The 71,310-nt window shown below is 46.6% G+C and overlaps 2 protein-coding genes across 2 annotated transcripts in view; both read right to left on the bottom strand.

Moving 5' to 3' along the window:
- The window catches only part of CUNH2orf72 (chromosome unknown C2orf72 homolog), a 15,157-nt gene extending 13,077 nt beyond the window's left edge, over positions 1-2,080 (bottom strand). Inside the window, exons 1-4 of the mRNA XM_027875278.1 lie at positions 1,085-2,080; positions 886-941; positions 715-841; positions 581-660 (exon numbers count right to left, since the gene is read on the bottom strand). Coding sequence (XP_027731079.1) covers positions 581-660; positions 715-841; positions 886-941; positions 1,085-2,080 — 1,259 coding nt within the window. The remainder of the gene's footprint in view (positions 1-580; positions 661-714; positions 842-885; positions 942-1,084) is intronic.
- Positions 2,081-35,974: 33,894 nt separating this feature from the next.
- Positions 35,975-49,251, bottom strand: HJURP (Holliday junction recognition protein). The gene is made up of 8 exons (XM_027875276.1): positions 49,069-49,251; positions 47,796-47,862; positions 45,780-45,838; positions 43,160-43,217; positions 42,061-42,122; positions 40,985-41,083; positions 39,684-39,762; positions 35,975-39,039 (listed from the first exon to the last, which is right to left on the bottom strand). The coding sequence occupies exons 1-8, from the start codon at positions 49,249-49,251 to the stop codon at positions 37,787-37,789; spliced, it is 1,860 nt and encodes a 619-aa protein (XP_027731077.1). The 3' UTR covers positions 35,975-37,786.
- Positions 49,252-71,310: the final 22,059 nt, after the last annotated feature.

The following is a 71,310-nucleotide window of genomic DNA, read 5'->3' as shown; positions in this document are numbered from 1 at the left end:
TACTCCCAGACGTGCCCTTATTCACAGACACTTCCCCAAGTGTTTCTTCAGCCCTTGTCCTCCCCTATCTTCTAGCCCCCGGCCTTCTCCAGGTTTCTGACTCAGGGAGCTGGGCAGGACCTTGGATAGAGATCGTCTACTCCAGCCGCTCAACTGATAAGGAAAGGGAGATGGAGACAAATGAAGGGATTTGCCCCCAACACACAGGGATGAAGCGACAGCTGGGGTTTCTATCCAGGTCCTCTTGGACTTTTAGCTGGAATGGACCTCAGAGATCATGTGATCCACCCCCCCTCATTTTACAGAGGCCCAAAGGTGGAAAAGGACATGGCCAAGGTCACACAGTCAGTGGCAGAGCAAGGTCTGGAACACCAGGGTACCCTCCTAAGAGTCCCGGACTCTTTCCAATAACCCCATGTTTTATTTCTTCCATTTCCTGACCATCCGTCCCCCCTCACATCCACACACACACAGAGCATCCTCAACTCAAGCTGTTTGTCTTCTAGGCGGGTGCAAATTTTGCAGTTCAGAGGCAGAGCCTTGACAAGGCGAGGCTTCGTACCCTCACATGCACAGTTACCCCAAGAAGCAGCAGCCTGTCCCCCTCCCCCAAAACCTGCCAGGGCTCCAGCCCAGGAGGACAGAGAATGGAGGGGGGAGCTAGGAAGGGAGAAAGGACAGAGCCAGAGAGTGGCCCCATGGCTGCTAGGACACGGGGAGGGGGTCACTACTGAGGCAAGGGGAGGGGGGCTCCTGGGACACGGGGAGGGGGCTCCTGGGGCATGGGGAGGGGGCTCCCGGGGCATGGGGAGGGGGCTCCTGGGACACGGGGAGGGGGCTCCTAGGACAGGAGTGACGCATGGGGGCCCGGTGTTGCCCACTCACTGCCAGAGGCCTGGGCCAGCTGTCCGAGCTGGAGAAAGTATGCCCCACTGTAGGTGCTGGAGCCACGGGACAAACCCCCATTAGCTCCCCAGAGTTTGAATCTCTCTGGGCCTTGGTTTCCCCTTCTGTAAAACGAGTGGGAGTAGATTTTATGAGCTCTAAGGCCCCTTCTCACACCCTAAGAGGGTTGGATTAAAACCGTGCCCCTGCCGCTTTCTAGCCGTGTGACCTTGGGCAAGTCCACTCCTCCTCTCTGGCTAGGCCTCAGTTTCCTCCTCTGTAGAAGGAGGGCTGCCCGACAAGCGGGTTCCGGGACTCCTTCCCTGGCCCTCCCCTCCTTGGCCCCCCTCCCAGCCTGCTCCCCGGGCCCCTGGCCCGGCTGACCTGGCGGCCGCTGGCCCGCGGCTGCTCGCAAGGCCCTGCAGGCTGCGCTCTGCACGTCTGCGGCGCTGCTCGGACGCACGGGGCAGTAGGAGGCCGCCTGCACCGGGCCGCCCGAGTCCCGGCCGAACACGGAGCGCAGCAGCGCCTCCAGCAGGTGCATGGCCTCGGCCTCGCTTCCCTCCTCCGCGCTTTGGTTGTTGCCGCGGCCGCCGCCAGGCTCCTCCACCAGCACCCCTACTAGCGCTGCGCCGCCTCCTCCGCCGCAGTCCCCCGCGTGCCCCCAAGGCGGGAGCCGCCCCCTGGGCCGCCAACGAGGCCGCTGCCGCCGCCGAGCTCGCACGTCCCGCAGGATCTCCCGCAGGCGCAGTCGCGGCTCCGGGGCCCGCAGGGAAGCTTCTCGGCACAGCACGAACACGAGTGGGGAGCGGATGGCCCGCTCCGGGGGTCCGCGGCCAGGAGCCCGCGCCGCTGCCGCCTCCTGCGGGCCTCCGGGCTTGCCGCTGGCCTCCCCAGCCTCCGCCTCCTGCGGGCCTCCGGGCTTGCTGCCAGCCGCCCGCGCCTCCTCCTCCTCCTCCTCCTCCTCCTCCTTTTCCTCGTCTTCTGCTTCTTCCTCCTCCTCTTCCTCCTCTTCCTCCCCTTCCTCCCGCGGCTCCGGGAAGACGTGGCGGGCGAAGTCTCTCATTAGGCTGCGACTCTGCTCCCGCTCCCACAGCTCAGCCACCAGCAGCACCCGGCTCCGGCCCCCGGCGCCCTCCAGCAGGGCCTGCAGCAGGTTTCCAGGCCCAGCCGCCGTCGCCACCCCCCTCTCCATGGCCCCGCTCGGCCCGCGCCCGCCTCCTTGCACCGAGTCTCTGGCCGCCGCTGGCCCCTCCGCGGCCACCAGGCTGGCCCCTCCTCAGCCGGGGCCTGGGGATGCCCGCCCCGGGACACGCCCCCGCAGCTGGGCTGAGGCGCTGGCACCAACCCCCTCGCCCCCCTCCCCACCAGGGCTCACGTGCCGCCCCACTTTGCTGTCATTCCCGGGGCCCCGACCTTGAGGGTTTGGAACGATGCGGGGGTCGGGGACCCTTGCCAACCCACCCCCGCAGCCGGAAAACGTCCATTCAGAGGTCATTGCTGGGGACCACGAAGGAATCTTTGAGCCCAGCCATTCTGTGCCTTCCCCAACGTCTCAGTCATTCATTCTTTCCCTTTCCCCAGAGAACCCACGGAGAAACTGAGGCACGAGGACTCGGTCCCAGATTCCCTAGAATCCAACTGGAACTAGCTACCATCGCGACATTAGGAGACAGGGAGGCTCAGGAGTCACAAGACCTGGGCTAGAAATTCAGTCCTACCATTGACTGGCCAATCTGAGCGACCTTGGACAATCCATCTCCCCACCTAGGCTCAGTTTCCTCATCTGTAAAATGAGAGAGTTGGGGAGCTAGCCGGCACATGGGGGAAAACACTGCTCTGGAGTCAGACGGCCGGACTCTTGGGACCCCGAACCAGACCAGTCCGGACCCCTGCAGCACAACTGCATTAGGACTACGATTCCTGCTCCTCAGCACAGCCCCCCATAGGAGATGGTGCTGTCACCGACCCCGTCTCCGAAGCGCAGACAAATCACTTAACCCTCCTAGACCTTCAACTTGGATGCCTTCCAACTCCAAATCCTGTAATCCGAGGAAAGTAAACACCCCACTCCCAACCTTGCTCCGAATGTAGGGAAAGGGTTAGCACCCTTTGGTTTGAAACTAACAACAGCTCAAGCCCAATGAATGGGGTCGATCTTGACCTGCAGTCCCCTCCCGGGGGCTGTGGATACACTTCGGGGGCTCCTTGAACTTGTATGAGGGAAGGAAAAAAAACAGCTTTATTTTTTTTTGACTAGTCTTTGGTTTCCTTTGCGATATTATGTATTTCATTTTATGCATTTCAAAGCATGATTCTGAGAAGGGGTCCAGACTGCGGGCCCAAGGTGCCTAGGACGCGTGTAAGAGTGAAGAAGAATCTTTCCTGAAGAAGGGAACTGGGTCCAAGCAGAAAATCAGCTGGATGGGGCAGGGCTTAAGGTCGAACCATCAGGTCAGATTCCCATTCGGCATCCAGGCTCCTCGTTTTACTTAGGATTATAGCTTGAAGGCCAGAGGAGACCTTAGAGGAGATGTGGAGTAGTGTAATCAACCAATCAATCAGTGACAAACATTTATTAAGTGCCTCCAATATGCCAGGCACTGCGCTAAGCATTAGGAACATACAAAATGAATTGACCGGGGAGCTTGCAGACAAAACTTAGGTAATGAGTCAATCACAGGCTGTGTATTAAGTGCGAATTGTGTTCTAGGTGCTGGAGAAACAAAAAGTACTGCACTGGCTGCCCTCAAGGAATTTGCCTCTATCTGGGGGAGACACCACCAGACCTCTAAGTTTATGCCAAAGGGGAAAAAAATACAAGGTAATAATTTTGAAGGAGAAAGCCCAAGTAGAGCCTGAATTTAGTCAGAAGACATGGTTACAAATCCCATTTGTGTGGCCTCAGTTTCCTGGGGTGGGGGGAGGGGGTTTAAATCCAGAGGTTGGATTAGATGGCTTTTGAGAATCCCCCTCTGCCCAATAACAGAGGCCTAAAAGCTTCTGGTTCAGTCCTCCCAGCCTTTTATCATCTCTCCTGCTGAGCCCCAATGCTGCAAACAAAAACTAAAGAAAACAAGTCTGTCTCAGCTGCAGGAGGGGGCGGTGGGATCACAATTAAAAGCAGCTCCCCATCCAGGGAATCTGAGGGAGGCTCCTGGTGGCCCTTGGACCTTGGAGGGGTGGCCTGCAAACCCCAGGCCCAGCCGACGCCTGGAAGGTTCAGTCCCTGCTGCTGGAGAAAGCAGGATGGTTCCCTCAGCCAGAGGGTCCCTGGGGCATCAAGGGGGAGGGAGCCTTTTGGTCCCAGGCACCCTCTTCCTGACTGTGGGCACCAGCATCTCCAGGAGACTGGGAGGAAGAGAAGGCAGGGGTCCTGAATGCTTCTCTAGTTGTGATTCCTCATCCAGACCCCAGCCTGGCACTGCCCCCTGCCCCCACTGGCACCAAGGCCAAGCAGTGGGAAAAGTCTTCCTCCTTGCCTGGGGGCAGATGGGGGCACCCCAGAGCAAGCTGGAAACCTGAAGCACCACTTTGCTTCTCTGCTCCTCAGCAAAGTGCTAGGAGGTGGATGCTGTAGCTACTGCCATCATCCCCACTTTACAGAAGAGACTGAAGCAGCAGGTAGGTTAAAAGCCTTGCCCAGGGTCATATCACCTAATGTCAGAGGTAGGATTTAAACCCAGGCCTCCTGATGGCAACTCTGAGTTGTGCTTCTTCTGTGAAATTCGTGCTTACACACATGCAAGCACATGTACATAGAAACACACCTACATACGTGTACATACCCATAAACACAGGTGTGCACACGTACACACACGTGTGTACACACATGCACATACCTCCATACACACATAGAGGGGCACAGATCTAAAGTGAAACTTGAGGCCCTGAGAGTGGAGGTTTCTGGCCTAAGATCATGCAGGCAGTGACCGTCAGAGGCAAGATCTGAACCTGTGTCCTGGCTCCAGCCCAGGCTCTTTCCCCTCTATTACTAAAGGACAACTAATAGAGGGCTAGATCAGGAGGTGGAAGACCTGAGTTCAAATCCTTCTTCTGTCATTTACTGGCTTCTCGAACTTGGGCTCGTGAACATGATTCTCTTGGAGCCTCAGTTTTCTCCTGTGTGGAATGAAGGGGTCAGATCAGATGACCCCGACATCATCTCTAGCTATAGATCTGTGATAATCAGTCAACAGGCCTTTATTAAGTGCCAGGCACCGTGCCGGGCACTGGGGAGACAAAGACAAAAAGCCAAAACTGTCCCTGCCCTCAAGGAGCTTACCCTCTACTGGTCCCTTCAGAACAGCAGTGAGGGAAGATTGGAAGCCAATCTGACTGGATTCTTCCATCTCCCAGCTCAGAATCGGGGCAGTTAGTCTTGATAGCTCCACCACTCAACACAATGCCTGGCTCTGAGTAAGTACCTTGGCTGACCTTTTACATCTGGTGTCTAGAAGTGGCAGCAGGAGGCCTGGAGAAGGGCCTGAGATCAGAAGGCTTGCAACCCTGAGCAAGCTTCTTCTGAGTCCCCCCACCCCTCACTTTCACTCCCAACCTCCTTTCGGATTTTTGTTTACTCATTTCAGTCATGTGTGACTCTTTGTGACCCCATTAGGGTTTTTTGTGGCAAAAGTGCTGAAGTGGTTTGCCATTTCCTTCTCCAGCTCACCTGACAGATAAGGAAACTGAGGCAAACAGAGTGACATGAGTTGCCCAGGGTCACACAGCTGATAAATGTGTGAGGCCAGATTTGAACTCATTAAGATGAGTCTTCCTGAATCCAAGTTATGTTCTATGCACTATGGTGCCACCTATCACCCCTTTCAGATTACTAAGGAACTAGTCCAGTAATAAAGAAGGTGAAGATGAAAACCAGGGTGAGAAGGAGGCAAGTCAGCTTTCCCCTTCCGACAGGGTTGAATCTCATTTCCTTGAGGTCCATCTTGGCATTCACCTGGGCACGGTTTGCTTCTGGCAATGCTTCAAGGATCAGGGTGACTTCCTTGACAAAGGTGAAGATCACAATCATGGTCGACATTGATATAGCGCATTGCTTTATTCAATAAATAACAGTCAGGAGGACCTGAGTTGAAATCTGGCCTCAGACACTTGATACTTACTAGCTGTATGACCCTGGGCAAGTCACTTAACCCTGATTGCCTCACCAAAAAAAAAAAAAAGGCGGGGGCAATAAATGACAGGCATTTCTTAATCACCCACTATGTACCAGGCACTTTTTGGGTGCAGAAGAGGTGAAATAGAACAATCTCTGCCCTCAGAGAGCTCACATTTGATTGAGGGAGACCACATGTACATAAATCATTCAACAAACATTAATCTACTGTATGCTGGGCCCAGTGTGTATTTGGTGCTAGGGCTACAAAGGCAAACACAAACAGACTCTGTCCTCGAGCTTACATTCCCAAATGTTGTGAGGGTGTGATAAGCTGTAATAAGCCTTTTCAGAATATTGGCCTTAGAGGGGATCTCAAAGCCCCAGGTCTTGACTCCTTTCTATGTAAACTGTGGCCTAGAGTTATACTTGTTAATAAGAAATCAAAATCAAAATCAGATCCAGAGTCACAGGAGTCCTTATCAACTTGGCAGAAAAAACTAGGCTCAGTGATTTCACCAAACTAAGTACTAAGGAGGTGATGGCTGGGGCACACCCCTTCTGATCTTTAACCCGCCCTTCATGGGTTTTGGAGACTCAGTAAATTCAGCAAACATTTACTAAGGCCCCTCCTAGGTCCAAGGCTCTGGCATGGGTGTGGGGGGGGGTGGGGGAAAGATGGAAAAAGGGGAAGTCTTGGCCTAAAAGGGAAGGCCCAGCAAGATGCAATCTTTGGCAGATTGGCAGGAAAGCACACTTCTGGGCAGGGCCAGTTACTCCAATTCGTAATAATAAACAATAACAGCATTGAAATAGCACTTCACAATTTATAAGGTACTTTACAAATATTATCTCATTTTATCCTTACAAGAACCCTGAGAGACAAGTACTATTATTATCCCTATTTCTACAGATGTGTAAACTGAGTCAGGCAATGCTTACGTGACTTATCACTCCTAAGTGTCTGAGGTTGAACTTGAACTTGGGTCTTCCTGACTCCACGGCTGGCACTCCATCCATCACACCACCAGGACCAGGGCCCAAATCCCCGTCTAGGGCATCTCTAGCTGGGGAGTTGGCCCTCCGGTCTCTGCTTGACGTCCCCTAGGGAGAGAGTGCTCACTATCTCCTGAGTCAGCCCGTTCTACTTTGCACGGTCTGAAAGGTAAAGGTGTGGGAGGGGATGGGGGGCGGGGAGGTAGTTTGGGAGAATCCTCCCCAGGGTTGGAAACCTCATCTCAGGCTCTTGCCCCAATACCATTTTCCGATGGCATCCTATTTCTATTCTTTGGGGTAGACAAACCAGACTTCATAATGACCTTGTCCTGAGTCTACCCTTTTCTAGGCTAAGTAAACATCCCTAGTTTCGTCCTCCACCTCCTCCTTGTATGAAAGAATTTCCAGGTACTTCACTAGCCTACTCATTCTCCTGTGGACATCCTCTGGCTTCTAATGTCCCTCCTAAACGGAGGCGCCCAGAACTGAGCACGAGGCTGGAGACGAGTACGCTGGGCCTGCCCTCCCCCTAGACCTGGGCACTGTGCTCCTCTTAAGGCAACCCGAGCCACAGTGGTTTTGTCGGGTGCTGTGTCACACTGTTGGCTCATGGAGTTTGTCAGCTACTCAACCTGTCAGGGATTTTTCTCATGATGTGTTGTTCATCCCCACGCCATCCTCTGGCGGCTAGGTGGCGCCAGAGTTCATAGAGCTCTGGGCCTAGAGTCAGAAAGATTCGAGTTCAAACACTTACTAAATGTGTGGCCCTGGGCAAGTCATTTCATCCTGTTTGCCTCAGTTTCTGCCTCTGTCAAATGAGCTGGAGAAGGAAATGGCAAACCACTGTAGTATCTTTGCCAAGAAAACCCCAAATGGGGTCAGGAAGAGTCAGACATGACTGAACAACGACAACCCCCTGCTTAATCTTGTGCTTGAAAAGTTGATTGGAAAGGAAAGGATTCGATTGGATCGCTCTTCAGCCACATTGCCCATTGTCTGGGCATTTCAGTAACGTTCAGAGCAAGTAAGACTGATGTGGGATGAATGGGAAAAAAGGCTGATTTCATTCCCATGACTCTCATTTGTCTCCTCCGCGGAGAAGAGGGAACTTGGACCAAAAAGTCCATTGGGAGGCAGCCCGATGCTGGCTCTGGAGCCAGCTGAGGAGCCGTCGTTGGTAAAAAGAGGGGCGTGGAGGAGACGCCTGCGAGCCCCTTCCAGCTGTGAACCTCTGGTCTCCCTCCACTTAGCCGAGCGCTCTGGGTCCATTTCCAGAACCAGCCTCTTCTGCTTCTGCAGCATTTCTTCTCAGAAATCCACATCACAAACCCCAAAAAGCCCAGTGCGGGATCACGGCCAGGGCTGGAGGCCAGCGCTTAAACAAAGGTTGGAGTCCAGGGACCGGGACGTTTATCTGTGGCTGTTATTGACATGTCCTGGGGTCAGGTATGAAATTAACCAAAACCCGCTAAGACTTCAGACCCAGACGAAGGGCCAAGGCCAGTCCAGCCCTCCCCCCACCCCTGCCCCAAGGGAATTTCCCCTACTCCTTTAATCCAGGCTGGGGAAGGAATGCTCCATTTCACTATTCCTCAGGTTTTCAACAATGAAGTGGGAATTTCACTAGTGAAATCAGAGAGACGAAAGTACCTTCCCCTCTGGGCATTCACTGGAGCACAAACATCTGCATGGGACTCTAGCTCCTCTCCATCCGATTGTCTGTCTGTGTCTGTCTCTTCTTCTCCTTGCCACCTCTCCCCCACTCTGCCCCTCTGCCTGCCTCCTTCCATCCCTATGCCGCCTTTCTCCCTTTCCCTTCCAGTCTCTTACCTCCCTCCCTCCTCCCTCTCCTCCCCTTTCTTCTTTTTCTCCTTCTCCCTTCCTCCTTCCCTCCTCCCTCTTTTCCCTTACTCCCTTCCTCTTTCTCTTTCTTCTTCTCTCTCTCCCATCTCTCCTCATCTTTCTCCTCTCCTCTTTCTTTTCCCTCCCTCCATTCACCTCCCTCCCACATCCTCCTCCCTCCCCCATTCTCTCACACTGCTTCTTCTCTCCTTTCCTCTTTTTCTCTCTCTTATTTCTTCTCTCTCCTTTCCCCTTCTTTCCCTTCCTGTCTTCCTTTTTCCTTCTCCTCTCCTGCCAAACGTGGCACTGTTTGACCAGCTCAGGGAAAATTTGAAAGGAAAATGGGAGAAAATCCAAAGCCAGGGGCTCATACACACCAGTGTGTGCTAAGCTGCCCCACCTCGTCATTGCACAAGGTTGTTTATGTACCTGACAACAAAATCCTCAGATTGTTATTATAGAGTAACCACTTTGTGTTTCTGCTTGAAGGCTTTGATAAGCTCTACTTAAATATATATGTGCTTATGACTGATGCCCTGGTGACCCTGTTGTTCAGTCATTCAGTACTGTCCAACTCTTCACAACTCCATGGACCATAGCACACCAGGCTCTTCTATCCTCCACTATCTCTCAAAGTCTGTCCAAGTTCATGTTTGTTGTTTCCATGACACAATCTATCCATCTCATCCTCTGCCATCACCTTCTGCTTTTGCTTTCAATCTTTCCCAACACCAGGGTCTTTTCCAATGAGTGCCATCTTCTCTTTATGTGGCCAAAGCATTCAAGCTTCAGCTTCAGTATTTGACCTTCCAGTGAATAGTCTGAATTAATTTCTTTAAGTACTGACTGATTTGATCTCCTTGCTGTCAAAAGGATTATCAAAAGTCAAAAGTCTTCTCCAGGACCACAATCCAAAAGCAATGACTCTGGGGTGGAGCCAAGATGGTGGAGTAAAAGCAGGGACTCACTTGAGCTCTCCCCCAAACCTCTCCAAATACCTGTAAAAATGACGCTAGAGCAGCAGAACCCACAAAAAGACAGTGAAACAAGTTTCCAGCCCAAGACAACCTGGAAGGTCAACAGGAAAGATCTGTTACACCAGGCTGAGAGAGGAGTGCAATCCAGCACAAACTGTACCAGCACAGACTGGGCCCTAGCAAACCCAGAGCAGCTTCAGGGGACTGAGTCACAGGTGGCTGTGGCAGTTTCTAGACTTCTCAACCCACAAATGCCAAAGACAACTTAGAAGGTGAATGAGAAAGGTATGTCAGACTTGGGTGAGAGATGAGTGCAGTTCAGCCCCAGCCTGAGCACAGCCCTGGGGCAGTGGCAGTGGCAGTGGTTGCTTCTAGAGCTCTCAGCCCACAGACGATAAAGAGATCGAACAACTGATCAGAAGGAGACTATAGGGATCTCTTTGCTGGCACTGAGTCTGGATTCTGTTGCTTTGACCATACTTGGATCTTGGTCTCAGTCCTGGGTGACGGTCCTGGGGTGAGGAGGAGCACTGGCATAGCAGAGCTTGTGGCAGCAGTGGAGAGGGAAGCCTCCTCACAGTTCCAGAGCAGAAAAAAGTGCTTGTGGTCACTCACAGACCAGAGCGCAGGCCAGGAGAGTAGTACACACCTCTCCTTAGATCATAGCACCTTGGAAGAACTGAAAACTTACAGGTCCCTAGAAGTCTCTCTGAAAATAGCTGTACAAAACCGCTGAAGCTTAGGATAGTACATCCTCCACACTGGAAACAGAGCCCTACCTTAACAAAGAGTTAAAAAGTCAAGTAATTGACAGGGAAAATGAGCAGTGTCGGGGGGGGGGGGGGGGGGGGGGGATCAGACTATAGAATCTTACTTTGGTGACAAGGAAGATCAAAACATACAATTAGAAGAAGACAACAAAGTCAAAGTTCCTACATCCAAAGACTCCAAGAAAAATGTGAATTGATCCCAGGTCATGGAAGAGCTCAAAAAGGATTTTGAAAAGCAAGTAAGAGAAGTAGAGGAAAAATTGGGAAGAGAAATAAGAGTAATGCAAGAAAATCATTAAAAACAAGTCAACAGCTTGCCAAGGGAGACCCCAAAAATACTGAGGAAAATAACACCTTAAAAAATAGACTAATCCAAATGGCAAAAGAGGTCCAAAAAGTCAGTAAGGAGAAGAATCTCTTAAAAAGCAGAATTGGCCAAATGGAAAAGGAAGTCCAAAAGCTCACTGAAGAAAATAGTTCCACTACTTCTAGGTCTGTACGCCAAAAAGATCATAAAAACAGGAAAAGAACCCACACGTACAAAAATATTTATAGCAGCTCTTCTTGTGGTGGCAAAGAATTGGAAGCTGAGGGGATACCTATCAATTGGGGAATGACTGAACAAGTTGTGGTATATGAATGTAATGGCATACTATTGTGCTATAAGAAATGATGAGCAGGCGGGCTTCAAAAAAAAAACCAAACAAACCTGGAAAGACTTATATGAATTGATGCTGAGTGAAGTGAGCAGAACCAAGAGAACGTTGCACACAGTAACAGCCACGTTGTGCGATGACTAATATTGATAGACTTAACCTTTCTCAGCAATGCAAGGATCTAAGACAACTCCAAAGGTCTCATGATGGAGACTACTATCCACATCCAGAGAAAGAGCTATGGAGAATGAATGCAGATCGAAGCATACTATTTGCTATTTTTTTTTCTTCTGTTTTGTTTTGTTTCTTCTCTCTTGTGGTTCCTCCCATTAATTCTAATTCTTCTTTACATCATGACTAACGTGAAAATATGCTTAATGTGAATGTATAAGTAGAGCTTATATCAGATTGCACACCATCTTGGGGAGGGGGCAGGAGAAGGAGAAGGAGAAAATTTAAAACTCAAAATCTTATGGAAGTGAATGTCAAAAATTAAAAATTAATTATAAAAAATAAAATAAAAAACATGATATAAAGAAAGTGAATTGCTTTCATATTTGTCAGCACAATGTTCTTGAATGTATACCAAATGTTACATAAATGTAAGCTATTGATCCAATGAATTCTTAATAGCAGTTAAAATTTAACATCTAAATAAAGTAAAAATCAAACAAAAAAGAAAATAATTCCTTAAAAATTACAATGGAGCAAATAGAAGCCAATGACTCTATGAGAAATCAATCAATTATAAAACAAAACCAAAGAATGAAAAAAAATAAAAGACGATGTGAGAAATCTCATTGGAAAAACAAATGACTTGGAAAATAGATCCAGGTGAGATAATTTTAAAATTATTGGACTACCTGAAAACCACGATTTAGAAAAAGAGCCTAGACATCATCTTTCAAGAAGTTATCAAGGAAAAGTGCCCTAATATTCTAGAACCAGAGGATAAAGTAGAAATTGAAAGAATCCACCAATCCCTCCTAAAAAGAAATCCCAAAAGGAAAACTCCCAGGAATATTATAGCCAAATTTCAGAGTTCCCAGGTCAAGGAGAAAATATTGCAAGCAGGGGTAGCTAGGTGGCACAGTGGATAGAGTTCCAGCCTTGGAGTCAGGAGGACCTGAGTTCAAATCTGGCCTCAGACACTTGACACTTACTAGCTGTGTGACTCTGGGCAAGTCACTTAACCCCAATTGCCTCACCAAAAAAAAAAAAGCAAAAAAAAAATATATTGCAAGCAGCCAGAAAGAGACAATTCAAGTACTGTGGAAACACAATCAGGATAACACAAGATTTAGCAGCTTCTACATTAAGGGATTGAAGGGCTTGGAATATGATATTCCAAAGGTCAAAAGAGCTAGAATTAAAACCAAGAATCATCTACCCAGCAAAACTGAGTATAATCAATTGGGGGGGGGGGGGATGTCATTCAATGAGACAGAGAAATTTAATGCATTCTCAAGAAACCAGAGCTAAATAGAAAAATTAACTTTCAAATACAAGACTCAAGAGAAGCATGAAAAGGTAAACAGGAAAGAGAAATTATAAGGGACTTATTAAAGTTGAACTGTTTACATTCCTACATGGAAAGATGATATTTGTAACTCTTGAGACCTTTCTCGTTAGGGTAGTTGGAGGGAATATATATAGACAGAGGGCACAGGGTGAGTTGAATATGAAGGGATGCTATCTAAAAAATAAAATTAAGGGGTAAGAGAGGAATGTACTGGGAGAAGGAGAAAGGGAGAGGTAGAATGGAGTAAACTATCTCACATAAAAGAGGCAAGAAAAAACTTTTACAGTGGAGGGGAAGAGGGAGGAGGTGAGAGGGAATGAGTTAACCTCTTATCAGATTTGGTTTAATGAGGGAATAATACACATACTCAATTGGGTATGGAAATCTGTCTTACCCTATAGTAAAGTAGGGGGGAAGTGGATAAGAGAGGGAGGGGTGTTAGGGAGGGCAGACTGGGGGAGGGGGTAATCAGAAGCAAACACTTTTGAGGGGGGACAGGGTCAAAGGAGAGAATGGAATAAACAGGGAGTGGGATAGGACAGAGGGAAACATAGTCTTTCACAACCTGGCTTATGGAAGTGTTTCACATGCCTACACATGTGTAACCTATATCAAATTGCTTGCCTTCTCAATGAGGGTCTTTAGAGAGGGAGGGAGGGAGGGAGAGAATTTGGAACTCAAAGTTTTAAAAACAAATGTTAAAAATTGTTTTTACATGCAACTGGGAAATAAGATACACAGGCAACGGGGTATAGAAATCTATCTTACGCTACAGGAAAATAGAAAAGGAAGGGGATAAGAGAAGGAGGGTAGAGATAGAAGGGAGAGCAGATTGGGGGAAGGGGTAATCAGAATGCACACCATCATGAGGTGGGAGGAGAGGAGAAATGGGGAGAAAATTTGGAACTCAAGATCTTGTGGAAGTGAATGTTGAAAACAAAAAATAAATTAATTAAACACACACACACACACACACACACACACACACACCCATAAAAAAGCACTGATCCTGCAACACTCAGTTTCCTTATAGTCCAATTCTCACAAACATATGTACTACTGGAAAAACCAAACGTTAGACTGTACAGACCTTTGTTGACAAGGCGATCTCTCTGCTTTTTAGTCTGCTGTCCAGATTAGCCATAGCTTTCCTTTCAAGGAGCAAGCATCTTTTAATTTCATGGCTATAGTCACTATCTGCAGTGATTTTTGAACCCAAGAATATAAAATGTGACACCGCTTCCATTTCTTCTCTCTCTGTTTGCCAAGAAGCGATGGGACCAATTGCCATGATCTTAGTTTTTTTGATGTTAAGCTTCAACCTAGCTTTTACATTCTCCTCTTTCACCCTCATCAAGAGATGTCTTAATTCTTCTTCACTTTCTGCCATCAGAATGGTATCTGCATATGTGAGATTGTTGGTTTTCTCCCAGCAAACTTAATTCCAGCTTTTGATCCATTCAGTCTGGCATTTCACATGATGTGCTCTGTACACGTTAAATAAACAAGGTGACAACATATCACTTCGTCATACTCCGTTTCCAATTTTAAACCAACCAGTTGTTACATTTTTGGTTCTACCTACATACAGGTTCCTCAGGAGACAAGTAAGATGATCTGGTCCTCCCATCTCTGAGGACTTGCCTCATTTTGTTGTGATCTACACAGTCAAAGGCTTTAGTGTAGTCAATGAAGCAGAACTCAGTGTTTTTCTGGAACTCCCTTATTTTCTCCATAATCAACCAATGTTGGCAATGTAGTCTCTAGTTCTTCTGCCTCTTTGAAAACCCGTCTGCTCTTCCGGTAATTCTTGGCTCATATATTGCTGAAGCCTAGCTTGCAGAATCTTAAACATAACCTTGCTGGTGTGTGAAATGCACGCAATTGTTTGGTAATTTGAACATTCCTTGGCATTGCCCTTCTTTAGGACCGGGATGTGAACTGATCTTTTCCAATCCAGTGGCCACCGTCGAGTTTTCCAGATTTGCTGGCATATTGAGTGCAGCACTTCAACAGAATCATCTTTTAGGGTTTAAAATAGCTCGGTTGGAGTTCTTGTCACCTCCACTAGCTTTATTGTTAGCAATGCTTCCAAAGGCCCACTTGACTTCATTTTCCAGGGTGTCTGGCTGTAGATCAGTAACCACACCATCGCAGTTATCAGTAATGTGAAGATCTTTCTTGTATGGTTCTTGTATTCTTGCCACCTGTTCTTAATATAAATCTGCTACCTAGATGCACCTTTGGTGGTGCTAGGATTTGGTAACTCCAAGCTCTTTTCAGAGGGTCAGCTGAATCTTGTGTAAATCTGAGCAACCTATATCACCTCCCTGGGGCTCGAGTTTCTTCATCTCTAAAATGGGAGGATTGGGACAGACGGGCTCTTGGGTCCCTTTCAGTTCTAGATGTTTGATCCTACGAAACCTCAGGAAGCCTCAGTTTCTCTATCTGTAAAATCAGATGATTGCAGTTCTGAATCTCGGATTGATTCGATGAATGTTGGTCTAAAGCAGCTGATCTTCAACCTACCATTTGGCAAAAGGAATAACTAAAGGGAGAGCCAAGGTAAATACTAGATGAGAATAGGGACCTAGGTTCCTCTTACCACAGAAAAGTAAGAGAAGGGAATCGAGGGATGAGAAGTCATCTTAAATTCATAGGATCAGGACCAGATCTTTTGACTTCAATGCCAACATTCTTTTCACTGTCTTCTCATTGAAAGAGAATCCGTTAATAATAAAAATAAACCGAGTACTTCATCCCCACCATACCATACTTCCTGCTTGGAATATCTTCTTGCTTCCCTCATCTCCCTTCCCAACCATGCCTGAGTTCTTTTCATTCTTTAAAGCGCAGCTTGAGTCCTTCCTTTCCTTGGTGATAGTTCCTTCCTCTTATCTCCAGTGGACCTTGTTGTCTGTACCACTAGTTGGACTCCTAGCACATGCAAACATTTCGGGTTAGCAAGTCAACAGCCAGAGTTCTTATTCTGGTGAGTTTTAGAATCCAGTTTGTATGCTCCAAAGTCCCCTGCAAGAACTAAGGTTGACAAATGCATTACCATAGAATTGGTCTATTAAATATAGTAAAGAAGTTAAAAAAAAAAGTCTTGTTACTTGAGCCTATTAGCAAGACAATAATTATGTATTCCCTTCTGGTAAGCTCCAGTTCTTTCTCCTAAGAGTTTTAGTCACAACCCCTGGAAAACTCCAAGCTCAGTATTTAATGGAGTCCCAGTTTATTGTAGCACAATCGTGGATCCTGAGGCTGGTTTGGTACTACTCGCTCTGCTCCTGATCTCAGAACTTGTGTGCTCCCTTTCTCTGTTGTCCAAATGGCCACCGATACTCCTGCCCGCTCCCTCTGTTCCTATGCCCACCTCTCAGCATGGTTGGGCTATAACCTGGTTCCACCCAGCACCTTCAGCCATTAAGGCTCCTTGCTCAGCTCTGCATCTTCTTGTGCTCCTTCCCCTAGATGGCTCTGTGTTCATTCTGGGACGGGGAAAAGTCGGATGAATCTTTTCAGAACAGCCTGTGTTCTTCCTTCTGGACTCCTTTTTCACACATCTGCTATAATAGCTATTACATCTCTTTTTATCATCGGCACATAGTAGGATCGCAGAATCCTAGCTCCAGAGGTAGAAGGGACCTCAGAGCCATCAGGCCCAACACTCTCCTTTTACAGTTGGGGAAACTGAGGCTCAGGAGGTTGTGAAGTAGACGGTCAAGAAATGTTTGCGATACCTAACCCTAACTGTACTTTAGTACAGTTACGTGAATTGACTGGTAAGTAAAGGGGTTATTCTTCCCTGGTCAGACCACATTGAAAGGACTGGGTCTGGTTCTGGGTGCTGCCTATTTAAATGCATGTTAACAATGAACTAAGCAGAAAGCTGGGAAACAATTTTTACATCAAATATCTCTGGTAAAGGCCTTATTCCTCAAATATATAGAGAACTGAGCCAAATTTATAAGAATAAAAGCCGTTCTCCAATTGATAAGTGGTCAAACTATATAAATAGGGAGTTTTCAGATAAAGAAATCAAAGCTATCGATAGTCATATAAAAATGCTCTAAATCACTATTAATTAGAGAAATGCAAATCAAAATGACTCTGAGGTACCACCTCACACCTATCAGGTTGGTTAACATGACAAAACAGGAAAATGATAAATGTTGGAGAAGATGTGGGAAAAAATTGGAAAACTAATGCATTGTTAGTAGAGTTGTGAACTGATCCAACCATTCAGGAGAGCAATTTGGAACTATGCCCAAAGGGCCATAAAACTGTGCATACTCTTTGATCCAGCAATACTGCTACTAGGTCTGTATCCCAAAGAGATAAAAAAAAAGGGGGGGGAAGGACTCACATGTACAAAAATATTTATAGCAGCCCTTTTCATGATGGCAAAGAATTGGAAATTGAGGGAATGCCCATCAATCAGGGAATGGCTGAACAAGTTATGGTATATGAATGTAATGGAATACTATTGTACTATAAGAAATGACAAGCAGGCTGATTTCAGAAAAACTTGGAAAGACTTATATGAACTGATGCAAAGTGAAGAAAGCAGAACCAGAACATTGTACACAGTAACAACAATATTGTAATGATGATCCACTGTGAATGACTTGACTCTTCTCAGCCATGCAATGATCTAAGACAATTTCTAAACACTCATGATGGAAAATGCCATCCACATCCAGAGATAGAACTATGGAGACTGAATGCAGATGGAAGCATGCTGTTTTCACTATCTTTATTTTTTTGTGTATTTTTTTTTGCAAACTGTTTTTTTCTTTCACAACATGACTAATGTGGAAATATATTTTACATGTTTGCACATATATAACCTGTATAAAATTATTTACCCTGTTAAGGAGGGGGATAGAGGAAGAAAATTTGCAACTCAAAATTTTATTTTAAAATGCATGTTAGGGGCAGCTAGATGGTGCAGTGGATAGAGCACCAGCCCTGGGGTCAGGAGGGCCTGACTTCAAACCTGGCCTCAGACACTTACTAACTGTGTGACCCTGGACAAGTCACTTAACCCCAATTGCCCCCCCAAAAGAATTTAAAAAATTATCTTTACATGTAATTGGAAAAAATTAAATACTATTTAAAACAAACAAACAAACAAAAACTAATGAGCTACATGGGCTCGTTGGGCCATATGACCTCTCTGGCCTCAGATCCCATGATCTTAGGAAAAGCCACAATGAGGACAGTGAGGAAACTGGAGACCACACCATAGAATGACCAGCTGAAGGACCTGGGAATGTCCAGCTTGGAGAAGAAAAGTCTGTTTCCCAAATCTAAGATACTGAGATTCACATTCCCTTTCATCTATCAGTGATTTCTTCTTGAATGATGGCTCAGGAGAAATTGGAGTGAAATGGCAGGAGCACTGAGCACCACTAGCCCAGCGAGGACACAAAGGTGGAAATAAAGGGGAAAATAAAAGACTCCTTCACTGGAGGCAGTGATAGGAACAGAAAAAGCTCTGGCACCTTTATAAGCTAATGATGATGGTTCTGGGGCCATGGGCAAGCTTGGGAAGCGGCTGATTCTATGACAGGTTCAGAATAGGTTTGTTCTCCCCAAAACTAGAAAGGAATCTGAACCTGGGTTTGATCAGAGAGGAGTAAACAGTCTCACCGGGGTGTGGCAAGTGATCCAGGAAGGCCTTTGCAGTAGGAAATAGGAGGCAGTGCAGACAGGCAGGAAGGTGGTCCATCTGAGGGGAACAGGTACCCCATGAAGAAGGTAGTTTAGGGCTAGAGAGAAATCTGCTAGTTAGCAGTAGGAGTAGGTCCAGGCTGGCAGGTGGGCATGGGCAAATTCCCCAGTTGCAGATTTAAAGGTCTACTATCTGTCTCTAACCTACCATTCCAGCCTTATTTCATATCACTTCTACTGTAGACCAGGTCTGATTCATATTTCAGGTTCAAGATTGGAATGAAATGAGACACTCGGAGACCATCGAACAATTAACCAAAAGAAGTTTACTGAGCCGCAGCAGGGAAAGGATATCCAGTAAGAACCCAGCCTTGATTCTGTTGGGTGTAGCTTCCCTCCCTCTGCGTTGGCCATGCTGGTCTTCTGGGGGAGGAGTAACTAACTCCCCATAAGTTACTTTTTGTATTTGGGCCCCCAAGAAGCTACGCTGTGGTTGGAGTCTTGGCTCCCTGTGCCAATTCCATCTCAAGGATGGCTTCAAAGCCACTTTTGGAGGAAAAACTCATTCAGACTATGTGGGAGTCAGACCTTTGGAGCAGTTAGCTGGGGAAACTGGGGGAGGTGGTAGGAAACATTGCTCCTCCCATAACCCTTCCCTCCATACATTCTGTTTTGTGACTATTGGCTGCTACTTTAGCCCAGCACTCCATCTCTTGCCTCTTGGTCCTCCACAGACTGTCCCCTTGGCCTGAAATCTCTCCTTCCTCACCTCTTCCCCTTGGAATGCTTAGGGCTTCAGGGCTCAGTCTGGGCTGTCACCTTCTATTCAAAGCCTTGCCTGAACCTCTAGGTTAGTAGTATTCTTTTTAATTTTGTTTTCTCTCCCTTCCCCTCCCTCTTTCTACCAAACAGAGAAACAAAACCCTCGTGACAAATGTGCATAGTCAAGAAAAACAAGTGCCCACATTTGCCCGTGTCCAGCCCCCTCATTCTGCCGCCGAACTTCTCCCTGTGGGTCAGGAGGTCGATAGCAGGCTTCAGCATCAGGAAGCCTCCGGAGGCAGGACTGGGCATTGCATTGATACAAAGTGTTCAGTTTTTTCAGGTTGTTGTGTGTACAATACTGTTGTCAGTCTATCCTCCTCACCCCCTCCTCCTCCCTTTGTCACAGTTCATAAAAGTTTTCCCAGGTTTCTCAGAAACCATCTCTTTCGTCATTTTTGGTGCAATAATGTTGCATCACATATACAGTTCACAATTTGTTCAGCCATTCCCCAAACACTCTCTTAGTATCCATTCTTTGCTACTATACAAAGAACTGCTATGGATATTTTGTATCCGTGTCCTTTTCCTTTCTTTATAGGGTACAGGCCCGGGGTGGCAAATTGTTCCATTAAGTTACTTTGTATTGACTTGTCTGTGTTCTTCTCAAATTCCCGCTGCCCTTGTGGGTAGAGACTTTTATTTTTGTCTTTGTAATCTCATTACCAACCACAACAGATCCTTGACCACGGATTTGCACTGAGATGTCACACAAAGGAGTCACTCCTAAATAGTATTTCTTCTACCCACATTCCAAAAAAACTACAAAGTTAAACATTGAATGTTTGTTCGCTTTATCTCCTCAGGAACATGAGAGATATTGTGGGGTAATGGACAGACAGAATACTGGCCTGAGAAACAGGAGAGCTGACCCCAACTCTGCTAGTACATGGACACTCTGGGCCTTGGTTTCTTTATCTGTAAAACAAAGAAGAAAAACTAAACGAATTCTAAGGTCTCTTTCCAGATCTAAGATTTGATAGTTTTTTGGGCAGTGCTGGAATTTTTTCTCTCTCAACTGGGGAAAATGACCCCAGCCTAAGGCCTGCTAGAAGTCCAATCATACCTTAGACAGGACTGCTATCAAGCATTGGTCATTGACGGTCTGTTTGTTTTGAGACATTGGAGAACTTTGTTGCTTCTGGAACAAATTAGTCCTTTCTTGGGGGTAAGGCATCTCCGCTGGGTTTTGGAGGATAAAAAGACATCTGTGGTCATATAGCTGAACCCAGGGCTTCTGATGGGGGCTCTCTTAAAGCAGAAGGACAGGAGTCCCTGCTCCTGAGCAGGTTACTATGTGACCTTAGGCTGCAGGGCAAATGGTGAGGGGGACTGGTCTCAGTGAGAGAGAGCTCTGGTCTGATGCTGGTAACAGGATGGAACCGTCTCCTGCCAGACCAGAAGAACTCTTCAGGGATCTTTTTCACCCTCTTAGTGATGGAGAAAATCTTCCCCCAGTGGAGAGGATGTTTTGATTTTGTCTGGCCTCAAGACAAGTCATAGTCAAGGAACAATAGGGCACTGTGTAAAGAATTGTCAGAGATCTGGTGCAGACTGTAGAGATAAGTGCTCAGACTCCCTGCTGGGAAATTAGAGCAGGAGATGAGTGCTCAAGAAATTCTGGGGATTTGCAGAGATCTTTGGGACTGATGGGCATTCTTTGAAATGTTTCTGTTTTGTTTTGTTTTGTTTTTTCCTTCCACAATAAAATTTCCTCTTTTGATATTATGAATAGTGTGCTTGTACATGGGGATCAGGCTCGATATGCTTGGGGTGTGGTGTCCCATGTAGACATTTTTCAGACTTTCCTTTTTAACAAAGACCCCTTGGCCCAGGGAGTTGGGGAATCCTCTCCCATTAATGCTCTCTAGTTCTCCACTCATGTGGACTGACTTCAGTCTTTGGGGGAGCTTGATCTCTAAAGAAAAGACTCAGGCTTTTTGTCCTTGTCTGTAACTATCAGAGAGCCCAGAGGGGAAAAAAATATCTGAAGCTTTGCTTAGGTTGGCTCATATAAAGGCTCTCCTCCAAAGAGATTAGAAAAGTACTCAATGTACAAAATAGATCTTGCATAGAAAAGCTGCTATTTTCATCCACACAAAAGACTCATAAGTGCATATGGCCAAAGTCTTAAAAATTTCAATTCTGCTCTCTCAGGAGGTTGATATTTTGACTTTTACCTGGAGTCTGCCCTGTCTGAGCATTTCCCTCCAGGTCTATAGCTCCTTAGCAAGCCAGGTGATGGCTTGGGCTCATTCTATCAGTTATCAAAGTATTATGGTGGTTGCAAAAAAAATCTCCTATTACCAGTCATTCTTATTGAGGAATCTCAGAAGTCTAGAAGTAGTCACATGACTCAAAAAGTTCATCTCTGAGGATCACTATTTAGTTACCTGTGTTCAAGAAAATAAATACAAAGAAAGAACAGCCTGTGGTCCAAGTTCCAGCCTTAGACTCATGAGAAGTCCCAAGGAGAGCTGGGAGCTCACAAAGTCCCAATACACAGTGGATGGAATGAGAGAACACCAGAGGGCAGTCACTCCTTTTAAGGTCTACTGAGTGAGCTGCTATTCCTGGCTCAGTAGCCAGTCTCCTTTGATGAAGCCCCCTCCCTCTGCTGCCACCACTAGGATAAAGGGATTGCAATGGCATCCAAAAGTGAGCACATGTGTCATGAGAATTGGTCAAAGAAACTTAGCTCATGTGTGCTCATGTATACTCCATAAGATGCCCTTCACAAGCCCATCCCCACATTTGCTCGATGAAATGTGCTCTAGCCAGGGTAGATCACCAGTGACTGCCTCTGATTATCCCTGCTAGATTAGATAGAGTAGGTGGTGAAGTTGGTGAGAACTGTTCCCTCATCCTGATAAATGACCCCACTTGATGCTTCAGGGCACAGAAGAGGTCTATTGCACACATATAGCTATAGTTTTGGACTGAATATCAGAACGAGAGTAGGGTTGAATAAGGGACTGGATTGACAAATGAAAGCTATCAAATAGACTATTTGCAAAAATAGAGAAAGAAGGCACCTTACCAATCTCCAATAAAGCAAATGTGGTCTTGATATCCAAACCAGGGAGAGATAAGGCAAAGAAAGAAGACTATGGATAAATATCTATCATTATATTATCTATCAGATCAAATATTTGTCATAAATATCATTAATGAATATTGATGCACAAATATTGACTAAATACTAGCAAAGAGTTGATAACAATATATTTAAAATGTACTAGGTTTATACCAGGAATGCAGAGATTGTTCAGTATTAGGGGATTGATGAACATTATAAATTATGTGGCAAAGACAATGAATATCATATAATTACATCAGTAGAGAAAAATCTTTAAACAAATTCATTTATTTAAAAAAAAACTAAAAAGCATAGAACTAAAAGAAACTTCCCTTAATGTATAGGACACCTCTCTAAAACCAAGAGCTACCATGATTTATAATGAGAAACACCAGAAGCTTTTACAATAACACTGGTGTTTCCACTATTATTTGATGTTTTGATAATAGTTCTAGAAATGTTCATTTTGGTCTGGATCTAATTAATGTGAAGGGGAAATTCCCATTCTGGAAAGTCCTTTCACTGATGAAGAGCAGCAACTCATTGTCTTATAGTCTGACACTGAGAAATTAAGTGCTTTGCCCATGGTCATATCATCAGCATGTGTCATAAGCAGGATTTGAACTCATTCCAATGCTGGACTTCTAGCCACCATGCTTCCTCTTGCTGAAAGTGTTAGTTTTAGCAAAAAAAGACAAAAAAAATATTCAGGGACTAGGCATAGGAAAAAGGAAGTTAAATCATCTCTAGTTGCAAATAATAAGATGGTTAATCCCAGAGATTCAGCACAAAGTTATCCTAAGCAATGAAAAGTTTCATAAAAGTCACAGGATATAAAATAATCCTGAAGGAGGGAGAGTGAGTTGCACAATCAGTTTGGTTTGTTTGTTTTATTTTATTTTGTTTTTGCTAAACCTTCAGCTAGTTTGGATCTGATTTCTCAGCAGACATCCTTGGCTAGAAACCTGCTGTCCTATTCCTGGTTTCCCACTTCCATTTCTGCCCCTGGACCTTGGCATTTATGAGAAACTGGTTCCCAGTCTGTTCTGGCTTGGGATTTAAGCTCTTGCTCGATCCTGGTTTGGAGTGGCCTCCTTTCTCTAGGAAGGTTCTTCCTGGTCAGGCACAGTGACTTTCCTGACCACTGGCTGGCACAGGAGTTGTTCCTGTGAGGAATTTCAAATTCCTTTTGGCAGGTCTCCTGCATCCAGCCCCGAAGCATGGTTCTCCAGAGATCAAGGAAGATGCTGTGACCTTTGGAGGGGCTTTCTGTGGCTCTGGCCATGCTCAGAGACTTGGACAGTCTGATCCACTAAGCTGCCAAAATAATATTTCTAATCCATTTCCCTGCTTCAAAAACTTCCATTAAGTCCCTATTGCCTCTTAAAATGCAAACTTCTAAACTTGTTGATGAAGGCCCTCTGCAATCCAGCACGAATTTACCTTTACAGTTCCTTTCCACATTCTATTACTAGATAATCAGAACTGCTAGCAACTCTCTGAATTCAACACTCTGTATCACTGGTTCTCATGAGTGGGTCCTCCATGCCTGGAATTCATTCCTCCTCCTTATCTCCATTCAAGGCTCAGCTCAGGGGCTGCCTCCTGGGGAAGGGTGTGGGGTGTGGGAAAGGGCTTTCCTGAGACCTCCAGTTGTTAATGATGTTTCCTTCTTCTAGCTTTCCTGGCACCCTTCCAGTAACTGTCCCCATCACTCTGTTTTGTTTAACTTCCATATCACCAGCTCACTCCTGATATGAAGGGCCTTTGTCTACTTTGGTTTTTTTAATAGTATTTTTTTTCCCCTAATTACATGACTGTCAAGACAATTTTCAGCATTCATTTTTACAAGATTTCAAGTTCCACATTTTCTCCCTCCCCTCCCCTCTTCCTAAAATGGTAGGCAATTTGATATAGGTTATACATGCGCTATCATGTAAAATGTATTTCCATATTAGTCACAATGGTACAAGAAGAAATAGATCAAAAGGGGGAAAAACACAAAAAAGAATAAAGTCAGTGAAAAAATATGCTTCGATCTGCATTCAGAGTCCATCAGTTCCTTATCTGGATGTGGACAGCATTTTCCTTTGTGAGTCCTTTGTACCTGGCTTGGATCATTGTGTTGCCAAGAGGAGCTGAGTCATTCATAGCCGATCATCACACAGTGTTGCTGATACTTTGTACATACAATGTTTTCCTGGTTCTGCTCATTTCACTTTGCATCAGTTTGTAAAGTCTTCCATGAGTTCTTTCTGGGCTTGAGACAACTCCCTGTTTTTCTTTGGTGTTTTGCCCATAGCTGTTTTGACATTGTTGTCCTTTTCTGAGTCCGTGTCTTGATCTTCCCTGTGGCCGTAATAACTTTCTGTTGTCAGATTCTTTTGTTTTTGTTGTTTTGCTCATCTTTTTTTGGCCTTTTTCCTTTCTTTTAAGTTTGAGCTCTGCTCCCAGGGTGAAAGGGGCACTGTTTCAGGCTTCTTGTGTTGGGGTCCCAGGGTCCCAGTGTTGGCACTTGCCTGTTCCACTACATAGGGGCTTAGGATTTTTCACTGGCTTACTGAGGTGGGGCTTGCTGCTAGCTTGCTAGGATACTTTCTGTCCTGAACTGCACTCCCCCTTTACCCAAGTGGGATATACCTTTCCTGCTGATCTTCCAAGTTTCTTGGGCTAAAAGATTGTTTCACCCTGTCTTTTTTGCTGGTTCTGCCATTTTAGGATTTGTTTGGAGGCACAATTTTACGGTTGTTTAGAGGTGAATATAGGAGAGTTATGGCAATTTATTGCTTACTCCACCATCTTGGCCCCTGGAAGCCTCTAGTTTAAAGAGAACAGTTTTGAGGGAGTGAAGATAATGGCAGAAGCCAGATCATAAGAGGTTTAAAAGTGAGAGAAGAGGAAAGGGATGCAATGAATATTGATAACTTTGGGCACCTTTCCATCTATCTCTGGCTGAATAGAGATAACTGAATTGACTTGACCCCCACTATCATCCCCCATCTCTGTAATCTTTAGTCTGGTTATGGTTCCTTCCCTGCTGTCTACAAACATGCTTGTCATCTCTGTCCTTTAAAAACCTTCACTAGATTCTGCTATACCCTCAAGCTATCACCTTATGTCTCTTCCTTTCCCAGTCAAACTCCTTGAAAAAACAACACAAGGTGCTGCCTTTTCCTCTCCTCTCACTCTCTTCTAAACCTTCTGTTGTCTGGTTTCCAGCCCCATTTGATGCAGCTCCCTCCAAAACTACCAATGATATCTTTTTGGGGTAGTGGGGTTTTTTAAATTTTTTTGGGGGGGCTAGGCAATGGGGTTAAGTGACTTGCCCAGGGTCACACAGCTAGTAAGTGTTATGTGTCTGAAGCCAGATTTGAACTCAGGTCCTCCTGACTCCAGGGCCGGCGCTCTATCCACTGCACCACCTAGCTGCCCCTAGTTTTTATTGATATTTTTTGTTTCTTACATCACCATATTTATCCCAAGTATCCTTTCTTTCCCTCTCCAAGGGCCATCCCATATGACAAATATTTTTCAGAAGAGGAAAAAAAAATTCAGCACAATTGATCAATACATTGAGAAAGTCTGAAAACATGTGCAGTTGTGTGATACCTGTGGACCTTCCACCTCCATGAAGGGGAAGGTTGAGGGTGGCCTCTCTTCCCTCTTCATTTGAGTCCCACTTGATCTTTGTAATTTTGTTAATTTATTTTTGGGGTTTTGGTGTGTGGTTGTTCCTTCCATTTACATTGTTGTAGTTACTGTGTATAGTGTTTTTTAGGTTCTGCTGACTTCATTCTGCATCAGTTCATGTAGCTCTTCCCATGCTTCTCTGTATTTATCACACACATCATTTCTTATGGCACAGGAATATTCCATTATATTCATGAGCCACAAAGTGTTTAACCATTCCCCAATTGATGGGCATCTACCTTGTCTCCAATTCTTAGCTATCACAAAAAGTGCTGCTACAAATATTTTGGTGTACTTGGGGACTTTTTTTCTTATCAATGGCCTCCTGAAGATAAAAGCCCAGTAACGGAGTCTCTGGTTCAAAGGATATGGATATCTTAGTTACTTTATCTGCATAATTCTAAATTGCTTTTCAAAATGGTTGTGCCATTTTGCAACTCCACCAACAATGAATTAGTGTGCCTATCCTCCCACCTCCCCTCCAACATCGACTATTGCCATTTTTGGGGGGTCATTTTTGCTAATTTGCAGGGTGTGAGCACAACCTTGGGGGTGTTTTCATTGTATTTCTCTTATTATTAGGTATTTGGAACATTTTTTCATGTTGTTGTGAATACTTTGAAGTTCTTTTGAAAACTTTTAATTCATATCCTTTGACCATTTATTGGGCAATGGCTATTAGATATATATGTGTATATAAATGTATATCTATCTATCAGATCTATCTATCTATATTTACTTATACCTATCTCTCTATCTCTCCATTTATCTATCCATCCATGATACCAAATCCCTATCAAAGAAACTTGACACAAAGATTTCCCCCCCATTCAACCCTTTCCCTTCTTATCCTAGGTACATTAATTTTGTCCACGCAGGTTTTCAGTTTCAAGTAATCAAAAGTCATCTATTTCATCTTTTCTAATTGCCTCTCTCTCGTTGTTTACCTGTAGCTGTGAGATACACATAATCTGTTTTCTCTTCTATTTTTTTATACCAATTTTTAATATTAAGGTCATGTATTCATTGTAGAAGACGGCATGAAGAGTTGGTCTACATTACATTTCTGCCAAGTTTTCTGAGCAGTTTTTATGAAACAGGAAGTTTTCTCCTAGGTGACTTATATTTCTCCACTTTAATCAAACACTGGCTTATTGAGTTCTATTGTTCCTGAATCTCTCCATATCAATAATGCATTGATTGACAAATCCAACAGCCTCTTCTCAGTCCTGATCCCTTTTTTGACTCTCTTCACTGCTTGATGCTGTTGTCCATCTTCCCTCCCAGATCTACTCTCCTTTCTGGGGCAGTTAGGTGGTACAGTGAATACAGTGTCGGGCCTAAAATCAGGAAGACTCAAGTTCAAACGTGACTTCAGATACTTTACTAGCTATGTGACCTTGGGCAAGTCACTTAACCCGTTTGCCTCAGTTTCCCCATCTGTAAAATGGGGATAATAATAGCACTTATCTTCCAGAGTTGTTGTGAGGATCAAATGAGATAATAATTGTAAAGAGCTTAACATGGTGCCTGGCACATAGTAGGTGCTATATAAATGTTATTATTATTATCATTTTTAAGACTGCTCTATGCTGGCTCTCCTACTGGTCTGACCACTCTTTCTCAGGTTCCTTTGCTGGATCACCACCCATATCCCACCCCCTTTACTATGGGTGTACCCAAACACTGGATCCTGGGACCCCCTCCTTTCTTCTAGTAACATCTCTTATAACTCCTAAATCTATAGATCTGACCCCAGTCTCGCTCCTGAGTTCTGGTCCCACATTACCAATATCTATTGGACATTCCCACCAGGACATCCCACAGGTATTTAACACTCAGCATTTCTCCCCAAACCCACCTATCTTACTTACACTTGTGAATTCTACTCCCATAATAATCTCTTGTCCATCTCCCTCTCTCTACTTCCACAGTTGCAGCCATAGTCCGGGTCATCGTCTCATCTTACCTAGACTATTGCAGTAGCCTCTCACTTGGTTTCCTCATGTCCAGGTTTCCTGACTTTCCTGCCTTCCAGTGTTTTTCTCTCCATTGTCTTCCCCGTGGCTGCCAAACTGACTTCCCTAAAGTCACAGATCTGACCCCTTCATTCTTCTCAAATGTCTCCACTGCTCTTTGTTGAGGCAGGGGCTGCTTTGGTCTGTGTATCCCACCCAGCACTTAGCCCAGTGTCTGGTACACAGTAGGTGCTTAATACACGCTTGTTGATTGACTGACATTAGAAGTGGGATACTTCACACGGTAGGTCAGAAGCAGATCTGTGGAAACATATTTTATTGATATAACTTTCATAAGCAACCTTAAAACAATGAATTGCATTCAACTCCACAAGTATGAATTATATTTAAAGAGTCAGTTCATGATAAAAATCATCCTCCGCATCTCCTTATTTTAAACACACATACCTGCTAAAATGGGGGAGGAGACACGGGTCTGAGAGGTAACACTGATTTTTTTTTAAGTCTCATTCCAAAAACAAGCACGACTGTGAAGCAATGTGATGTCCCTTTGCTGGAGTTGGCAACAAGGTCCCCATGCACTAATTCTCTGGTAGTTATTTAAAACAGAACAGGAAGAGCACTCAACACCGTCGGCTATAAAAATGACGTGGGAAATGGCTATGTTTTTCTCTGCAACAAATTAAAACCTGAGCCAGGAGTAAGCCAGGAGAGCCTGAAGTTCTGTCTAATCTGGGAAACCATCCTTCTCTCCCCCGAGTTCTATAAGGAAGAAAAGAGGAGGAATGCACATGCTGGATACACGTCTACGTTAAGGCAACAGGCTCTACGTAGGGCCATTAATCCCACTGCCCTACAGGTAGAACTGTCCAGTCTCTGGCTTCACGGTGTCCCAAACACAAGACCTCTTCTCTTCCATCCCTCAGGGGAAGCTTCCTGTTGGAGCTAGGAAAAGCAAAGCACCATGATGGCACAATTGCCCTTTGAAGTCTAAACATGAATTTATCATGTTTCTCTCTATGTATCCCAGGGTCATATCCCTAGAATTCAAAGGCCTACAATCCTAGAGACTGCAAAGGACAGGGTCCCCTCAGAGAAATCCCTTCTTATCCTTGGGAGCTGAGCCCCACCCTGAAATGTGTCTGAGCCCGGGCCACTGCCCAGAGGGGCCTCTCAACCAATCACAAATTATGTCACACAACTATCCCTCAGGAAATCCAACAGAAGCAGGAGGACCAGCCAATGAATGTTTATTAAGTGTCAACTGTGTAAATGAGCCCCCCCACCCCACCCCAGGTGGCTTTGGTCATTTCCTGTGAGAAGTGAGCAAAGGAAATGGCGGAGAAGCCTTCAAAGTAGGAAGAGCAGAGCGTCTCTGACCCAGAGCCGGAAGGGAACTCAGAGGCTGAATGAGTCCAATGGTTTTAACTGACAAAGGAGTAAACTGAGGCACAGAGACCCCACAGGACTGGAGATTGAAAGCCAGAAGACCCCCTATTTTACATATGATGGGACCAAGGCCCACTGAGAGTTGAACGGAAGAGTCAGGGTTCAAACCTCAGCGATCCATCTGCCTCGGGCCTGGCCGGCCAGAAATGGAAGAGAAATCCCCACCTTTCAGCAGCTGTTCCTCATCTGGCTCTGCACACTGGAGAGGGCTCAGGCCAACGCTGCTTCACATTTTGGGTAGGTGACCCTTTGCACTGACAGAAGGATGCTTCATATCCTGAGACCTACCAGCACGACTCTGTCCTTGTCTCAGGTGGCAAGCCAGGACGGGTGGGGATGCAGCAATAACACGACGAAAGCTTCCCGAGCTCCCACTTTGTGCCCTCCTCCTGGAGGACAGGATTTGGGAGAGGGGACATTAGTGATAGCAATGAAAGTCACAAAATGAAGGGATAAAGGAAAGGGCAAAGTTCCCTTAAAGGAACCAAGGATGGAGCACACAGGAGAATACAGATGTGAGAAGATGAGTGCCAGGTAAAGAAGGTCTCTTTTCTACACTGCTCTGGGCAGAAGGGAAGGAAGAAACACTGATTTAGAAGGAAAAAGCATGGTGGAGGAAAGCCATGCCTGATGGTGTCAGCTGCTGCTACCAGCCCCACCTGGAAGAGAAACACACACCATGGAAAGACCTTGCTTTTCAGTACCTGTTCCTTGGCTGAGTTCCTACAGGTGACTCCTTGGCATGATGGGTAGGCACCAGACATCCTGGATTCTGTTAACATTCCATGAAGGGAATCCCCTGAGTCAACGCGAAAGCACCGGACATCTGGGGCCCTGTTAACAAAAGTGGTCAGCTATGAAATGCTATCCCATCAGTCAGAAGTCAGTGGGAGCCCACTACCTCATCCTTCCATGCCAGGTGTTTCCTGAAGGGCAGCCCTGTGATGCTATGCACCCATCTGGGCAAGTGGAGAAGAGACTTCTTCAGATTTGGTGAGACTGCTGAGAGAGGAAGAGGAGAGAAATGTGAGACAGAGGGGGATGAGAAAGGAGGCCAAAGCAGATGGGAAGTCTCCTTGATGCCCCGGACATGCGGTGATGTTCCAGGACCTGCAACCTTAGAGGATGCTAAGAGGAGAATCATCCTCAGCGAGGTCATTTTCTCCCTCCAGAAGAATCCATTTACTCCTATGTATTCCTTTGTCTACTCCCACCTCTACGGCTTCTCCAATTTCTGTGTACTGAGTACTTTGATGAAGAAGTGTACTAACAATTCGTGACTGTTTTTTGTGTAACCTGCATTTGGAGGGAGAGACCTAAGTTAGGGGTTATCTTCTCTTTTAGAGTGAGCAGGGACAATGGCTTTTATTCTGAACCCCTCAAAGAGAACATGGCAGCTAGGTGGGGCAGTGGATAGAGCCTGGAGTCAAGAAGACCTGAGTTCAAATCTGGCCTCAGATACTTACTAACTGTGTAACTCTGGGCAAGTCAATTAACCCTGTTAGCCTCATTTTCCACATCTGTAAAATGAGCTGGAGAAGGAAATGGCAAACCACTCCAGTATCTTTGCCAAGAAAATCCTAAATGGGAGTCAGATATAACTGAAAAGACTCAACAACAAATCTTTACTGCAATATTGAGCCAGGGCAGGCTCTTCCAATTAGCTTAATGGCTAAGAGGAATTTGGGAGGGGGATAGAAGGAAGGCTTGGCCCTCTCTACAGTATGGACAGTATTGCAAGAACTTACTATACTTGAAGAATACTCAAATGAGTCTTTCATAGTCTCCCAAATGAGCTTGGAAAGCTCCACATATTTAACCAAGGATACCAAGCATAGCCCGGACGACATACAAAATGGCACCCCTCCCTTACTCTCCCCTCCAACAGATAGTGATCTCCCATGGGGAAAGTCTGAAAATCAATTTCTATGTTAAAATCAAAGTACTACTTATGTGAACTGATACTGAGTGAAGTGAGCAGAACCTGGAGAACATTGTACACAGTAACAGCAACATTGTGCAATGGCCAGCTCAGCTCTTCTCAGCAATACAACGATCTAAGAATTCCAAAAGACTCATGATGGAAAATGCCATCCACATCCAGAGAAAGATCTGTGGAGTCTAAAAACAGATTGAAGCATACTATTTTTTTTGTTGTTGTTTTTTTTTTCTCATGGTTTTTCTTTTCTGTTCTGATTCTTTTTTCACAACATGACTAATGTGGAAATCTATTTAATATGATTCTACATGCATAACCTATATCAGATTATTCGCTGTCTTGGGGAGAGGGGAGGGAAGGGAAGGAGGAAGAAAAATTTGGAACTCAAAATCTTATAAAAATTAACTTGCAAATTATCTTTACATGTAATTGGAAAAATATTATTAAGTATTAAAAAATACTACTTATACAGCCAAGTCTCATTTCTTGTAGTTTCCATGTTCCCTCCTGACACAATTATTCAAAACAGGTAAAAAACAATAGGATAGACAGGAATGTGGGGGATATGGATAGGTATGCAAGCTCATGTGGAATCACACAATACTGGAACTAGTCCTGATTGAACAAATGGTGAAAAAATTAGCCTTTAAGATGGAACTTGTACCTTGGCCTTGCACCCCATGAATACACCTTTGGCCTGTGGGCAACAAAGAGCTTACCGGTGAGGGGTGGAAGGAATCAACAAGTTCTTAGGAACTACCTACTGTGTGCCAGACAGTGCTAGGTGTTGGGGCTGCAAATAAAGTGACAGCCAGCATTTATAGAGCAGTTCAGGGTTTGTAAGGTGCTCTATGAGTTAATTCATTCGATCCAAAGACAAAAATGAAACCAAACCACAAAGAACTTACATGAAGCCCTTAGGAGGTGGCAGTTAGTGGGCTGGATGCTGGGGATATAAAAAGGAACTAGCTTTTGCCTTCAAAGAGTTTATATTCTACTGGAAAAAAAAATGATCAGCAAACATTTAGGCACCTACTATGTGCCAGTTACTGTATTAGGAAAGAGCCCTCAACTGCAATGAACTTACATTCTATTGAGGGAAAATACATATAGGTGATACATATTAATTGTGTAGAAGCATATACAAATGAATACAAAGTCATTGGGGAGGGAAGGGAAGGCACAAGTGGCTGGGGGTGGGGGGAGAAGCGAATCAGGAAAGACTTCACATAGAAGGGTGCACTTAAACTGAGTCTAGAAGGAAATTAGGAGGTCTAAGAAGTCCAAGTGAGGAGGGAGGGCATTCCAGGAATGGGGGACAGCCAATGCAAAGGTTTGGAGATGGGAAATGGAGTGACCTGCATGAGCAATAGAGAGGTCATCTCTACTGGACTGTGATTGCGGTCCTTCATGCTTGACTGACATGACATCACATCACTATGTTGGAGTCAAGGTACAGTGTGTCTGACTGGGGCGGATCAGACCAGCGTAAGCTCAGAAGGCTCGACCACAGGCCAGGCACAAATAATCCCCATGAACATTTGGGGTGGATTCTCTAAATCTGTGCACCTCACATTTCCTTTGAGCGACTGCAATTCGGCTTTGCTCACAGAGCACAGCGCCCTCTTTGATGCGGGTATGCCACACTGGGCGCCCCTGCGCTCGTGTCTCCCATGTCTCACAATAGATACTAAAGTTCTTCAGAGAGACCTTGAGAATGCCCTTGTACTGCTTCTTCTGATCACCATGTGAGCACCTGCCTTGGGTGCGTTCTCCATAAAATCGTCCTTTAGGCAAATGTACATTTGGCATTTGAACCACATGGCCAGCCCATCGGAGCTGGGCTCTCTGCAGCGGAGTCTGAATGCTTGACAGTTTAGTTTGAGAAAGGGCTTCAGTGTCTGGTACCTTATCCTGCCAGGTGATCTTCAGAATCTTCCTAAGGCAATTCAAATGGAAGCGATTCATTTTCCTGGTGTGAATGGACCATAGAGGGCATGAAGAGGAATGTGCAACAAGGCTGGGAAAATGGGATGAAACAAGGTCATGAAGGACTTTAAAGTCAGAGTTTCTATTGGATCCTACAGCCCATAGGAGGCCACCATTGATGGACAGAGACTCGTGCTTTAGAAAGGCTCTTTGGCAGCCATGTGGAAGATGCGTTGGAGCCCCTGATGGATCCGAGCTGTACACGGCTTGTGAAAAGGTGCTGGGTGCAGACGCACTATGTGGACTGAAGCTCTTCAGCTAGAATTGAGTTGGGAATAGAATCATTGAAGAGCTGGACAGTTCTGTTGGGATCATAGGATTTGGGAGCTGGAAGGGACCCTGGAAACCATCTGTCCCAGGCTTGCAAGGGTTAAGCGATTTGCCCAAAGTTGTCACCAAGGTTGCAGAAAGGTTGTCCCTGAGGCTGTACAAAATTGAGCCAGGAATATGCTTCTCATTTTACAGATGAGGAAACTGCATGATCTGTGTGTATACACATACACACACACACACGTGTATATATAATATACACACATTTTTAATGTGCATGCACGTGTGTATATATGACAATGATCATACTACACATTATCTACACACATTCTAGATGGGTCCTTGTCCCAACTCCACTTACGCCTCAGAGGGTGGACCACACCTCTTCTTCTCAGACCTGGGGATAAAAGTGGTGATGTTTGGTGTGTCTTCCCCAATAGCCAACATCTCTTTGATAGAATTAACCGAACCAAAGGTTAGTGCTCCAGTATGACTTAACCGATTAAAATCAATTCACTTTTACGAAGGGATATGGACAAAACTCAAGTACAAACCCCATGAACCGGTGGCATCCTCTCCCTCATCCGCCACTGGTATGCTAGGGGAGAGGTCACTACAAAGGATTCCCTCCCACCCTGCCCTGTCCTGGCAACCCCAAGGTCGCTTCTGAACGGGGCGTGGCCGCTGGACGTCACTCCAGAACCCAGTTGGCCGATTCCGGCCGACTTCGCACAGACTCCAGGGCCTGTTCCCATGGTTCTGAGATCCCCAGGCCATCACAGCCCTGGTCCATTCAGTTTCCCACACTCCATTAAGACTGGACACATGGGACAGAGGCAAGAGCATGGCCACGTGGACACTGTCCCAAGAACTGAGCGCTGAGAGGTCAGTCCCAGATTACAGAGGACGTGACTTGTCCAAAGTCACACGGCTACCTACCGGCCCAGCTTCCAGCCCGGTGGCCTCGGCCATCATCCTGGGGAGCAGCCCCTGGGAAGATGCCACCTGGGGAGGCCACTGTAGACCCAGCACAGCCAGTTCTTGCCACCAAAGTCCTTGCTCTGTTGAATGGCTCGACATTAGAGATAGATGATTTTCTCGGTGGAAATGACAGGAGAGAAGAGGCATTAACATCTGCTATGCTGGTGCCTCCTAAAGAGCATTCAGAGGGACCTTCCCGACGGTCATCCCTCTGGTCAGAAGGGCAGCTCCTTGAAAACAGGAGGCTCTCACTTCTCAGTGGATGCTTTACACAGAGTAAGCACTTTTAGTCATTCATTAGGAACACAAGACCATTGTCGCAGCTCATAAAGGCGGCACCTTTCCTAGGTAAGCTTTGACTCGGGGCTTAATTTTTTCTTGACTCCCAAAGAGTCCTTCAGTCAATAAGGATTTATTAAGCTCTTGCCAGGTGAAAGGTGCTGGGGAAACAAAGACAAAGATGGAATAGTCCCTGGCCTTTAGGGGCTTTCACTTTACCCACAATGCCATTGTCATTGTGAGGGCAGGGATCATCTCCAGCTTCTCTGAGAGTGTACGTGGGTGTGTGTGTGTGTGTGTGTGTGTGTGAATCAGAGCTTGGGGGACAGAACGGGGATTGGGGAAAGGGAGCTTTTCCTCTGCTCCCCGCCCCCCCATCTTAGACACAGCCAATCACTTGACTGGCCCAAACCAGTTTTGTTGCACACCTTTTGCCAACGGGACAGAAGAAAACAAGAGGGAATCTGGGCCCCACCAAAGTCTGCCCCTGGAGTTCTCGTTCAGCTCCCATCAGACCCTCAAAGCACTTGGAAAACAACCAAGAAACCAAGAAAAATGGCTGCCCTATGCCCAGAAATATTTTCTCTACATGTATAACATTTCCCTGTGTCAAACAGGGGTATCTAGGCCTCTGTTGAGATGTAAACTCTCTTACCATTTTTTAAAAATTAGGTCTACAGGTATCATGTTTATATCTGTTCTTTTCTTGCTTCCATAAATATGGAAAGACGAACAGAAAGGTTAGCAAGGTCTTAAGAGCTGAAAGCCGGTTATCCCATCAGTTCACTTCACGACTTGAGAATAAACAACTCATGTGACTTACCACACAGTTCCAAATGGACCAGTCCCTCCCCACATAAAGCTGGCAAAAGCCCAGAGTGTAGCCAACGATGATGGCCAATGGCGTTGGTGAAAATGGCACCCCGTTTAATTGTCTCCCCTTCCCCCCACAGTCAATCATTCATTAAGCCACAGCAGGGGGCTTTGGGAGGAGGGAGACAGCGATTCTTCCCCTATGAAAGCGATAGACAAAATGCAGTGATGATAAAAATCATAAAAACGAATCTTTATTTGAAAGGCTCTTACACCAAGACGGACAAGGTATGATCACGGCCCAACATGTTTGCCAGCTATCCCTAACCCTGACCAGCAGGAAAGCGGCCAGGTGATGAGCTCTTTGGCCCACTGCTACAGTCTACGAAGGCAGGAAAAGGCTATAAGCTCATTACATGCAATTGAGCCTGTCCACAACACATCATGAAACGCCAGCCGTGGAAAGGGCACTGGGGGAAATGCCGAGGATCCCAAGGAAAGAATGCCAGAGGGCTGGCACTCAAGGCACGTCATTGTATCGGAGGGAAATCACAGAGATGATAACAAATAGAGAAAACAGAGGGGCCTGAGAAAGACACCAGAGACAAGAAGCTTGAACTAAAGCTCAGAGGAAGAGGGGGTAAGGAGAGAGGGAACTCCAGGCTGGAGACCCATCGGGAAACTCTTCAGGTAGTGTGGGGGAGAAGAGACGAAGATCTGAGCTTGGGCAGAAGCCTTGGAGGGGGGAGGAGACATGTTACGGAGGTAGAACCAAGATGCACTAAGTGACTGGAACATGAGGCGTGGAAGAGAACTTTAGAGTCCGAGAAGACTGCCAGCTGGTGAACCTGACAGAACAGAAAACACACGTGCCCTCCGCAGAAACGGGGCAGCACATGAGAAAGAACTCCTCAGTTCTAAAAGCCCCTTTCAGACTCGCCTACTCTCCATGCCCTCCCTCTGAGCAAAAACAAAAGGTCTTTTAGAAAAATAGATCAACGGTGGAAACGAACCGGAAACAAAGACATCACGAGCCTTGTCCAGATGGTTGCCTGCCCCAGCCCCTTATGTGACTGGGCTGAAAAACTAACCCCAGATTGCACTTACACATATTTACAGTTTTTCTTCTTCAAGATTCCTGTCTTCAAACTGTTTTGGGGTAAAGGGATAGTCACACGCATGACTGCCAGAAATGCCTGCATTTAGAATGCTTAATTGAATAAAATTATTTCGGACAGAATTGTACGTTAAAAGGAGAATATAGTATTCATATTCTTTTATCTTCGACAGAGGAAAACCAAGTATGGGGAGGATGGGGACGATAACGAATTCTGCTTTAGACAAGCTGAGCTCAAGAGGCCTAAGGGACATCCAGTGGGGTATATCCAAGTGACTGGGACCAGAGATACTGATCTGGAAGGCACCTGCACAGAGACAATGACTGAATCCCTGGAGTTTACAGAGATCACGGAGAGAAAAGAAGGCAGCCCAGCACACAGCCTCAGGTCCCCAGAGCTGGGGATTCAACACAGAGGCTGATCAGGCCAAGGGGACTGAGAATGAATAGAAGATATAGGAGGAGCGCCGAGTGGAGGGCAGCAGAAACCTCGAGAGGATCCAGGAGGAGAATGGACAGGAGGTTTAGAGTGTAGAGTGGCCAGACTACAGGGAAGAGGGAGATCCAGGATCAGGGGTCAACACCAGTCGGAGGAAGTTCAGATTCTCGCATATGGCCCAACTTTGACTTGCTGGAGCTCTCAAACACACCCAAGGGCTCAGAATTCTGTCTGTGTCATAAGGCACGAGGGCTGACAATTGGGGAAACTGAGGCCCAGGGAGTAAGTGGCAAAGCCAGGGTGTGAACCTGGGTCCTGGGTCCACGATACCAGGATGCTTCTACAATCTCAGATAATGCATATGTGCTTTTAAAGTCATGAATTTGTTTTTTATTTTAATGTATTATGTCCCCACAGTGATCCAGATACTTTGGGGCCACTTCTCTCCTTAAGTACTGTTTATGGCAATAACAAGGATTACTGTTAAAATATTCCTACGCCTTATCTCTCATCTTTGAAGGGCTGAAGAGATCCCACGTCTGGGAGCTTGATACTTTCCGTCTTTTTGTCGGGGAGGAATAGTCTCCTTTTGCGATGGCCCTGGGTGAGGCTGTGCAATGAAGCATGGTGACTGTCCCACACAGGGAGTCCCTGGCAATGCCCCGGGGGGAGGCTGCCTTCTGCGGCTCCTGGGGACCATCCCAGAGGCCCAAACTTTCCACGGAATCCCCGAATTTGCTCTGAGTCAGCACTTTTGACTTCTGCCCTGATTTCTTCAGGAATAAAAGCTCCTGTGCCCACTGAGTTGTTTCTTGGGAGTATGTGTCAAACATGGAGTCTATCACATCCCGGGCTTTGCAGGGGGTCTGCTCCATGCAAAAAGGCAAGGACTTTCTTGCCTTCGTAACCTTTCTAGGAACACCAGTCTTTGGGCCCGTTTCAGAGGCATCAGAAGCTGAGCGTTCCTGAGGAAGCCTTTCATGGGACAGGGGAGAATTCTTGGGGGTCTGGAGCATCCTTGGCATCACCTGTGATCTGGACAGATACCTTTCCTGCCCCAACACATCCCTTCCAGGAGGACCCTGCTGCAAAGGGCGGAACCTCTCTTTTGCGCTTGTCAGAGCAGGGGGCAGACACAAGCTGGGTGTCACTGGGGACTGGGATCCCGTGTGGCTCTGTGAGGGGCTGGGGGCTGCTTGTCTCACATCCCTGGGCCTGGAAGGAGATTCCCAAGTGGAGCGGTTATGCAGCGCCGCCTTCAGCGCCAATGGGAAAGAATTGGTGGTTAACAATTCACTGTCATTGATGATAGTGTCTGGTTCAATACAGGGTGAAAAGTTCGGCTTATAATTGTTTCTGCAAATGAAGCTACTTTTCTCACCTGGGATAATTCGGAACTTTTGACTAATCTTGAGAAAACTACTTTCCATTGTCAAAGTGATGTCAAGCCTCCTCTTCTTTGGGAACCAGCCTTTGGAAATATATTTACTGGTGGAAACGAGGCCCATCTTCTGAGAAGGGAGACACTTACACAGTGAACATAACATTTCGGTGTAGATGTCACCAAGAGTGAGGTTCTGGGTGGCTTCTTCACCTCCAAAAGTGGTGTCCCTTAAGGGACCTCTCCTGGCTCTCCAGGCTAACAGGCTTTGATTGAGAGGCATTCTGGTGTCTGGGGGACCCAGCCAGGATGAAGTTGGCTTAACTGGAATCCCATAATTCTCCCAGGGGCCATTACCACTGCAACCTGGGAACAAATGAAGACTAAATTAGACGGATAGAGAAATATTTCCGTGCACTACAGCCAATCCCGCTTTGTGGTCTCCCAGAGATGTGGCCCCAGGCCTTGAAGACTAGGCCTCTGCGGCAGAAGGCCTGGCAGGTTCTCACCCTCGTCAAGGCTCTGAGGGCAGCCCTCGGCTAAGCTGGGACTGATGTCCAAGGACCAGGCCCAGGGGATTGGCTGCTGGGTGCAAATCCGGGGGCTCTCGTGGTGCCCTACGGAGCTAAAAGCATCACTCCACAGTGATTAGTGAAGTCCAAGCCCTGGTTCACAGCATGCCCGCAATGGTTCAGAGGAGTGCTTCTAAAAGAAAGTGGGGCACTGCTCACTCACCAAAGATCTTTCTTTCTCTGTGCAACCTTTAGCCAGGGCTCCACCGGCATCAGTCCCAAAGCCCCGAGCCAAAGATGTGGGGCTGAGATAGTGCGTTCCCACCCCCTGGCCTGCAGATGGTACGGGAGGCTCAACACGGGGTGGGAAGAGAGCCCCAGTGAGCGCCACCAAGGAATCCCCAAGCCCAGCCCCACAGGGCTTGGCCTGAAAATGTCTGGGCCTAGTGAGTCCAGCGGGGAACGGAGTGAACCCCACTGAGCGTCCAGATCACTCACCAAGTAAAGTGTTAGGACTGCCTTCGGCTGAAAGGACGTTGGGAGCTGTTTGGGCCTTTTTCCTCCTGAAACTGTCAAACTGGAAAGAAAACCAAAAGTCAGGACTTCAAACCACCGTGCAAGGCCTGAAGGACCTGGCAGCCCCGAGCCGGATTCGTGTTGGAAGCAGCCCCCAGGCTCGGGCTGTGTCTGGAAAGCGCCTCTCCTTCCACGTCCCAGTGACTGCCCCAAGGCCTCCGATGGCGTCCCACTCTGAGCAGCAGCGTGACCCTGCACACTCCTCTGTGAGTGCCCCCGGGCTGAGGATCCTGGGAAGCGACAGCTCCTGGCGCCACGTGCGCACTCCTACTGACGGTCCCCACTGTGCCCTCACACAGCGGTCCTCCCTAATCGCGGACCCCCACGGCTGCTGCCCCTCCCACTCCCTGCTCCAAGCTCTTCTCTGGGCACAACAGGCAAGTCCAAAGCCTCTGAGCACTCGACAAGACTTTTCTTTACCTGACTAAACATTCCCCATGATGCCAAGTGCTCTGTGTGAGGAGAGGTGACAGCTGGAGTGAACAGAGGCCTAGACTTGGGAGTCAGCGAGACCCTAGCTCAAATCCCCGCCCCCACACCAGCTGTGTGAGACCCTCCCTGGGAGGGCCCTTTATTGCCTCAATTTCTTCCTCTGTAAAATGGAGGTAGCAACTCTCACAGCACACAACTGGGCGGGGGAGGCAGAGGGGCACATCCAAAGAGCTCCACCAAGCCTTCCTTTCCACTTGAAGGATCTGAAGACCCAGGATTCCTCACACATCAATTCAACCCTCTTTGGGAGCCAGACCCACAACACAGAGTTCTATGTATAGTCATGTGTAGACAGTGAACATGCCCCGACCGTGCCTTGGCAACTGCCACTTCCAGGGCAGAATTACGCACAAGAGTTGCTGAGAAACAATGAACAGGATGAGGACTGCAGAGAAGCACAGGAGGACTTCTAGGAACTGATGCACAGGGAAGTCCACAGAACCAGAAAAACTGCCCGCAGTCAGCACCACCATCACACAAACAGCACGCTCAACAAGACACGATCTGCGAGTTACGATGAGCGAGATGCTAAGACCTCTCCCCCACTTCCTTGGAGAGCTGGGGGACAGTGGAGGAGGGACACGGGGAGAGGATGGCAGACTTATGTTGATGCCGTTTTTGTTTTGGGGATGGAGGAAGTGGACAGGAGAAGGCTTATTTGGGAAATGTAGGTGATGTAAAACAAAATCAATCAACAACATTAACTTATTTTAAAAAAAAAAAAGGATTACCCTGACCATCCTGGGATGGTCATCTTCCAGGATCACGTCCACTCGGGTCATGTACTTCTTGTCTAAATCACTTTCTGGAAGGTTTCGAAGGCTGTCATCCTAAGACCAAAAAAGGTGCTTAGAGAGTTCAACCTCTTCTATGCTTGATCTACTCAACTACACAGCTCATTAAAGGAAGATCCTTTCGACGGAAGTGCTAAGTCCGCTAGGGACAAAGGGCTGAGCCATCCGGACAGCCACAAGAATGCCGGCCTTTCCTCTCGGGGATATGGATGACCCCCCCCTCCCCAGGCAGCTTCCGCTCACTCCCTGACTACCTCCAAGCCAGTACCCTTGCTGCCTGAGCCACAGACCAAACCTGGAGGAATGAAGTCTTCCAGGTCAGGATCTCTCCATGGGGCCCCTCCAGCCATCCCTGTGCCCACTACTTCCAGAACCACAACCTATCGATACGGCATCATGTCCGTAAAGGGTCTTCTACGGCCCCTCCACATCCCAGTACCTTCATGCTCTATTTCCCCATTAGAACAAGGAGAGCGAGGCCCGTCTTCACTTTTGGATGAGCATGACCAGCCATTGGCATAGAGCCTGGCACATGGTAAATCCTTAACAATAAATGCCTTTTCATTCATTCACTAGCAGAGGGAGTTCCTCTTGAGGATTCCCCACACCAGTGAAACCACAAGTCCAAATGGGGAAATCCTGTATCAAATTATAACATACTGCTAGAAACTGCCACCCATTAAAATCCTTCCCATTCGGTGATCAAAAGAATCAAGGCAAGTGACAGTCTCTTGGTAACAAGCCTGTCATTCTGGCTCCAGCTCAGGCAGAGACAGCTGCCACAGTGGGGGTTAGAAGCCAGGACAGCTGTGGGTGACAGGAGGGAAAGGGGGAACCTGGACTGGGGGGTGGCACTGATAGGGCAGGGAGCCCTATCACCGATCGCCCACGGGGCAGAGCTTCCACTGTTCGGGCAGGCCTCACTTCATGCCAACCCCCTTCCCTCCAGCCCTAACCCAGCCTAATTCTAGAAAAATCAAAGAAAGCTATGACCACATAGGACTGGTTCTCACCTTCAAGCTGATATCATCGTTTCTTTGAACCAAAGATTCATCAACGCCATTGCTTCTGACATCTAAAAAAACAATTCCAATTGGGAATAGACTATTTGCTTTCCAGATCAGTTTTCATTTATTCCAAAGTCACACTAAACTTTCTCAGACAGCATCACCAATTGCTTCACAAACATGCTAATAATCCTTAGACACAATCATGGTCGTCTCATTAGTAACACCAAAGTATCAGTCCAGATGTCTGTGGTGAAATCAAAATCATCTATTTATCAAGTGACAAAGCAAGTAGATTTTAACTTACTACAGTTCCTCTTAAGAGCTGATTCCAAAATTTTGGCTGCAAGCACCCCAAAAATGTCTGTTTTGAACGGTACAGGAAATTCCGCAAAATTAGCAATCAAAGTTAGAATAATCTCAGGAACAGTAATCGAAAGTGGGGCCCTATCTGGAGAGCTCTTACAAAGGATTTAATTTAGCTTCAACGTTTAATTAGCTTCACCAAGACCAGAAATTCAAATCCTGCTCCAGTCACTCGCTAGCTGTGTGAGCCTGGGCAGAACGCTTAATCTTTGTCTGCCTCAGTTTTCTTATCTGTAAAATGGGGATAATAATGACACCTTCCATGCTGGGTGGTGGTGAAGATCAAATGAGGTAGTATGTGCAAAGTGCTTAGCACAGCACCTGGCACACAGTAGGCGCTATCCAGGGGTTGGTTATTATTATGATTCACTAAGACCAACCGACTTCCTGAGAACACACCTTCTGTGGAAATGCTACCTGGGCTCATCACACAGCTATGAAATTCGGGTCTAATTTTTTTTTTTTTTTTGATGGATTTCTGACACAGAAACAGATGCTGGTTGTTAGTATTAAAAAGACCCCAATTTGCTAAGAGCTCTTCCCTAAGCTCTACCACAGATGTGCACAAACACGAGGCACCCAGACACCCAAAATCACAGATTAACAAACATTCAGAAAACCTTACTAAACAGACAAGCATCTTAGTTGTTCAGCTCACTTCGGACCTGAATATGCCTTTTAAATCAGGTGCTCTTACACCTCCCAAAGCTTATTCAAAATGTTTAAAGGATTGTCTTACCTGTGAAAGTGCTTTGCATAACGTTATCCAGACTGTATCCTTCCTTCTCCAGGGACATCTTAAAATACAATAAAAAAAAGTATTGTCATTTCAAAATCTGGCTTTAAAACCACTGATTGTAACTGTATAAACAGCCAATAGTTTCTGTTCAGACATGCTGGAATGAGAGGACATTGTCTCCTTGTGCCCTTTGCTCCCATAATATTCCATTCAGACAAGCCTCCAGGGTCTGCAATGCCTAGTTCTGCCACAGTTGGCTAGGATGGTCTACTCTGGCCTTTGGGGTTTGCCTAAAGACAATGAAGCTGGTCTTTCTAAAGCCTTCTGTAAAGGTTGACCATGATGCGAGGTAGTCAGAGGATCTGAGGATGGACATCATGGGGCTCCCATCCTGGGCCTGTGACTCAGTCATTCACATTCCTCATAGACACTAGGGGCCCTATACTCTCCACCCCCACACCCAGCTGCCCTCTTCTCTCCTATTTGAGAGGGTAGGAGGTGGCCACAAGTCCAGGGAGGCCCAACAGGGTCAAGGTGTGGGGGAGAAGGGAAGTCTCACTCCATGGGTGTCAGCTTGGAGAAATGGACAGGTTTCTATCAAGCTAGAAATCTGGGACAACAGGTTCAGAGCCAAGAGGAGCTGGGTGACTTTGGGCATGTCCCCAATAACCTCCTCTGTCAATGAGCCCACAGGCCACAGAAGAGCTGAGAGGAATCCAGTTAGAATGTGCCTTACGGCTATTTATTAGCTGCTCTGCACTGAGACCTCCTCCTTGGACACTCTCTGGCCTTGCAGGCTCATCCACTCCCAGGGGCTCAATCACCATCTCCAGGCGGATGATTGGCAATATCTCTGCCCCCCACCCCCCATCCCAAGTGTCTCTCAAGTCTCTGAGCAGTCTTAAGCTTTGGTAGCTTAAACTTAGCTTTAACCTGCACCCAAACCCTCCCCTGTCCCATCTTCTCATACTGATGGTGCCCAGGCTCCCAACCTTGGCGCCATCCCTGTCAGGTCCCCACAGACCCGATCTGCTGCCAAGCCTTGTGCCCCTTCCTGGGGCAGGAAGTCTCCTGGTCTCCCCAGACAGCCACACTAGCACCAGGGCTCCTCCCACCCCAGTCGGCCAGCCGGTCAGTGGCCAAAGGGCAGCTCTGACACGTCTCTCCCCTCCTCAATAACTCCAGTGGCTCCCTGTGACCTCTAGGACCAAACAGAAAGTCTGGGTCGAAAGCCCTCCATCGCTGCCCCTCTGATCTTCCTGTCTTCTCACACTTGACTGTCTTCTAGACAGTGGGCAAAGGGGAACCACTGGCCTCCTTTGGGATCCTCCCCTCCATCTTGAGACCTGAGGTGCTGGCAAGGCCAGTACCCAGTATCTGGAAGGCTCTCTCCCTCATGGTTTTTTGGGCCCTAAGACTCAGTTTGAATTCCACCTTTGGCATCCCCAGCTGCTCGGGCCTTCCCTCTGAAACTAGCTTCCATTTACACTCTATTGCTATTTCCTGTGCCCAGGTATTTATATGTGTCCTTCGATAGACTAGAAGCTCTTTGCAGGCAGGGGCCTTTCTTTGTGTCCCTGTGCTTGGCACAGGGCCCGGCTACTAGAAGATGCTATTTCCAAGAAATGTCATCTTATTGGACAGCATGTAATCCTTGTTTCTGTAGAGGAGGCTGTGCTGGGCACGGGGCAGGTACATGCTAAGCTCTCATGACAGACGGGGAGGCCCAGAGCAGACACCAGCCTGTGCACTGAGCCGTCCTGGGCCATCAAGGCCACCTGGGGAGCACATTTGTGCAAAGGCTTAATTTCAGGTTTGGTAGGATGGCACAGTAGGAAGAGCAACAGAACACAGGTCATTCAGGAGTCAAAGGGTCAAGTTCTGCACAATGCCCTGCCCCCCACTAGAAGCTGTGTGACCATGTACAACTCTGGCCTTAGTTTACCCATCTAAAGAACCAAGAAACTGGTTCTGATGCTCTTAGATCTTGGCTTGGCCCCCTGGAGCATCCTGGGATTTGTGGGCTGGGAGGGGCCTTGGAGGTAACTAGTTTAGCTCAAGTGTTGTAAAGATGAGGAAAGACAGGCTGTATACAAGAAGTGAGTGGCAGTCAGGGTGGGAACCAAGGCCTTTTTGCACTGCAAAAGGGAGGAGGAGAACAGTTTTCATTTATACGCTGCTTTAAGGCTTGCAAAGCAAGTGACAAACATCGTTTCGTTTGACCCTCACAACCACCCCGGGAGGGAGGCAGGCGCTGCTGGTGCTGCCATCGCATTTCGTGGAGGAGGCTCAGAGAGTTTCAGTGACTTGCCCAGGGTCACACAGCTAATAGGAGTCTGAGGCCAGATGTGACCTCAGGTCTTCCTGACTCCGGATCTAGAGCTCTATTTAATGTCCCTGCAAGGACATGGTTCCTGAAAAAGCTCAAAAATAAAAAAGGCAGGTTAAGACTGCTTCCAAATGCACAGCACTCTTCCCATTGCGTAAATGACTTGTAGAGATTACTTGCTGATTATGACAGGTGCAAACGCTCACACTTAACATACATTAGCATGCATGTCACAGTGCTGTTTCTTAAGAAGAAGGCATTTTGCTTGTGAACTCTGCTTTAAATGAGTACCTGGATATTCTGGAAGATTTCTTGGGTTATGATTCTTCCACCACCCCATACTCTTAGCCCTTGGAGAAGAAAAAAAAGTTAGCATATAAATAACACAACTTAAATACTTAATTCATTTTCACCTTGTCTTTGCACACAACCTGAATCTGTTTAGGAATGCTAGTAAATCCAGGGAGGTCTCACAAAAGAAAGAGCAGACTTTTTGTGGTGGCCGAGAATTGGAAACTGAGGGGATGCCCATCCATTGGGGAATGGCTAAACAAGTTGTGGTATATGAATGTAATGGAATACTATTGTGCTATAAGAAATGATGAGCAGGCAAATTTCTGGAAAGATTTGTATGAGCTGATGCAAAGTGAAATGAACAGAACCAAGAAAACACTGAGCACAGTAACAGCAACATTATGCAATGATCAACTATGATTGACTTTGCTCTTCTCAGCAATACAATGATCCAAAGACTCATGATGGAAAATGCTACGTACATCCAGAGAAAGAACTGATGGAGGATGAATGCAGATCAAAGCATACTATTTTCCCATCCAAGTTCATGGACCTCCCTCCCTCAAATCTATCCAAGAACTGCAAGGGATCTGTACGCCTAGGTTCAGAACTCTTGGTCTAAACCTAATTTCTGTGGGACTGCTTTCCAGTTTTCCCAGAAGTTTTTGTCAGAAAGCTTATCCAACAGTAGGCTTTTATATTTATTTGCTGTAGTATGCTGTATAAAAAATCTGTTCCACAGGTGACTTTTTTTTAAAACCAGTACCAAACAATTTTGATAATTACTGCAGTTTGAAATCTATTATTGCTCAGCCTCCTTCCCTCCTACCTTTAAAAATTATATCCCTTGAGACTCTTGGCCTATTTTTTCTCCAGATATATTTTGTTATTATTTTTGCTATATAAAGTAATCCTCTGATAGTTTGGTTGGTATAGTATCAAATAAATAAACTTAGGTTCTAATGTCATTTTTATTATATTGGCACAGCCTAACCATGAACAATTAATATTCTCCAATAATTTATGTCTATTTTTGTACAGAATGTTTTATTACCACGTTTATAGTTCCTGTGGGGGTAGGTAGACTGCCAAATACTTTATACATTCTGTGGCTATTTTTAAATCTCCGCCTGCTGGATTTTGTTAGCAACATAAAGAACAGCTGGTGATTCATGTGGATTTTACACCCTCCTACTTTGCTGAAGTTATTGTTTCAAATAATCTTTAGTTGAATCTTTAGGGTTCTTTACAAAAGACCATGTCACCTAGAAAAATGAGGTCAATTTGTTTCCCATTTGCTTATTCCTTTAATTTCTTTTTCCTCATCTTATTAATGAAGATCCAGAAGAGAAAGTCCCTGGCACTGCCAAATAAATGGTTCAACATCAAACACTGATTACCACTTTATCAGTGGAAAAGACATTGTAGACAAAGCCTGACCCTAAACGCGCTTTGCTGTTGCCCCCTAAGGAGCAGGGGACTTTCCCTTTGGGCTTGCAGCTGAATCCCTCTCTATGTGGCGTCTCCCTGTTAACGTGGGACCATCTGACTCTTCTCCTTGTAACTCCAGTGATTAGCAAAAGGCTCCCAGGGGCTTCTTCTGGCCTCCATTCTAAGCCCTTCCTACCTTTCCAGTCTTCCCACACTTTACTCCCCAGCCCGTGACCCTGGCATTCTCTCTGGCTGTCCCCCACGTCTGGAAGGCTCTCTCCTCCTCCCTCTCTGGCTTCTTTCAAGTCCCACCTTCTACGGAATTCTTCCCACACTTCCCTTAACTCCAGTGCCTTCCTTCGGTTAATTATCTCCTATTTATCAGGCACAGAGCTTGCTTGTCGTCTCCTCTTGGAGGGTAAACTTTGAGCTGAAAGAAACTTGGGCTTTGAAGATAACTGCTTTACCACCACACCAGGTTACACTTCAATTCTCCTACAGGACACACAATTTCTTCCCTTGGAAAGGAAATACTTCTTCATCTTACCCATCAAACCCGCACGAAAACACGGCTGAACTTACCAGATGGGGTCTCGTAGGTCAATGTCGCAATATGCACCAGTTTGTCTTCTTCAAAGGGACGGTCGTACTGTGGACAGACAAAGATGTTTTTAGATACTCTCAGATCCAGGAGTGAAGACATGACCTGGCCTACGGGGTTAAGGCCACACACACATTTCACCGAAGGCCCAGGGGCTCCCACTGACCCACCTGGAGTTCACTGTCTGGCTACACATGACTCCCAACACTCATTACCATCCATTTCAATTGGCCTCATCACATCCCATCTCTAGTCTCCACACCTTTGCCCAAGCTGTGTACCCAGTCCTGGAATGCACTAGGTCCTCACAGCCCAAGTTTCTTTTGGCTCAAAGGTCACCTCCCTTCTCAATCCCCATTACCATAGTTTTCACTATGAACAGGTTTTGCATCTACTCCAATGTTTACAGGTTGTTTCCACACACAGAATGGAAGCTTCTTGAGGTCATCTCTGAATCTCTGGCACCCAGTGCTCCAACAGGGGCAGGGGCTTAATCAGGGTTTGTGGACTAACGTTCTGGGTGCCAGGATCTAATGAGGGAGAGCAGGACCCCTGGTGCTGACAGGGGAACAACATGCTGGGGGAGGGGAGAGAGGAGAGAGGAGAGAGCAGGAGAGGGAATTAATCAGGGAATTCAGCACAGAGGTGGGGGTGGGAGGTGCAGAGGAGGCTCAACAGGCGGAGGGAAAAAGGGGAGCACGGAGAAGGGGGCACCCAGGGCAGAGAGGTCAACAGGGGGTGCCTGAGGGAGCACTTACAGGGAGCGGTGCATAGGGGACGGGAGATCATGGGGGAGGACCACTCCCAGGGGAGCTGGGGGGGTCATGAGGAAGGCACCCAAGAGAGAAGGAATTGGGTGGGGAACGACATCACTGGACAGTCATGGGGGGTAAGCAATGGGAGACAGTCACCCACTAGGGAGCTGGGGTGAGACACACGGGATCCAGGCATCCCCTGGGAAGGTAGCACCCACAGGGGCAGTACATGGAGTAGACAGGGGTGCCGCCGGGGAGGTGGCACCCACGGGGGGCACGGAGCAGGGCCCATGAGGGTATCGTAGGGGGGTCATGGGGTCCCACCGGGGCGGGACACCCACAAGGCACGGGGGGTAGGTTCATGGGGGTCCCACGGGGACAGGGCCCTCACGGGTGGGGGTCACGGAGCAGAGCATCTACAGGGGAGCACCGGGGGTACTCGTGGAGGTCACGGGGGCAGGGCACCCTCGGGGGGTGGGGGGGCTCCGCGGGGCCTCACCTTGGCCACCAGGGTCCCCATGACGCTGGCGAAGCGCCGGTTGCTGGCCTGCAGCTTCTCGAGGAGCCGCCGGCGCTGCCCCTCCCGCTGCCTGCCAACCGTGCCCGCCATGCCAGGCCGAGGGCGCCGCCGCCGCCTCGGGAGCCGGGTCTGAAAGCTCGGCCCCGCCCCACCAGCCACCATGGGGCGAAACCGACCCGCTCATCTTCCCCATCCGCTGCTCTCATTGGCGGAGACTCCGCTCCCCGCCTCCTCCGTAGAGCCGTGTGACTCCATTGGGCAGCGCCGGTGGATGTCCCGCCCTCCCTTGGCGACAAGTGGAGGCTCATTGGTCCTTTTAAATTTGTTGATTCACTGCACCCATTCCAACGGTCGGGGGACCTCGGCCTCTCCGAAAGGACGGGATTCGTAGCCCCGCCCCTGGCACGGAGCCCCGCCCCAAGCTGGGCGTGAGGGCGGAGCCTCAGGCTCCAAGGTCACGGGATTCTCACTTTACCGCCCCTCCCTCTCCCCGTGCTTCTGCCAATGCGGGGCTGCGTGGGGCCCAGGGTCAAGTTCTAGCAATTCCCGCCAAGGCCTTGCTCAGTTCCTGCCCCTGGGATCTTGGGAGGCAGCTGGTGCAGGGCAGACTCAGTTTCCTCATCTGACAAATAGGGCTTGGGCGGATGTCCCCGGAGGCCATTGGAGAGGGTCCCCTCCTGGGCAGGGTCCAGGGTCCCTGCCAGTCCCACCTGCTGCCTCTGCATCTACTGCAGATTTGGGTCCTGAGTCCTAGGGATGGAGAGAGCCAAGCTTGAGAAGCCCCTCCTCCAGCACTCCCCCCACCCAGGGGGGAGCGGGTTCATGGCCAAAGTCAGTCAAGAGCCATCCCCCCCCCCTCCCCCCCCCCATCAGTCCATCAGCCTCCGAGCATGGACGGGTCTGGGTCTGGGAGCCTGCTGGGGTGAAGAGCAGACCGTGCCCTCCAGGACAGGACTTTGGGAGGGAGGATGTTGGGAAAAGCGGCATGGAACCGGGAGAGCGTCTATTACTGTTGTCTAAGCTCTACCCTGATGGAAAATCGAGGCAGGAGGGGACTCTCTCTCTCGCTCTCTCTTTCTCTTTCTCTCTCTCTGTCTGTCTCTGTCTCTTTGTCTCTCCCTTTTTCTGTTTCTCCTGTTTCTCTCTTCTCGCTTCTCTCTCACTCTTTGTCTTTCTCTCTTTGTCTCTCTCCCTTTCTCTCTCTCCCGCCTCTCTGTGTCTGTTTCTGTCTCCTGTCTTTCTCTCTCTCTTTGTCTGTCTCTCTAGTGTCTCTCTCTGTCTCTTTGTCTCTCTGCCTCTCTCCCTTTCTCTCTCTCTCTGTTTTTCTCTCCCCTTCTGTTTCTCTCTCTGTCTCTCCCCCCTCGTCTCTCTGTCTCTTTATCTCTCTGTCTCTGTCTCTCTGTTTCTCTTTCCTGTCTTTCTCTCTTTCTATGTCTGTCACCTCTCTCTCTTTCTCTGTCTCTGTCTGTCTGTCTGTCTGTCTCACACACACACACACACACACACACACACACACACACACCCGCCTGCAAAGGCAGGCTTATTACCCATTACTCATTACATGTAATTAGACTCACTTATGACACCTGACAAGCAGCCACACCATGGCCAACTCTATCTAGGTGGGCCCTGAAGGCCTTATGGGTTAGCCATCTAGTTCTGCACATTGGGCATGAATTGTAAAGCTTTTTTCTTTTTCTTTTTTTCCTGAACTGGACAGTGTGTAATTAAACAATGTGATTAATTCATCTGTGAGAGGCTTTCCCTGTGGAAACTCTCTCCCCTCAATCCTGATCTTAAGTCATCTGTGCCTTCTACTCTTGGAGAGTGACCTGGGTCATTGAGAAAGTGACTTGCCAAGGGTTACTTAGCTGGTAATGGGTCAGAGGCAGGACCTGAACCCAAGACTCCCCAACTCTTCAGTTTGCATCTTATCCATTACACTAGGCCTGGGAAGCCGGGAAAACATTAAGTAATAATAAAAAAGGATTTCATTTCAATTCATCAGAAAGGCTTGAACTCCCTAGCAAGGACCACATACTTCACACAAGTGGACTGGTGACCATAACTGTGTGGGGATTTCCTCAAATGATACAGCTCACAAGCCATCCACATCTGCCCATCAATAGGAGATACAGAAAGGAGCCAAGATGGCGGAGTAAAAGCAGGGACTCAGCTCTCTGAAACCCCTCTAAATACCTGTAAGGCATGACTCTAAACAAATTCTAGAGCAGCAGAATCCGCAAAAAGACAGAGTGAAAAAATTTCCAGCCCAAGACAACCTGGAGAGTTGATGGGAAAGATCTGTTGTGTTAGGCTGGGAGAGGAGCAAAGGACAGTGTGGGCCCGGCAGGCACAGTCTAGGCCCCAGCAGCCCCAAGCAAGCCTCAAGGGACTGAATCATGGGCAGCTGTGGTGATTTCCAGACTTCTCAGCCCAGAAACACCAAAGACAACTTAGAAGGTCAATGGGAAAGTTCTTTTGGAGCTGGGTGAGAGAGGAGCACAGTCTAGCCCTGCCCCAGCGCAGCCTGAGGGTGGTGGCAGTGGCGGTGGCTGCTGCAGCGGCTGCTTCCAGAGCTCTCAGCAGAGCTTGTGGCAACAGTGGAGATGGAACCCTCCTCAGAGTTCCAGGGCAGAAAAGAGTGCTTGTGATCACTCACAGAGCACAGGCCAGGAGAGTAGTACACACCTCTCCTTAGATCACAGCATCTTGGAAGAACTGAAAACTTACAGTCCCTAGAAGTATCTCTGAAAACAGCTGCATAAAACCCCTGAAGCTTGGGACAGTGCCCCCTCCACCCTGGAAGCAGAACCTTACCTTAACGAAGAGTTAAAAAATCAAGTGACTGGCTGGGAAGATGAGGAAACAGCAGGGAAAAAAAATCAGACTATAGAATCTTACTTTGGTGACAAGGAAGATCAAAACATACAATCAGAAGAAGACATCAAAGTCAAAGCTCCTACATCCAAAGCCTCCAAGAAAAATATGAATTGGTCTTAGGCCATGGAAGAACTCAAAAAGGATTTTGAAAAGCAAGTAAGAGAAGTAGGGGAAAAATTGGGAAGAGAAATGAGAGTGATACAAAAAAAAAATCATGAAAAATGAGTCAACAGCTTGCTAAAGGAGACCTAAAAAATACTGAAGAAAATAACACCTTAAAAAACAGACTAGACCAAATGTTGAAAGAGATCCAAAAAGCCAATAAGGAGAAGAATGCCTTAAAAAGCAGAATTGGCCAAATGGAAAAGGAAGCCTAAAAGCTCACTGAAAAAAATAATTCTTTAAAAATTAGAATGGAGGGGCAGCTAGGTGGTGCGATGAATACAGCGCCATCCCTAAAGTCAAGAGGACCTGAGTTCAAATCCAGCCTCAGACACTTGTCACTTTCTAGCTGTGTGACCCTGGGCAAGTCACTTAACCCCATTGCCTAGCCAAAAAAAAAACTTAGAATGGAGCAAATGGAAGCTAATGATTCTATGAGAAATCAAGAAATTATAAAACAAAGCCAAAAGAGTGAAAAAATAAAAGACAGTATGAAATATCTCATTGGAAAAATAACTGACCTGGAAAATAGACCCAGGAGAGATGATTTTAAAATTATTGGACTATCTGAAAGCCATGATCAAAAAGGATCCTAGACCTCATCTTTTAAGAAATTATCAAGGAAAAATGCCCTGATATTCTAGAACCAGAGGATAAAATAGAAATTGAAAGAATCCACCAATCACCTCCTAAAAGAGATCCCAAAAGGAAAACTCCCAGGAATATTATAGTCAAACTCCAGAGTTCCCAGGTCAAGGAGAAAATATTGCAAGCAGCCAGAAAGAGACAATTCAAATATTGTGGAAACACATTCAGAATAACACAAGATTTAGCAGTTTCTACATTAAGGGACTTGGAATATGATATTCTAGAGGTCAAAGGAGCTAGAATTAAAACCAAAAATCACCTACCCAGCAAAACTGAGTATAATCTATGAGGTTAAGATAAAGAGGAAAGAGAAATTCTAAGGGATTAAAGTTGAACTGTTTACATTCCTACATGGAAAGATGATATTTGTAACTCATTAGACCTTTCTCATTATTAGGGTTGTTGGAGATTATATCTATAGATATAGATATAGATATAGATATATATAGAGAGAGAGGACACAGGCTGAGTTGAATGTTAAGGGATGATATCTAAAAAATTAAAAAATAAAATTAAGTGGTGAGAGAGGAATGTACTGGGAGAAGGAGAAAGGGAGAGGTAGAACGGGGTAAATCATCTCATATAGAAGAGACAAGAAAAAGCTTTTATAGTGGAGGGGAAATGGGGGAAGGTGAGAAGGAACCAGTGAACTTTACTCTCATCAGATTTGGCTTAAGGAGGGAATAACATGCACCCTCAATTGGGTATGGAAATCTATCTTACCCTACAGGAAAGTAGGGGGTAAGGGAATAAGAGACGGAGAGGTGATAGGGAGGGCAGATTCGGGGAGGGGGTAATCAGAAGCAGACACTTTTGAGGAGGGGCAGAATCAAAGGACAGAATGGAATAAACGGGGTGGGATAGGATGAAAGGAAATGTAGTTAGTCTTTCACAACATAACTATTATGTTTAGCGTGACTACACACATATGGCTTATATCCAATTGCTTGCCTTCTCAATGAGGGTGGGTAGGGAGGGAAGAAGGGAGAGAATTTGGAACTCAAAGTTCTAAAAATGAATGTTAATTGTTTTTACATGCAACTGGGAAATAAGATACACAGGCAATGGGGTATAGAAGTCTATCTTATGCTACAGGAAAATAAAAGAGGAAGGGGATAAGAGAAGGGGGCAGTGATAGAAGGGAGGACAGATTGGGGGAAGGGGTAATCAGAATGCACACCATTATGGGGTGGGGGAGGGGAGAAATGGGGAGAAAATTTGGAACTCAAAATCTTGCAGAAGTGAATGTTCAAAACTAAAAATAAATAAATTGGAAACAAACAAACAAACAAACAAAAAAAGGAAATAGTCTCTCCCCTCTGGGAGCTTATACTCTACTTGGGGAATCCAATTTGTGCACACGGATCTGATCCAAGGTAAGGAATGGCAGGGGCAAAGGAGGGAGCCAGGCAATGTGCTCTATCAGCAGGGGAGGAGCCAGAAAGCTCTGTAGCTGTAAAGATCAGTCCCAACTTCCTGGAGGAGGTGACCTCCTAACTCAGCCTTGAAGACAGAGGATTCTGGAAGAGAGAGATGGTGAAGCCCCATGGCTTCCAATCACTTGCAGGTTAGTTTGTTTTTTGAAACATTCACATGGTGCTTTATAGTCTCCCAAATCACTTCATTCACCTCCTTTGACCCTTACAACATGCCCTCACCCCACCCAGAGGCTTCTTTCTCCAGGCTGAACGTCTTCATTTCTTTCAAGGAGGTTTCGTATTGCAGGGGCCCATGGCCATTCCTCGTCCTGACTGAGATCTTCTGACTGCTTGGTCAATGATATTGGCTGAGAGGTTCATTGTGCCCTAACCCAGCCTGTCCAATTTCTTCCCTTTACGTTATAGTGTTGACCTCCGGGCTGCACCAACTCCCACTCCCACTGGGCCAGGTTCCCAGAGGGCAGTTGACTTCTCCCCAAAGAGTTCTATCAACAGCTAACCCTCAGGGTCAGGATATTCTAGTACTGTGGTTCATGATGACCCCCTATCCAGTGTGCTCCCCAATAATAATCAACCAGTTGGCATAATTAGCTTTTTAAAAAGAGTATGTATTTACTGATGTGTAGCTGAATGATCCATTACAACCAGGAATGTTCTTCTTCTTGAATATGCAAAGTCCCTCTGGGAGAGCAGGTTCAAGCTTAAAGTAACAGGCAGTTAGGCTCACGTATAGCAAACATGTGGACCTGAGGCGGACCTCCTGATTCCTGGCCTTAGCAGCCCTCTTTCCTCTTCCCAGAGGCCTCACCAAGGTCATTGGGAGGTACAGCACTATGATAGATAAGTTGCTTCCTCACTCAGCAGGGCTTGCTGTTTCCAGGACAAGGAGTCTCAGCTGGTGGGGCAATCCACAGCTGGTTTGAGTCGAACTGCTCAGTTGCTGTGCTGACTATGCAGTAAATTAATTTGCTTTTATTAATAATAACAATAATAATTTTTACACAGCACCTACTCTGTGCCAGGCAATGTACTAAGCCCTTTACAAATATTATCTTATTCAATCCTCACAATAACCATGAGAGGTAGGCACTGTTAGCCCCATTTCACAGATAAAGAAACTGAGGCAAGCCAGAGGTAAAGTGACTTGCCCGGGGTCACACAGCTAGCAAGTGTTTGAGGCTGGATTTGAATTCAGGTCCTCCTGACTCCAGGCCTAGCACTCTCTCTGCTGTGACAGACACCTGGCCATCCCAGTTTTTACCAACTTTGATGGTCTCTGTTGCCAACTTCAATTACTGAGGGGCCCCTGATGTTTCTTTTGACCTCTTGAAGCTCACAAGGTTATAACTGGGCCAATTCTATCTTCAAATACTCTTTAATCTAAGATCAGGAAAGAATAAATAAAAAAGAAGAGAGATTAAAAAAAAAAACAGAGGTATCATGTGTTTACGGACACGTGACAGCCAGGTAGGAGACAGGGCCCACTACCCCTCCCCTACCCAGCAGCTTACAAAAATCCTCCTCACTTGAAAGCCATCAGTGAAGAGAGCGGGAGACCAGATCATGGGCTCAAATCTTTTCTATGCACACTCAATTCTGATTCATCTCTCCTTCCAGTCCCTCAGTCAACCAGAAGATTTCATCACTCCACAATACCACAATCACTCATGGTCTGAAGAAGATTCGCCAAGGGCAAAGAATTGGACATTGAGGGGATGCCCATCAATTGTGGAATGGCTGAACAAGTTGTGGTATATGAATGTAATGCAATACTTTTGTGCTGTAAGAAATGATGAGCAAGCGGATTTCAGAAAAACCTGGAAAGACTTGTATGGACTGATGCTGAGTGAAGTGAGCAGAACCAGGAGAACATTGTACACAATAACAGTCATGTTGTGTGATGACTAACTTTGGTAGACTTAGTTCTTCTCAGCAATTTAAAAATCTAAGGCATCTCCAAAAGTCTCGTGATGGAAAATGCTATCCATATCCAGAGAAAGAACTATGGAGTTTGAATGTAGATAGAAGCATACTATTTGCTCTTTTTTTCCCTTCTGTTTTGTTTTGTTTCTTCTTTCTTGTGGTTCCTTCTATTAGTTCTAATTCTTCTTTACAATATAACTAATGTGAAAGTATGTTTAATAGGAATGTATATGTAGAGCCTATATCAGATTCCACATCGTCTTGGGGAGGGAGAGAGAGAGGGAGGAGAAAATTTAAAACTCAAAAGCTTATGGAAGTTATTGTCGAAAACTAAAAATTAATTAATTAATAAAAAAAAAAGATTCACCAAGCTTTCAATTGTTGGATTAAAACTATATAAGGAATATTATCAGTTCAGTTTTCCTCACTCTTTTAAAATATTAGATCAAGGGTCAGCTAGGTGGCGCAGTGGATAGAGCACCAGCCCTGACATCAGGAGGACCTGAGTTCATATCTGGCCTCAGACCAAACACTTGACACACTTACTAGCTGTTACTAGCTGTGTGATCCTGGGCAAGTCACTTAACCCCAATTGCCTAAACCAAAACAAGAAAAAATAAAAATAAAATATTAGATCGATCATTTACCTATTTCTCCCCCTCCTCTGCCAAAATATAATAAAACCCAGCTCCTAATTTTATTAATCAATGTATTCTGTTTTTGCTTTTAATTTTGATAATCTCTTCTTTAATATTCAGGGTTTCTATTTTGGTGTTTACTTGAGGGTTTTTGATTGATTTTTTTTTTCATTTTAAAGTTGCATGCCTGATTCATTGATCTATTCTTTCTTTCTTTTGCCAAAGAAGATGTTTAGAGATATAAATTTCCCCCAGGTACTGCTTTGGCTGTATCCAAAAAGTTTTGGTTTATTATTTCACAGTTGTCATTTTCTTTGATGAAATTATCTGTTATTTCTGCTTTTTTTTCTTTCACCCATCATTTCTTTAGAGTTTATTTTTTTGTTTTTAGTTTCAGTTTGAATCTCTTTTTCAAAGGCCCTATATTGATTATAATTTTTAAAGAGCTGTAGCTAGTAAAAGACGTTTAATTGTTTATGAGGTTTTCATGCCCTAGCATATGGACAATTTATGTAAAGGTACCATTCCCAACTTAAAACATGTATACTCCTTTTTATTCCCATTCAGCAATCACCAGACTTTTAAGCATATCTAGACTTTCTAAAGTTCATGTTCTTAACTTTTTTCTTTTTTACTATTTTGTTAGATTTTTCTTTGTCTGAAAGGGTTAATTAAGATCTTTAGCTATTGAGTTTTGCTATTTCTCTGTAATTTGATTGATTTTCCTTTAAGTACTTAGACGCTATGCAATTAAATGTCTATATCTATATATCACACAAATCTTAACTGTTAAGATACAGAGCGCAAGCTACAGTTATCTCTGGAGCGTCTCTAGTTCGAGTGCTGCCAGGCTTCTCAGTCACTTACTTGCACTTGCTTTGGCTTCCCTGGTAGAAGGAACCCATCGCTGGTGGGCATCAGACTGGTATGTTTGTCCTCCTGGGCTGGATGAAGATGTTCACCATAGTTTCTCTTTGGTTTTCTGGATGGTTATTTAACCAGCTGCTATTTCTAGCTCTTTGCTGGAGTCCATGTCAGGGAGTTGGGGTCCTCTATGACCTCTTGTGTCACCATCTTAACCAGAGGGATCTAGACAACACTTTGTGCAGATAGACTCGGGGTATGAGACAACCGGGAGACACAGCCATGTCATCTGAAAGGTGAACGCAGTCTTGGGCTTCATCAAGAGCAAGATGGCATTTGGAACAAAAGCTTCTTCCCCTCTCTTCTTCCCTGGTCAGCTCAGGGCACTGCTCTAGACCTCATATTGTTGGAAGGCCTTTGCCAACCTAGAGCGTATTCGGCAGAGACCAAGCCGGTTCGTGGGGACGCTGGAGAGCCTGTCACATGAGGTTCAACTGAAGGGTGATTTAGCCCAAAGAAAGGAAGACTTGGATTTCATATATTTGAGGCCAAGCCACTTTTTCCTCTTTCAAGGTTTTGCTTGTCTTTGTCACGTGATTTCTCTCTTCTGGACTTACCTCTTTGGCCTTCTCTTAACCGTTGGTCTTTATTTCTTCATTCAAATCAGGGTTTTCTGCTGTTTACTCATCTCCAGGCTCAGCTTCTGTGTTGGGCCTTGGCAGGAAGGTCAGATTCTGCTCCCTCTCTGAAATATTGGACGGCGTGGGCAAGCGTCTTTGTGTATCTGAAAGGTTGCCACGCAGAAGATGTTTGGCCCTGAGGGTAGCATTAGGGACAATCGGCCAAGGTTCGAAGAGGCAGCCTGAGGTTTGATATCAGGAAACACTTCCTAACAGTCAGAGCGGTCCCAAAGTGGAAAGGGCTGCTCCTAGGGCTAGAGGGCTCCTGGCCACTGGAAGTCTTCATGCAGCATCTGGATGACCTCGTGTCCAGAGCATGATAGAGAAGACTCTTGTTTGGGGGTGGGTGAACTGACTGTAGGGCATTTCGGATCCCTTGCGGTTAGTTCTGAGATTTAGCAAAGGCTGTATGGGACTTAGAGAGCCAGCAGAGGGCAGCAGAGAGCTTCTCAAGGCAGGTGTGGATGCTGGCCACTCTCACCTGGGGTCAAGGAAGATGCTGGACCCAGGCTCCCAAGGCATGATGAGTTCTGAGGGGGTGGGGTAGGATTCTATGTCACCAAGGCCAAAGGGTGTGTCCAAGAAGAGGGGCCTGAGTAAAGTCTGGCTCTAGGAGGGAACAGGCCAGAGAACAGTGGGAAAACTCCGGGGACTGGGTTGTAATGCGAACTCTAGCACTTAGCACCCTTGAGGTCTTGGCCAAGTCACTTTACCTCTCTGAGCTTCAGTTCCTTACTGTACAATAAAGGAACAAGGCTGGACTAGAAGAACCTCAAAGGAATGCAGAATACCTGCTTCTATGACCTCTCTGGGCCTCAGTTTTTTCATCTGTAAAAAAGAGGTAGGGTTGTGCCCTATGACCTCCGTGGTCCCCTCCAGCTTCAGATTTACAGTCCCTGTGAAAGGGATCTGTATCAGCGCAGGAGCTCTGAGCTAGCAATAAGGCTGTGAGCCACCTGCACTAGGGACTGATGGATCAATTAGACAGTGGAAGGTGGGAAGCCTTTGGATGGGCTTACAAAGTCCCTATCTCTCCGGTTCTTCAAGAGGCATCTCCAAGTCAAGCTCAGAGGCATCTCAAACTCAACTCAGCTGTCAAACCCTGGGCAAGTCACTTGATCCTGTTTGCCTCAGTTTCCTTATCTGTAAAACAATCTGGAGAAGGACAGACAAACCACTCCAGTATTAAAAGAAAACCCCAAATAGGGTAACAAAGAGTCAGACATGACAGAAAATGAGTCAACAACAACATGTACAAAATAAAAAACATAGAGATTTGGGGGAGGTTCTAACAACAGAGGTGGGGAGATGGCTCGGGTCAGGCTGAAAGGACGGTAGTGTCCTCCACAGAAATAAAGAAGTTAGTGGGTTTAAGGGGAAATATAATGAGCTCCGTTTTGGTATATTCTGTTTGAGATACCTCTGCACTGTCCAGGGAGAGACTGTAACAGACAGTTGGAGTTGCCAGACTGGACCTCAGGAGACAAGCGAAGACTGATTCTGTAGATTTCAGTCGTCAGAATGGAGGTGGAAACTGATGAGATAACCAGGAGAGTGTCCAGAGAGAAGAGGAGAGGGCACAGGTCAGAGCACTGAGAGGTACTCTCCTGAAAAAGGCATATGGATGGTGATCTGGCAAAGCAAACTGAGAAGGATGGGTCTATCAGGAAGAGAACCAGAGCAGAGCGGCGTCTGAAGACCCAGGGAGGGTGGAAGGATTCAGGAGGAGGTGATGGTCGGCAACGTCGAACTTCCTTGCACTGCAAGGAAGTACAATCACAGGAGATAGCTCCTGGAAGAGATGGGGAGCAGGGGATGAAGAGCACAAGCAGAGCTTGCAACTGGCAAGGAGGAGGGTTCTCCTCCTCCAGAATGGAGGAAGGGAGGGGAGGATGGGGGCCGGGGGTGCTGAAGTCCTTTGAAGTGTGAAATTGGAGAAGGGAGGGAGATTGGGGCAGATGGACTTCATTTTTTTTTAAAGTGTGAGGTGACAGGGCACATCTAGGTGGCTCAGTGGAGTCAGACCTTGGAGTCAGGAGGACATGAGTTCAAATACGGCCTCAGATACTTGACACTTACTAGTTGTGTGACCCTGAGCAAATCACTTAGCCCCGATTGCCTCACCAAAAAGCAAAAATCATAATAATAATAATGAGATGACATCTTCTGGCAAGTGAGAAGGGAGAGGTGGTGGAGATGGTAAAGGTGGCTTGAGAAAAGAAGAGAAATGTTGGAACTGCCATTGTGGAGAAAGTGATGGTGAGCTGGTTAGGAGAGATTGGTGAAAGGGCTGCTTGGCAAGAGTGTGGGTTCGAGTGAAATTGAATCCTATAAACCTGTAATGGATCCAATCAGCACAGTGGTAGGACTTCCTCCAGGGCCATTCACCACTCTCAAGAAAGTGTAGAGTTGGTGGATGATTGGGAGCAATCTAGGATTGAAATGTAGAAAGGGGTCATTCATTCATTCGTGATAGGACCCTGGGACAAGGGATTTAAGGTCAAGAACTGGGAAAGTTGAATCAGTGGCTATTGAAAAAGCTGAGATTCAAAAAGGAGAAAGGAACGTGAAACCAGGGCACAGGTGACAGCCTAGGAAAGTGGGAAGGGGTGGAAGGACTAGAAGCCGTATCAAAGAGAGGGGATAAGGCATAGGGAGAACTGGAAGGACAGAGGGGTCAGGTTCAGGAATTCCGGAGTTATGGCTCGTGGAAATGGAACATTGGTAAGTAATGAGGTAAAGGGCATGAGCATTCCTGTGTGGGGCTGAGGTGGCAGATCAAGGAACTTGAGGAGGCTGATAGATGTGAGCATGGTTATTTGAAGGGATGTGAGTTGGAGTCCCACAGTATAAAGCCATCATTTGGGGAGGAGAGAAGAACTCTAAGCCAGGTGCTAACTCCTTGAGAAAGGAGGGAGAGTGACCTGAGGTCTGGTAAGAAGAGCCACCAGGACTTGGGTGGGGTCATTTATGGGGATGGTTCAGTCATTTCCATTCGTCTGACTTTCAATGACCCCCTTTTGGGGTTTTCCTGACAAAGATACTGGATTGGTTTGCCATAATCTTCTCTAGCTCATTTTTATTTTTAATAGTATTTTATTTCTTCCAATTATATGTAAAGATAATTTTTAACATACATTTTTACAAAATTTTGAGTTCCAAATTTTTCTCCCTCTCTTCTCTCCCCTCTTCCTAAAATGGTAAGCAATTTGATATAGGTTATATATGTACAATCATATAAAACATATTTCCATATTAGTCATGCTGTAAAAGAAGAAATAGACCAAAAAGAAAAAAACCATGAAAAAAATGAAGAAAGTGAAAACAGTCTGCTTCTATCTGTATTCATCCCCCATCGGTTCTTTCTCTGGAGGTGGGCAGCATTTTCCATCATGAGTCTTTCGTAATTGTCTTAGATCTTTGTGTTGCTGAGAAGAGCTAAGTCTGTCATTGTTGATCATCAAACGATGTTCCTGTCGCTGTGTACAACGTTCTTGTGGTTTAGCTCACTTCACTCAGCATCAGTCCATATATGTCTTTCAGGTTTTTCTGAAATCCGCCTGCTCATCATTTCTTACAGCACGATAATATTCCATCACAATCATATACCACAATTTGTTCAGCCATTCTCCAATTGATGGGCATCCCCTCAAACTCCAATTCTTTGCCACCACAAAAAGAGCTGCTACAAATATTTTTGCACACGTGGGTCCTTTTCCCTTTTTTATGATCTCTTTGAGATACAGACCTAGTAGTGGTATTGCTGGGTCAAAGGGTATGCACAGTTTTATAGGAGGAGAGGGCATAGGATGATAGATGAAGAAATGAAAGGTCCCTCAGTAGCTGTCTAATCTAAGCCTCTGCTCTCAGAGGAAGAAGCGGAGGTCAGCAGGGGTTAGGTTACTTGCCCACAGTCACACGAGTAGCCAGAGGCAGTGGTAGGTTTGGATCCCAGGTCCTCTGATCCCAGACATTGATCCCAGATCCCAGATCATTGCCGGTGCTCGAAAGGACCTGTGACCCCCCTCCTTCCCACAGGGGAAGAAGCGGAGGTCCAGAGAGAGGAATGGCCTTGCCCAAGGTTCCACACCATGAAGATATGAAGTCTAATCCTTGCTCTACCATTACCAGACCTTACTGTGACTTGAAACAAGTTACTTTTCTTCCTGAGGCCTCAGTTTCTTCTTCTGTAAAATGAGAGGATTGAACTTGGTATTTTCTAAGGTGTCTTCCAGCTCTGATGTTCTGTAGAACATCTAGGAGTCAGATTCATTCCTCTGAGTTGTCAATTCCACAACTGTTTATATAACCTCTATCCTTTGTGCAAGGAACTGTACGTACTCAGATGAAAAAGAAACAGTTCCTACTGTCAAAGAGCTTACGTTCAACTTGTGGTGGTGATAAATTCAATTTATAAAAGTAATCCCACTTCCACCCAAGGCTCTGGTGGTTTTCCTGAAGGTTAGCAATGTGACTGGCATGCTGTGTATGTGGAGGGTGATTCCTGATTGGCTGAGAGAGCTCTGAGCCCACTGTGCACTTGCAGGGGGGAAGATACTTTGGGGAAAAGTTTGAGGGAAGTGGGCCAGAGAAGGAAGCATTGACTTTTGAATGGCCATCAGGAGATCTCCTGGAGCCACAGGCGTGTGTGTGTGTGTGTGTGTGTGTGTGTGTGTGTGTGTGTGTGTGAGTGTGTGTGTGAGTGTGTGAGTGTGTGTGTGTGTGTGTGTGTGAGCCACAACATGACCCTTGACTCCTGTGCTTGCAACCACAGAGATGGCTAAGAGCAGACTCCCCTGATGATACTGTTCTCTCCCTATGCAAACTTAAATCTCATCTCAATCATTTACTCGTATGTTCTTTGGTCTATTTGAATCTGTATAACCTCCCAGATTTCTGTTTACTTTGATAAAGAGGGTCTTTGATAAAGAAGCTATTCATAGAAGTTCTTCGGGTAGCCAGTGTTTGGTGAGAGGGAGCCAAGCTGGTGATAGTTAACTAAGCGGTGCCATCATCTTGAAATTGATCTGGGAATCAATCATATCCTTAGGTTACAGATATTCGATGTATGGTAGATAGAGATTATTCTAACCAGATGCCCTTCTTGGAGCTGGGAGTGTATGAGACACCACCAAGCCACTGTGGTCCTGGGTCCTCCCTGCCCTTTCCCTGCTAGACTGGTGATGGTGGAGATGTGGATTGGTGTGGTCCTCCTTCTATTCAACACAATGAGGGGAATGACAGTCTTCCTTTAGAGATGGGGAAGGTCAGATCCCCAAGGAGACAGCTATATCTATTCATGCCACCTATGGGCATGCCGTGTCTATACATTGCACAGCCCAACCACATATATGTTATACATACAGTATACGAACAAACCAGGAAATACAAGAGAATTTGGGCATCAACCCCTCTAGGATTCAGGGGAGGCTTCAGCTTTTAGGCAAATACCAGAAGGTTAAGAGGCTAAACCATTAATGGGATCCCCATCGTGTGAATTAAATCCCTTAGGGGGATCTTCTGGAAAGGCAACTGAAAATAGGGCCCAGAGGAAAGGAAGTTTTATTATGGGAAGCTGGGAGTGGGATAAGAGAAGACTCCAGAGTCAGCAGGGTGGGGTAGTGGATAAAGAGCAGGCCTTAGGGACAGAAAAACCTGGGTTCAAGTTTTGCCTCTGATACTTACTGGCTGTTTGACCTTGGAAAAGTCATTTCACCTTTTAGTTCCTCCAGCCTATCTCTAAAGACTTTAAACTTACAGAAGAGCTGAAGTCTTTTATTAATGGAGGGGGTTTCCACCACGAGCGTTCCCCATGAGGCAACGTGGCATAGCAGAATGAGCCCGGGCATCAGTATCTCAAGGCCAGGCCCTGCTACTTACTGCCCGTGAGACCTTGGGTAAGTCACCCAGCTTCTCAGGGCCTCAGCTTCTTTATCTGTAAAATAAGGGAGTTGGTCTAGATGGTTATCTGTATGACCTTGAATAAGTACTTTCCCTTCTCGGGGCCTCAGTTTCCTCATCTGTGAAATAAGGAGGTTGGATTGCAGATGACCTGAGATCATCTGTAATCTCTGATTCTCTGACCCAAATGGATGAAGTCTGTTAGGATTTAGAGAGGGTGGGGTGGGGAATAATTTTAGAGCCTCCTGATTGTGAGATTGAAAGTCTTGGGTGGGGGGTGGGAGGGAATTACAGTGCAGGCCCCATGTGGGCTGGTAAATGTTTAACAACCAGCTCTCTCAGGGGGAAAATGTTCCCATGACACACTTTTAAGTTTAAACTGTATTGTTGACATTTCCTCCATTACTTTCCTAAGTCTAGACAATGAACAGAAAACAATTAATGAAGCCCAAATTCTTAGTGTTTGCCAATTTCAGGAGTATAAATGCTTACACTGAGGATTTAACAATCAGCCCCAGCACAGCCTTGCTAGGCCTCAAGCAGCTGGGAGCTGGATGCCCACTTCCCAGCTCTGCTAAAGGCTGGGCCTCTGCACTCTGGGAAATTAATTGAGGAGGTGATGGGCCCTGGATGACTCAGGAGATCATTTCCTGCTAAACCTCTGTCAGGGTATGTGGGCCAGGGCCAACGGAGCTGGCATACTCTGCAGCAGTAGGGGAGGGAGAGGGAGGGAGATGGGCGTGTTCAAGAGAGCTGAAATTAGACATCTTTGCCTCCATCATCATCATGGCAGTGGGGCTGAGATCCGTGGTCTCAGATGGGAGAGAGGAGGAGCTCTGTGGTGACTCCATGTCTAAGGGACCCTAGGCTCCCGGGTGGAGAGCTGGGAGGGGCCTCAGAGTCTGACCCCTTCGGATTGCAGACGAGGATACTGAGGCCAGAGGGAAACGACTTGTCCAAAGTCACGCAGGTGGTGATTCAGAGGATCACAGATTTTTAGGTTCTAGATCTGGAAGGGAGCTCGAGGTCATCTGGTCCAAGCGCCCTCACGTTACAGATCAGGACACTGAGGTCAGAGAGGAGAAGCTACAGGTGCTAAGTACCAGAGGACAGATTCAAACTCAGATCTTCTGACTCCAAAGCTAGGGCTCACTAGCATTGTTTAGGGGTGTTCTATGGGGCCGCTTATGGTGCTGGCTTTACATGCCGGCCGAGGAGTTCATTAGAGTTGGGGGGGCTCTCACTCCAGACTCCAGCTCCTTCACCCGTTCCCCTCCTGGACAGACATTCCAGGTCCAGGCGCCTCCTGCCTGGGCTCCTGCCCCTCCAGCTGAACTGAGCTGATCCCCTCCAGGGGCTTTGTGACTTCCACTCCTGCTCAGTGCCTGGCCCCTAACCCAGCCTTGCCACCTCTCAAGCAAGATGACCTCCATGAAATGAGGCCAGGTCTAAAACAGTCAGAGATTTAGCTCAATCAGTAAACATTTATTGAGCACCTACAGTGAACTTCAGGGAGCGGGACCTCTGGCAGCAAAGAAGAGAGCAGGCTATGGGCTCAGAGAAAGCTGGTTCTGGCAACAGACAATTGATGTGCCCAAAGGACCCTAGGAAGAGAGAAAGGGCTCCAGAACTCTCCCGGCTCTAAATTGATGATCCTACAATCCTACATGTGCACTGAGAATGGGGGAGACCGGGAAAGAGCTCCTGGAAGTGGTGGGGGGACAAGAGCAGAGCCTTGAAAGGTATTAGTAATTCAGGAAACCCAGATGCGAGAAGGGAGAGTGGTGCAGGCCTGAGGACTTCCTGTCCCAGGGCACATGGGAAGTGGGGGATACACTGCAGAGAACAGGACAAGGAGCCTGTTCGGCTCGAGCCTAGAGTCTGAGAAGGTGAGGGAGAGTCTGCTAGTACTTTGTACAAGGCACAACATTGTGGGAGGCCCTTGACACACAAAGGGAAGCAAAGTCATTTCATGGTCTTCCGTTTCCCTGGAAAGGGATCCCGCGGCCTGCTTGGGGAGCTTGAATTTCCTCCGTATGGAATACTGTTGACTGTCCCTGAGTCCTTGGCCTCCTTATCAAGCTCTGCCTTCTAGTGGCTCTTGGGTCACATAGACCTTGCTCCATTCTGAACTCTAGGCGCCCCAAAAAGGGCCCCCATTACTCGTTCAACCTTTGCTTGCTTTGTACTGTCCTGGGAATGCATGAAGCTGACCCCTGGAGGCCAGGCCTCTGACTCCTGCATCCGCTAAAGCAACTAGCATGGCCTGGTTCACACAGCACCTGCTTAAGACACATGGGGAACCTTCATTTGTCCTCCTGGGGAAGCACACCTTCAGGACTGGACCTCCAGAAGCCCTGACCCCAGGCCCCATGGGGGAATAATCCATTCACTTTGGAATTTCCACCCTGTTGCTGTTTAGTCCTATCTGACTCCACATGACCCCATTTGGGGTTTTTTTGGCAAAGATACTGGAGTGGTTTGCTATCTCCTTCTCTAGCTCATTTTACAGATGAGGAAACTGAGGCAAACAGGGTGAAGTGACTTGCCCAGGGTCACACAGCTAGTAAGTGTCTGAGGCAATATTTGAACTCAGGAACATGAGTCTTCCTGCCTCCAGGCCCTGTGCTCTATGCACTATGGCGCCTCCTAGCTGCCACCCTGAGGCTGAGCTTTTCTGAAGGGTGAGTGAGGACAAATTCATGTAACCCCACCCCAGAAAAGTCTTGCTTCCCATCCTACCCAGCCTACACTCTGGCCACCCTGCTATTACTCAGGTACCCTTTCCACCTCTTGCTTTGAGCACAGCACCTTTGCTTCTGAAAAGGGTACATCATTCATCTGTCCTACGGATCAGCTCACCTGGGACTCCCCAGAACAGAACTTCTTACCGTTCCCCCCATTCTGTATATGCATCTTCCCCATCAGCATGGGAACTCCTTGGAAGCCAAGGACGGTCTCCTTTTTGAATTCACATCTGCAGTGCTTAGCATAGTGCTTACCATATAGCAAATGATTTATAAATGCTTTTTTATTAATTCATTTGTAAGGGAAGGGGCCCCCTACCTTGAAGTCCTTACAGGTTATAATCAAAAGATGTTGAGCTAGTAACACCCCAGGATGTAATCCACCAGGAAATGAGGTGTTAATGTGTTAACAAGGCATTAGCAGTTTAGGAAATGTGAAATTGATTGAATTAGAAGGGCAAGACCAGCTAGCAGGTGGACATTAAAAATCAGTCCAGTAAGTGAGAGAGAGATAGTGTCCAGACAGTTCAGTCAAACTGCAGAGCAGCTGTACTAATCCCTGAGAGGAAGGAGGGGTTCACTCCCTACCCCATACTAGAATGTGAGCAGAGATTCAGACTCTCTAGGCAGAGAAGGACCAGGGAGGCAGCTTCAAGTGATGGGACCTGAATTCAAGAACTTAAGGGAGTGGGACCTCTGGCAGCAAAGAAGAGAGCAGGCTATGGGCTTGGAGAGAGCTAGTTCTGGCAACAGACAATTGACGTGCCCAAAGGACCCTATGAAGAGAGAAAGGACTCCAGAACTACAGCTCTGTTTGACCTGGCCACACAATTCCCCTACCTGTGTGCCCCACTACTACTGTACTCCTATATCCATGTCCAGTCTTTCCAAAGACTTTGTGTGCATTTGTGGGAGAGTATACCCCAGGTTTTGGGGGGCAGCAAGGTGGCATAGAAGATAGAGTATTGGGCCTGAAGACAGGAAAACTCATCTTCATCTGGCCTCAGATACTTACTAACAGTGTGACCTTAGGCAAGTTACTTCACCCTGTTTGCCTCAGTTCCTCATCTGTCAAATGAGCTGGAGAAGACAATGGCAAACCCCTCCAGTATCTTTGTCAAGAAAACCCCAAATGGGGTCACGGACTCAGAGACAGCTCAACAACAACATACCCCAGGTTTATGTAGGGGAATGTTCTGTAGTTACTGTCCTTTCTGTCATTTTGGTAAATGCTTTTGCTATGAGCTAATTGTGTCTACTACTGGCATGACTATAAATTGGGCACACACTTGTGGGATCAAATAAAATATTCATGTAAGTACTTGGCAAACAAGGTGTGATATAAATGTTAGCCATTATTATAAAAACTTTTGATAGTGATAATAATAATAATAATTAATAATAATAATAATAATAATAATAACACATCTGGCCAAGGGAATGCATACCTCCAGAACTAGAGCTTCTCAAGGTTCTTTCTCTCTTCATATAGTTCTCTTTTCAAGTCAGCTCTCTATTTCCAGGACCAGCTCTCTCTTGAATACATAGCCAGCTCTCTTCTTTGCTGCCAGATGTCCTGTTCCTTAAAGCACATTGGGGGAGGGGGGTTGGCTCCTCAGATGTCCCCTCCAGAATCTAAGTCATTCTTTGGGAACACAACCCATGTATTTATCCATTCATTCATTCATGTGTTTGTAACCTTTAGGTCAGAGACATTCTCATGACCTGTCTGATCTCTCTTTTATCTTGTCCAGATTGTCATATTCCTTCTGCCTCCTAGATGAAGGTACCCTCCAAGGTTCTGTCCAAGGCCCCAGTCTCTTCCCTTTACATACTCTCTGTGTGATAGCAATCCTTCTCTTGACTCAAGGCTCAGTTCAGGTACCACCACCTCCATGAAGCCTTCCCTGATTTTGCTTGACAGTGTTCTGTCCCTCCTCAGATTTCTACAAGCACTTTGTACCTGTCCTTCCATTCCTACTTTGTATCTCCTTCCCCCACTTTCTCCTTAGAAGTATCATGGATTAGTGGGCACAGTGCTGCACTTGAAGTCAGGAAGACCTAGGTTCGACTCCTACCTCAGACACTTGGGAGAGGTGTGACCCTGGGCTTGCCTCTCAGTGCCTCAGTTTCTTTATCTGTAAAATGAGGGGATTGACCTCATTGGTTTCTCCCAGCTCTAAGTCGCTGATCTGATGAGGGAGCTCCTATTCATTTCTGTCCTTGCGTCTCCAGCACCCAGGACAGTGCCTGGCACATAGTAACCTAAACATCTTTTATTACTGGCATCATAGATTTAAAGCCAGAAGAGGCCTCAGAGGTCATCGGTTCCAACTGCTTCATTTTACAGCAAAGGAAATTGAGGCCCCGAATAGGTAATGGACTTGTCAGAGGTCACCCAGCCTGTTGAATGGAATCGAAGTGGGTATAACTAGACCTTGTATGCTTACAAGGTCCCTTACTTCTCCTTTCCTTCCCTTACTCTCCTGTTGCAAGAGATTCCCTGGTCTGAGGTGGGGCTGTAGATAAGGGTGGATCTTGTCCTTGGGCTGGGGCTTATGAAAGAGTTCTGAGAAGGTGGCAGCATGCTGGGATGCCAGAGGTCGGTTCACGCTACCCAGCTACCTGCAGTCTTTGAAAGCCCAGTGTCCATATGAAGGGGGGTGGGGTGGAGCAAAGACTAGAAAAAGGCCATTCATTAAAAAAAAGAGAGAGAATGAATGAAATAGCTCAAGAAAATCCCAATAGAGAAGAGTGTGTGGAAATGAACAGGATGGAGACCGTGGTCCTTTTGAAAGAGTAATGGGGCCATGATTCATAAGAAAGAATGGGGAAGACACAAAGGGACCTGGGGCCTCCTGGTGGGGTCCTAGATGGCAAATATTCCTGGGACACAAAACCCAGGGAGAGACAAGCAGGGAGCATGAATGAAAGCTCGCCTGGTGCCTGCCCCTTCAGACTGTGCTTGTTGATAGGATGTAGGTCAGTCTCTGTGGTAGGGACTAGAGCTCTGGGAGGAACAGGGGGGAGATATGAATCCTACCCTGGTCAGAGGTAGGGAGTGGGGGAGGTAGTGGGAAGAGAAGGGAGCCCTCTTGGGCCCCAGACCAAAGCAGCAGCCTCAGCTCTAAGTAGACAAGGCATAGAGGGCCCCAGGCCTCTGGGAGCTAGAGAGAAAGTGAGTACTTGGGGCATAGAAAGGCCTTGGAGATGGTTCCTGATTGACCAGGCAGGACTGTACCACAGAGCTGTAAGTAGCTGTAACTAGCTGTGTTCAGAGCAAATTCACTTTGGGAGGTTGGGGTAACAGCTTTTTCTCCCAGGAGTCTGGCCCTCACCATAGTGACTGAATAAATGGAGAGAAAAACATTGATTGAGCTCTTATTCTACACCGGGAAATAGAAGTGAAGGTAATGCTACCTTTCAAGCTCTTAAACTCTAGCCGGGGAGAGAGCACAGATACTTGCATTGGGAAGTAATGGAGGAGGTGAAGAGAGTCTTAGGGGAGTAGATTCAATGGCAGGATTGATTTAATTATGAAGGGGGAAGGCAGGGAGCTGAGGGAAGTACAGAACACACCTGTGGTGTAGGGGCTGGCGAGAAGGCCAGGGAGGACATTGAAGCATGGTGGGAGCTAGGTGAGGCCCTCACCAATCGGGATAGTGGGCCCCTCAGGCAGGAGCATAGGGCATAAGAGCACTGGGACTGAAATCCAGAAGACTCATCTTCAAGAGTTCAAATCTGGCCTCAGGCACTTCCTAGCTGGGTGACCCTGGGCAAGTCACTTCACCCTGTTTGCCTCAGTTTCCTCTTCTGTCAAATGACTGGAGAAGGAACTGGCAAACCACTCCAGTATCTTTGCCCAGAAAACCCCAAATGGAGTCGAGAAGAGTTGGACACAACCGAACAAGAACAGGCAGGAAGGCTGGAACTAAAAGGAGTCTTTCTGTCCTCCAGGCTCTGTGTTCCAGAAGGCTATTGAGAAGATGGTGGTTTACATTTTAATAGGTGGAGATGATGGAGGACCTCAGAGCATACACTGCCATCCAAGGGTCACAGAAGGAGCTAAAGAAGACAGAGGGTCTGAGAATAGTTTTGTTGTTTTTATGGTCTTAAGAGAAGATGGCCAAGGAGCCTAGGAGGAGGGAAGGGGAGTCACATTGATGGGGATAATGGACATGGTGGTCTAGAGGTGACTGTGTGACCATAGGCCCTGGGCAGAGTAACTTGCTTAGCAGTGGTTGGGTTGTCTGAAGAATCAACATAGGACCTCTCGCCAGTCTGCTTCCTCATCTCCAGGGGGGTCAGTCGGCCTGAGGTCCTCATAGACTTGTTG

Source organism: Vombatus ursinus, unplaced genomic scaffold (assembly GCF_900497805.2).
Source record: "Vombatus ursinus unplaced genomic scaffold, bare-nosed wombat genome assembly UNPS02014808.1, whole genome shotgun sequence".
Lineage (NCBI taxonomy): Eukaryota > Metazoa > Chordata > Mammalia > Diprotodontia > Vombatidae > Vombatus > Vombatus ursinus.
This window is presented reverse-complemented; position numbering and strand designations above follow the sequence as displayed.

Coding starts and splice junctions, on each gene's coding strand:
- HJURP (XM_027875276.1), bottom strand. CDS start 49,251: ATGGTGGCTGGTGGGGCGGGGCCGAGCTTTCAGACCCGGCTCCCGAGG. Junction 45,839..47,795: donor GACCTACGAGACCCCATCTG/GTAAGTTCAGCC, acceptor TTCTTCTCCAAG/GGCTAAGAGTATGGGGTGGT. Junction 39,763..40,984: donor ACCATCCCAGGATGGTCAGG/GTAATCCTTTTT, acceptor TTTTCTTTCCAG/TTTGACAGTTTCAGGAGGAA.